Genomic DNA, 69,060 nt, shown 5'->3' on the forward strand with positions numbered 1-69,060 from the left:
CGGATACATATATGATTACAGCACATATATATATATATATATATATATATATATATATATATATATCCATTCGCCAGTTGTACAAGTATCCATGTTAACATAAAGTACATCACAATTAGTTTGCACAGAAATTTTTCAAAAACCCTACCGGTCACGGATCAACGGATACGTATGAACAGTATGGAACTTGTGAATAAATGAGCAGTCCAAATAAATGACGAGGTAAATGCAATAGTGTACTTTTGTTCTGAAGTTGTGTTTCAAAACTTTTCACCTAAATCCCCGTGACTCCTCAAAAAATCGAGTCACAAGGATTTCCTTTCTCGAAAAGCCTCTCGGTCACAACCAAACAGTTCCGGCAGAAATTCCTAAATGCGTATCTTTTTCTCATTTTTTTCATGTGGCCCGTATTTATGAATAGACAAAGGCACACCGCACCCGATTTTAGACATTGCTCCACCCCGGAACGAAGCGAACTGGACATACCCACCATCTTCGTATGACTATCAGCAAGATAGCTATATCATGGAGCTGTTTTCTTCATGATAGAAAAATCATCTCTCGTACCCAAATTCAAATTGTGTTCCAGAGTGCCTGCAGATAATCACCCACCCAATTAATTTTCTATCCCGCATGTCCAAAGCTAATGTGCTCGTCTCAGTTAAAATCTTGACAATGCAAGCACAGGAGTAGTGCTATTTCGGTTCCGGACACGTCGGTAGTTGCGGAACTCGCATTACCCAGAAGTAGTGTTACTTGCCTCATTGTGATTCAACTCAACGACTGCAACTTGTATCACATATTCGTAAAGGAATGCGAAGGATGACCGTCTAATGGTTATGTATCTGACCGACAGCTTAGAGGAAATAGTTCTAAACAGAACGTGGGACTACCGATAAGCAAGTCGCGTGCCACAGCTGTCAGAAAGTAGATGCACGATTCGGGCACACGGTAAAAAACGAATATAGACACAGTTCATCTCTGAAAGCCAAAGACGGACATATGCTATCATATTTTGAGCTTTGTTATGACAGCAAAAATGGTAAAGCACCGACTGCTGAGACTGCTCAAGTTTGTGTGTTCCCTCACCAGTTTGATCTATCCTCGTTTTCCCCCATTTTCATCCGGTTAGGACTTTTCGATAGTCAAGATTAATTCGCCCTGGTATGCTGTCTTTAACTCCGCGCGCAATTAGTTCTCCTGTATGACCACTGAATCTACCATCGGTGGATGTGGAAGGATACGCCAGAGAACATTAAAAAATGGAGGAAAAGTTCCATCTGGAGGCGTTGCAGTAGCGGTTTTCAGTTCGGGAAGAATAACCTCTAAGGTATGTAAAATCTTTGGAAGGCAAACACGTGTACGGACAACAAAAGGAACTGGAAAACAGTGCTCAATGCAATTCAAGGTGTGGTAAGCGTTAGTGAAGTCAAGACTTGCGCATCGGGCACAAGGTGTCCATCATACAGGATCAGATGCGAAAGTCACTTGCAAGAAAGAACACTTAGTACTATGTGACATGCATAAAAGTGTCGTAGGTACGCAAGTAGCCCAAAAGGACGAAAAACACAGGCGGCTTACTGTGAACTTAGGAGGGTCCAGTCCATTGAAGAAGGCATACAGTTAGATAGAAAATACGCATTGGTTGGTGAACTCGAAAATCAACATCGTAACGAATGGCGCGTAGGTACGAGGCGAAAGCGAGAGAAAAATCACCAACACTATGCTTCTGCTTTCTATTCCCTAAAATTATTCGTGTCTGCTACCGTCCCTTGGCGTTCCGAAAGAGCAATTAGGTAAGACTTGATGGAAGATCTCGAAGTAAACGCTTTCAAATCTTCGGAGGCGGTGTATCCCAAAAGACGCAGTTATTTTCCAAGTTCCAGTGCAGGTCGATGATGACGGGAAAACAGTCATAATGCGTCTTCCAAAAAGAGTGCAGAATATGCACCATACCCTACAGTTAGCCACCACAAAAGATCATGTGGTCACCATAACCACACCAGGCAGCAGTTTTCACCGGTGCTAACTTCTATGGATAAGTAACCCGGGAAGCACGGTTTCTGGAAAAACGCAACCCATCCATTTAAAAGAGGCAAATCAACGAACTCTTGCAGACCGCGACTATCAAAGATGTCATACAGAATATTACCCTTTGGAGTTCACGCACATAACGTGAAATCGAATCGGAATGATGAGGTACCTAACAATCTTGCGGCAGGATCCTTAACCACATTGCGTAGTTCTAGGAACAGCATAGACAGTGGCACTTTTATTCGCGCTTTCCGCTTAATCGGTACGGTTAAACTCGGGCTTAGGATGCCAGATCCCCGAGTTAATTAGCGGCGTGAATAAAGCTGATTACGGTGTCCGGTAGAAGCAGGCAGCCATGAATAGACTGCCGGATATTATTATCTAACCTTTGGATTCTGCTTCAACGTGTCATAAGTCATCTCGCCGAGTGGTTTCGGCAGCTAACTTAGGTGCGCGCAGAATCCTTTCTCCTTGGAACTGAAGGGGCCGTTTCATAGTGTCTGTTAGACCAAAATGATCAATGAGTTCCTCAGCAAAGCAAAGGTCTTCGGATTCCGTTTTTCGTTTTCAGGTACAGATGTCACAGTAACTCGACCTTAGCAGGTTACCCGTCTGTTTAGAACGAGTGTGATCTGCGCATACGAAGAAAAAACTAAGGTACCATGGAACTAGTGGCCTTGTAGTGGCATCGAAAATAAAAAAAAACGCACCTATTTGATATTTGGGGAACGATGTTGGCTCAACTAGGATAGATAGCTCTGTCTCACTCCTCTGCGGCAGTAAAACACTGAACCGTGTTAAACTGTTACAGCACTCTCGTAGGACTGAACCAGAGGTGACCGTGCTTCAAACACCCTAGCAGATCTGACTCAAAAACGAATCGAAGGCCTTCGAGACGGAAACAGAAACCAAACCGAAGTTAGACACAGTCGCTGAAGAGTAACGTAGAAGAGCATACATTAGCGAGATAGCTTCTAAAAAAATCGTCGAGATCTAGAAGTACGAAATGAAGTAAGGGCAGTTGCATTCTTTGGTCCTAGCGATCAGGAAGTATCAAACAACACTCGATGAAATGGATACCCGTCTCAGTTGGTCCAGTAAAGTCGGATGTTGTACCCTCGCACAAAGAGTTATATAAGAGCAAGATACAAATGCGGTAGGTAGCCCCAGATAAAAGTAACGAGTTGGAATACTCAACAATGGCTTTGGCACTGGACCGACGAAGTGTTCTGAGCATGACTTGTCCAAACACGAAAACCAAGCGCATCACGGGCCAGCTTCCTCACGTGTAACTGGCTCGACCAAACTCCAATCGGATGGCAGCACTGCGTGGGTTAGCCGGCTATAACGTGTTTTGGGGCAGAAAACACCTTTTTTCAATTCACTTTGGCGTCCAAACTTATGCCGTGATTTTCTTCGCATAATTCCTCCCACGATGCATCGAGCACAATACACGCTACATCCCTCCGCCTTTGGTGGCACAAAGTCTGGAAAGCGGCCTAGTTAGCTCGGTAACTAAGTTTTGGGTTGGCAAACTCACAATGAACCTTCTGGTAGCAGCTTCGAGGTGCAGATTTCCACGTTTAAGAAATGACTTGAACGCTTGGAGATCCAGAAGCGACAGAACTTTCTCAGGTGACATGATGCCAGACTGTAACTATGGGACAGAGGCCAGAAGGTCAACATTAGCGAGCTAATCGTTAGAACCTGATTCTAAGAATGACGAAGTGCAATCCACGGTTTTTTGGAACCAGGTGATATAGACTACAAATTCGTGCGAATATGGATCTGTTTGATCGATTACTTGGTCAGGTCAGGAGATGACAACTGGTTCAGGTGTGCATACTGGTTAAACACACGCAACCCGATTTGGATGCCGCTATCAGACAGACTAAGGAAATATTGTTCCAGTCTGACGGAGAGCGCGGTATGCGTATAATTTGTCAGCAAAGTTCGTCAGTCAGGCTCCAGTGTGACTATGATTCTTGTAGGGACCAGCGAGCAACGGAAGTCTTTACTCTACCAAGTTTATCTGACTTATGCTAGGTGGGGTGCCCGTGTCCACGGTGTTGCCTAGAGCTAATCATTGGAAAGAGCCAGGAACAGTCACAGTAAGTCTACCGGACGACCACGTTTGAATCAGCACTTTCAAGGGTGCGAATTGACACTAAATCAGCTTTCCCTTTGCACCACTTTCGATGGTCCTCATATGTAGGCCACAGGAGTCTCTCTCATGTGCCGATTGAAACTGGTGCACAGGTGTCAGCTAGATCATGTTACTCATTGCCGAAATAAAGCCGTAGGCGGAAACCAAGCGAGGGAATTGTTCACGTCTAGAGCTGCTGAACCGAATCGGCGTCTGGTCTAGCCAGTCGGCAACACGAGTTGGTGGCTCGGTGTGTTGATGGTCAGAGATTGCGATGTAAACCTGGCTGGGTGTGCCAAGTGGTTGAGTATCACTTAACTTACTCATTAGTTCAACATAAACTGCGGAAAACGATTTTTAGTTTTGCTTATCGTGATGCTTTGTTGAGTCTTTAACTGAACCGGGGTCATGGAAACTGAAGCCTTGTTGCAAGGTAATTATTACACAGCACTAAATTTGCTCGTTGTCCAATCATCGATCCCACACAACACTTTCTTGAAAGCGTAATACCGTTGACTTCGTCTGCGCTATCATATTTGTAGCGATGTCATTTCACATTTCGCGCACAGGGCTTCTGAGGCCAGCGTACGGAATCTGTGAGCCGCGAAGATGGATGCTTTAGCAAGCACAGTGTAAGAGGTATTCGATTACCCTCATAATACTGAGTGTGGGCACGCGAGCATCACCCATGGTCTTTGAGCCCGGTCAGTGAGAGGTGGTGGGTTCTAACGCTACTCATTTTAGCGCCTAAGCTGTAAAAGTACAGGTGTAACAATCGGGTGCTATACAACATATCGCTTTCCTAAGGTTCGTAACCAACGTCTCCTTTCCCATCAATTTCTATAGGAGTCAACAACCTGCCAAAAACGAAAAATTCGGAACTTCTCCGTATGTCAGATTAACCTTTAAGTTACATCAAACCACTGTAAACTCACTTTTAGTGAGCCCAAAAAATCTTTCATGCTGAATTTGCATTCGCTGTGCGTGGAATTTCACAAAACGAAGCGTCAATTATGAGTGGGAGTAGTGCTTATTAGGAGAGAAGTGAGTTTTGACTACGCTATATGGAATCACCACGGCTAATTACCATATCGATCTGCTTAACAATCATGTTCCATTTTTTTGCAAAAGATTGGTAAGATAGATGTGAAGTCAGCATAACGGGGAAGTGTTTATGCTGCACAAATAACAAGTGATTGAATATTAGACAGCGCAGTATCTGAGTAACAACGTACGTAGTGCTCATAGGACGTCGTAACTTGCGAAAACATGTTTCGACGGGTGGTGCGTTAGACAGTGGTTTCGTATAGATTGCGGGAATGGAATGCATAATCTTGAAGAATTCAACCAAGCCTTCACTAGAAAAGTTTCTTTAGTAATTAACTGTAAGGGTCCCTTTAGGCTTCTAAATGTATTTCTTTTTGCACCCAGGTTGGAGTACTCTTAACAGAGTTTCACACCATCTAGGTATGAAGAAAAATATTTTCAATGTGTGAATGAGGTTGAGAAATTCTCACAGGAGCAGTGAAAATAATGCAAGATTTTTCCGTGCGATGAAAGTGCACCTGCAAACTGCAAATCCACGTGGGATGAAGTTAAAACACGCGAAACTGTGTGCTAGTTTTCGTTGAAAAGATAAGGACAGGCCCAAATGTGGATAATGAAATAATCTCAAGTTCTCGTTTTTTTATATGCAGAGGTCTTTAGATATTCACCCCATGCTATAGTTTTAATTCTTCATAAGTACAGTTGTACTCTCACCTTTCGCCCCAGTTCATACCGACCATCCTTCATCCAAATCAATTTTTTCACACGGCTTGCTTGTTTCGCCGTGCCTCATAATCACTATTCATCTGTTGTTTAAATAATAATTAAATAATCACTCAGTTGTAACACCCTTCCGGTGCCTAGCTGCCATGCTACCCGAAGGAAGCACGAGGGCTGGGATACTGCCAGACTGGCCAAGCCTAGACAGGGGAGGTTGAGATATGGAGGTCGGGTTTGAACCACGGACCTTCCAGTCAGTAAATTCACCCTCTAACCACTTGAGCCATCTCTCCCCCTTCATTTATTGGTGTTGCTCAATGACTGTGCTATCGGTAGCAGTCTGTTTGTATTCCTCACCACCCAGGTTATGGTGGTTCCGTTAGGTGGTAGTGATCGCCTGTTGAAGATGAGGTTACAAAGATTGGTTAGATGATCGTTGAACTATGTTTCTTGGATCTGACAGACATAACAATACAAGCCAGCGGCAAAGATTGCTGAAGTGACTATCCACCATTCTTGATTAATTGTGACTGCTGAACTTCAACCATCCGACAATAATATTGGTACCTCCTTTACTTGCTGCCATTTAAGAATATCTTCTTTAAAATTCGATTAACGTGACAGACTCCCTGCAGCCTACTGTAAGACGTCTGCATGTATATCTGCGAAAGTGGATCGCATAAACTGTTAGCAAAATACACTGGTCAACTTAATCCACATCCAGGCTATATGAAAGGCAGGAGCCTTCATAGGATACTTCCCAGAAGACTAAGGGACTCCTTTATTTTGCTGCACAGCTCATGACCGAAACACGGACTATCCGAAGAAAACAAGAGCCGACTGAGAACACCAAACTACCAATTAACTAGTAAGCCGAAGATGAACACCAATGGATGTATGCTACGAAACGGTAATCTGTAAAACAATTTTTATTCACTGGAAGTACCTTTGTAGCGGACTAGGACCTTATCAGCGTGTTTGAACAAATTAACAAGCAAAGTAACCAATACAAAATCACAAAATCACAATAAGAGAAGAATGGGTAGTCAAATGAGGACTCACGAATGCGTAGATCCAGACGTCCACTACACCGATCCAAATGCAGTAACCGGCTAGGAAAGGAATATTCACTCGTAGAAACTTCCCACGTATGGTTGACATGTGAGTGATATATTCCGCGAGATAGGGAAGCTATTCAAGGCTGAACAAATGTCACGGCGATTTATTGTGACGCTCAACAGTTGACACAAACACAGAGAACTAGTCCCACTGGTTCAGCTGTCAGCAAACAGTCCAACGGAGCGTAAATACACTCGCTCAGGAAGAAGTCAGCAGGTCGCGCCGCAAAATTGTGTATTCGTAACATTAAAACAAACGTCATGATAAAATATGTACGACAGTTACAAAGTGTAGTTTATGTTCAGGAAAAATGGTAAATGTGCCAACGGATTACAGACACTACACCTTTTTATGGATCACTTTGACGGAAAATTTGGTTGTTTCGAAAGCGTGAAATTTGTTTGTAGGTTTGATTCGGAGGTTTGACCTGCTATAACGTCATACCTACCGTCAGTTGCACTGCAAGTTGACCACCGGCGTTGTAATTGGGAGTAAACGGGACGTGAACACAGTTACAGAAGAGGAAAGGGATCTTCTGTAACTTAGTACCCAAGGGTCAGCACAAAAAAGCAGCAAACAGAAAGGTCTGGAGCAGTCAGCTTATGATAAATGACCTATTTTGGTGGGTAAGTTTGATCGCTAGTTGCATTTCAGTGCCCATATGAAGTGTTTCTTTACACATACATCGGGTTTTCTCAATCAAACAGTCAATGGGGAACAGTAGACATTTGCGGCCTAGTACATTTCGAACAATTAGTGGAGAGTGACAAAGTCACCAGGAATGACAGTATGACTACAGTATATTATATTATTGGGGATAAAACCGCAAATTGCCATCGTGATTCCATGATTTATTGCTAACAAAACCTATTGGGCAATCATGTTGCTATGATATACCCTGAGGAATCTTTAGAAAATCACACTCATTGCTAGTCATGAATGACGGCAGAATCTTCTTGAGTCTCATACTCAAGATACGTCTCGATTGGAATTTACAACCGCACTGGTGGCTTCAGTGCCTGTGACAGCAGTGTCGCATTTTAAAGCCAGACAAAACTTTGATTAGTTTGGGATTGAGCGTTTTCCCTACCAGCGGACTGGCTATTCGTCCTGGTGAGCATAGATGTCAACGTTTGCAATGTGCCGTTCGAAAGAATTTCTCTTGACGTATCATTTAACTGTTATTCCTATTTGGTGTTTGAAACCAGATCTAAAAAAATGCACATAATATCGATTTTTGTCAGCTCCATCTAATCACTCACGATCACATCAAAATCCACTGAGCTTACTCAGTTCTGGCTTACATCGCTACATTTGAGGTAAGACTTGTCCCGGAGGGACATGCCTGATTACCGTGATGCTAAACTATTTTTCGTTTTCTTTTGTCGCCTTTTGTCGCTTTTTCTTTTTGTCGCTTTCTTCAAGTAACATAATCTTCTTACATCTGTATGTTCTTATCCATATAGAAGCCACTTTCTGACGTCTTTTGATGAATTGGCCCTACGTGGTGAATTCGACAATTTGGAAAAAAGTCGCTACCAATTTGTTGGGGAGCGGACTTTGTACGTATCAACCATCACAATAAAAAACGATCCATCAATTATCCATCAACCGAGAAATGTGAGAAAGATCAAGTTTCTGGCCAATTAATTCTCAATGCAAACGAAGCAAGCATATCTTCTGTAAAGTTGTTCCATTTTGACTACAGTGTTGATGGTGCCTTTGACGGATTTTCGGAATATCGAATCCATTGTTGTCCATTCTGTCGGGCATCGTAGAGAATATCAAGAGGAGAGACACGGGACTGATCTAAGAAGAATAGGCTAGATTTGAGTGAGACAGTGACTGAATACAGAGAGTGACGCCCATTTTCATAGTCTTCTAAATTAAAAAACAAAGCTGCGGGTATGGTCCAAATGACACTTTTGCATATGGCTGCTAAGTACAAACTCGTGACCTAGTATTCGTTAATGAGGATAAGGAAAAATTAGTAAGAACTTGGACTATTCACCGTCTATACTCCTACCAAGTTTCAGCGCTTATGTAAAACAAAGGTAAGAAACACGCACACTGCGATTTCGATATCGGAAACTTGCGGATGCCGAGCTTAACAGTGCCAAATTTGAACCGGTTCGGTTCAGTTTCATTCAACTAGTGGGTTCTAACTAGGTGGTTTGTTTTCCAGGACCTTGTTTCTAGCTAGTTTATTTGACGATTAGTTGCCAAGTGTTAGAAGTGTGGTTTACAAATTAAGAAGGTACTGGCGGCAATCAACACGATCTAGATTGAACTGTTGGTCACCCCATCTCAGCTGGAATGATAATTTGAAAATTAAAGTGACGTTGGACCTTTAAAGTGTTGTTTGTAACGTTGAATGAAAACTGAACACGATCGTCTGTTCAGACGTGAAAATTCAGATGCATCCAACCTGCGTTGGTGGAGTAGTGGTTACAAGCTCGCCTGGCATGTCAAATCTCGGGGTTCAAATCCCGGCACGGCCACTGGATATGCACTGCTGATGAGCTCTAGCAAGAACGAAACTCGAGTCCAGTGCGTCCCTTTGTAGTGGACTCACCGGAATAATTACGCCAGAACAGGAGGACAACCGTTCAGACGAGAGTGGTGTGACCATGAACGAAAGCAGAATTGTTCCTCGGTATCAAACTTATGAACGTTAATGTCTGAACCTAAGTACTGGGCATATCAAAGTTTTCCCCAACCTGCCGGATGACACCTTTCCTAGTGCACTTTCAAAGAATTAAATGTGTATTCATGTGATTTTTAAACAATTGCTACAGGTCAACCTGTCAAGAGTGTCAGATTACTCCCAAAATCCACGCTAGCTTCGCGAAGGGATAGGAATGAAGCGATTTATTTACGGCACACTAAATGGCTGTGACTGATCCTCAGATATCCCCACTTCAAGCGAATTTGGTGACAACAAGTCCGTGGCAAATTTTTTTACTTGGAAGATCGATGGGCTTAGGCTCATGACCTCCGTTGGATAAGTGGTCAGTAGCGGTTGAACTACGTATCTTAAGCTGATTCCGTTAATAAACAGCCAAAGGTCCATTCTAGTATATGACCTCTTCTCTGTAGGCACGTTACATCAATTATCAAGTAGTTCGGAAAAAAACGTCGCACGACGATCAATTTAGGTTATTAACATATTATTGACAGATGACTTTTGGGTAATGGTTTGCTTGGAGTCAGTTGACGCAGTAAGTCTGTTTCAGTTTATCTCTTTAGGGAAACAATTTAAAGATAGTGGCCGAATGCTACCCTTCGTGTGGGTTAATTTACAGTCGAAGGTAATTTCAATGCATCACTCAAAAGGGGATTTTCCTAGGTGGCTGTTTCTGCCAAAGACGGTCTATCAAACGTGCAACTCAAGTGCAGCTCGGAACAGAAGGAACTGCTCCCTAGGGATAGAGTAACTCATGATGTCTTTAGGAAGTTTCCTCATCTGTGGCCAGGGAATGGGAAATAATACTAGGGTGACAAATGCGTAGATTTAGCTGCACTACACGGACACGTGAGACCACATTTTACACAGGGAGATTGGATTAAATAAGTATGTGCAGTTATTATGCCTCTGATTCTACGTGTGCTAGGCATAGTGGGGAACACAGGCAGAACACGAAAACTAAATGTTTGGATAGAACCTCACGTGAACGGCAGATGTTGGAAGACTAGACGTGATTTGACCCAGAAAGCAGACCAGACAGACAGAAAACCGAGACCATACTGACTCTTCGTGGAAATACCCCGTGTCCTATGCGAAGACTCTTCCATCCCAGTCCGGAAACCGATCCACGGGCTGTCCAATAAGTGGTGAAGGTTGTCGCGACTTCGACCTACATTGTGGCTTTGCTGCGACAAAAACAAGAGATGGATAGTACACAACATCCATTAAGTCTGGCTTGTGCTCAGCTGGAAGCTGGATCAGTGCGAAACCTCCGGAAGTATTTTTCCTATCTGATCCAAGTGAATGTTTAAGCATGTAGGTGAATGTACAAATTGGTTTTTGTTACACGTAGCAGTATTGATCGGATGAAACAGGGCTAGCGCACATAATGTGACTGATGTCATTTCACATATATAGATTATTAGTAAGTATTTCATAGAAAATGTTGGCCAGATTGTTGACAGGATCAGGAAAGGCAGCTTACGAAATTGAGCAACTCTTTAGACAAAATACTGTCTACTCAAACTCGGTTGGCTTGCGAATGATTTGAAAAATCACCGTAGCCAGTATTTGGCTGTCATATTCAGTAAAAATACCCATTTTGCTGATTGGAACGAAGGTTAGTAAAAGTGATAGCATACTTGATGCGAATTTTGAAAATATACCATATTGAAATTTTACTATCTAGAATGATGTGGACGTCAACCCAGTACAAATCGAAAGGGCAACTCTTCAGGTACAGTCCGAGTACAGTACAGCCTTATTCGGCAGAGAATCAAGTTGTGAACAAGTTAGAGTCGATTTTGTTGCCAAATTCATATAAAGTCCCTGTTAGTAAAAGCGCACTAGCTAGTAGACAATTTGAATAGGTGTTCTGGACAATGCACATCATGAATTCACATCTTACTGCTAACTTTACGCGAATGAATGTTGTAACTTCCGTGAGATGTATAACGTCATTCCTATCTTATAATTTCAAAAAGGACCCTACTTTGCCCCCTTTCTTATAGTGTTAGTTGTCGCCTTCAATATTGTAGAATCGAAAGAAGATCTTAGACTGAAGGTTGGGCTCACCCAGTAGTTAGAAATACCACACAAAATGACTCGTGTGATTGCACTGTAGATATGAATCAGAGTGAAAACGACAGAAGTATCAATACCTGACCAGGGATTTAGATTTTCATTCATGGATTTGATTAGCACTGATAAGAGAGAATGAATAAAATCACTGAGTATGGACGTGCGGAACAGCGATAAAATGGTGTGTTTGGATAAATATTCGGATTGATGGAGGGTTTGAGTGAAAATATATCTCGTGAAACAGTACCTTACGAAGTCAATATGGTACATCTGTAAAGCGATCAAATTATGCAATTGTCGTTTACCAGTAAGTGAATCAATTCAACTGATGGTGTTCTGTTGTGTTTATCATCCTCAAGACGCTACCCGAATAGTACTGCCAAAAATTTTAAATTAATTGGACGCCTGAATTATAGTTCGGGCGATTAGTGAGTCTTCTAGGATGGCATTCTTAGATTTCCTGAATTTAGTAAGACTCACAAATGCGAGCATAAAGTTTACACTGATTATTTGCGTCAGATGTTTGGATTTGGTGTGAGCTCATGACACAATAAGGGGTGTAACACATATCCCTCACGAGATATCAGTTGAAAATTTATTTGACATTCTACGATGACACCTCAGAATTTCGTTTCAGTCATTTCCAAATTTAACAGGAAAATGTTTTGGAACCTCGGGATATTCTAACCCAAAAAAGACGTAGAGATCTATCCTCATAGATAACAAATGCCTGAAATTCGGCCTGAGATTGAAGGACCTCAAGGGAATGAGCCGTTAGACATTTTGGCAAGAGGCAAGGTAGCTTTATGAGAACCACTTGTTTTTGTTGGTGGGAGATATGGTCAAACCGAGTCTGTGACTGCAAAAACCGCTTGCCTTTTTGTATAGAATACAGTATTCTGATTTAGCCAAGAAAGTTTCGGTTTGATATTCATTCAGATGGATTCAGAACAAAATGGATTATCCGGATAGACCGGTAGACTTGATTTACGATCAAGTCATCGTCCAAGTTATCGGGACAGTTTATCCCATGTTTTACCCACTAGGCCATTCGAAAATCCCATGAACTCCACGCTGTGTATGAGAGATGAATCCTCCGTCACTGAGCAATTGGTGCTGAAAGCTGCACATAGCTGTTCAAGTCTCGGGACAGTAAATAGCAGTGAACCTGGTCATAGTTCAACCAGACGAGGGGTCTGGGGTGATCTTGCTTAGCGAAACCGTGAATGTTCAGATTATGATGTTGCCACTGAACATTGCAAATTTCCAGGATTTCAAGAAAATACGTTGTGAGATGCTAACGTTTCGCAAAGATAATGAGTGAACTGGTTGCCAGAAGGCTCAACTCAAGAGTTAATAAACATACACCCCCATGATCCGCGGGATTTCCACGGACTGGGTGTTCCCGGGTAGTCAAATTTATCCAATCCTAACAGACCATAACATGGCCTTTCAAAATAGCTATCTGGCCTATTGAACAGTAATTGTGACCTTGAGGACGGCGTCCTTGTGGTGTGTGGTGGATATCAGTCCACTGTCCACAATGTGATCATGTTAATCAGAGGTCTCTACACCTGGATATACCACTTGCGGCAAGCGAACGAGTAATTTTGTTATGCATGCAAAAGATTACCTTCCAATCTTGAGGCATGTGTTATATTCAGAATGGTGGGGTTGCAAAGGGGAGTACGCTGGGTAGAATAATAAATAACATTACCTTGGCAAGCCTCGAACAGAGATTATGAGTGGTGATTTACCTGTGACTCTGTATGAAGATCACCTGAAAATACTCTACTGGTAAAGTGGTCAAACGTTGAAGCACAAGCCATTCTCGAGCCACGGAACCCTGTACATGCTAACATCAAGATCGGTTCACAAAAAGAAACAAACCGAGGTCTTTCCGCTCCTTGGCATTCTGGTGCGACGTAGGACCGATGAAAACACCCAAAGGTCACTATTTCGCAAGCACACTTGGACGGGAAAATACCTGCACTTCACCAGCCTCGTACTCGTGGGATATAGGCGTGGCCACTAAACCTGGCAGATTGACACTAAAGATACTACTCAAGCCAAACTCAGTAACCCAAATTGTACTCTGGAGTCTAGCGGTTATCCCCAGGTGTTCACTAAGAAACAGTGTGCAGACACCCAAGCTGGAGGGCGTCAGCGTTTTTCAGAGAGTTGACGTTCTCATTAATCTACCATCCAAACGGGACGACTTCATACAGTGTCATCTGCGGGTAAGACGCAGATTACCTACCATGTGGCCAGGCCAGTGCTTGTTCACAAGTCTAATCGTGTTCCACCGCCTGGAGGCAGCTTCACGGCCACCCTCCACTAAGTCCAACAAGGTCTACTGAGTCACGTGTAGGTTTATGGCCACCTACCTGTATAGAAATGAGCAAAAAATGCGACTCAGAATGCGGGAGCTTGTACAACTGAAGGTATGAAAACAGTTAGACCAGTTGTATGCACCAACACAACATCAAAACCGAAAAAACCCACAGCCTGCAGTCCCGGCCTCGTCAGTCACCCGTCGGCCGATTGTGAGCAAGCAAGGCATCAATCCAGGGACTGCATTTGTTGTCCAACAATAGGGTACCAAAGTTTGCTGAGACCGTTAATATCCGCAATTCGAAAACGGATCTATGCAATGAGAAACAGCTTTTCGTTTTGTTGATACCATATGGGAAGAGTGTAAAGCATTTTTCCTTTTTTAAATATACTCTTTATTGTACTCTGTAGTAGACGTCCAATGTAACAGCGAAATAAATTCAGAATATCATGCAAAGCTGGGATAATGTGTTCAATCTTTAGACAGGTGGTTTGAAAGCACTACATAGTGTGAAATTCAATTTTCGCCAGGTTTCCAGTTGGTGTACAAGGAAGCATCATAATTAGGCTCGATTTAATTGCAAGTCAATACTTAAATCTCTCCTAGCTTCTATTCGGGACTGGTACAAGTGGATGCATCGTGATGATCATATTTGTTACTTTTATTTGCATTCACGGGATCCCGTCATTGAGGCTTTTGCTCGAGCCAGAATTACAGCTACAGCGAACTTACAAAGGTTAATGGAGGTGTACGTACATAGTTTTGGTGGATGATAAATACTTCGAAAAATGGCTCCAGTCGCGCTAACCGCAGGACTCAGGTGAGTTTGAAATAGGGTATGGTGGAAGTTGCTCCAGAGTCACTGTTCATAAAGCCAAGCAGAATTTTGGACAGCTGATTTTTACCGCCTTCGCACTTATTCAGTTAGACCTAGACTTTGTGCCTGCGCAAATATTGTCATGTAAGGAAATATCCACTGAACACTGTGCAGTGTCGGAAGCTTATTTGCGGGTTATCCTTGGCGGTCTTGAAAGTTAACGCGCGTCACTTTTTGTCGGTGAAGCAATCGAGTGAGCTTGTTTTGGACTGAAGTGCGTCAGGCTGAATGATCAATCTGGATTTCTTATTCAAAAGCAAATAAGTCAAATTAACCCACTGCTGTTTATTCACTGATGAGCACAGAAAACCCTGTCACGATGTTGGTTTGAGCGTGTTTTGAGTCAGAAATACCAGACTTTGCAACATTGGCATCATTGAAAAACGTCGGTGGATGAAACGACAAAAGCTCACGTCGTACCTTCCGGGAAAAGATGAGATGCCTGCAAGAATAGCGTGTGGGTAAACTACTCACCAGTACAGATGCAACCCTCCCTTGTGCAACGCAGACAAGAACTTGACAAGTGAGGATACCACAATATTGGCACGATTATCTGGCAAGATCAAAGTAATTCTTTATAGGGTTATATTTTGGGGCTATCGCTCTGATGGTCAAAACATAAGACCATGCGCTTGATGTTGAGTACCGAGCGACGTCATCATAAACTGATAAATGAGAGTTTCGTGATAAATGGTGGGTTTTCTTTGCAGTGAAGCCGCTATTTTCCGCAGCGTGAGCTTCAACCACAATGGGGTTTCTCTCAAGGAAGATACCGTGACTTGAATCCCAAAAATGACAACTACCCATAGTATGCACAAAGACGCGTTTACTCTTCTTGATCATTCGAATTCGAACGATGATAGGTGACACAAGCTACACCCAATGGCACATTGCATAAGCAGAAATTACTCCTAATACGGTCCAAGCCGCTGTTATGTGGATACCATTAATCAGGTTAGGAGTGGAAGATAAAATTCACTTCACATGTATGTATCGACTTTTTTTACTTGACATGGTGTAAGGGTACGTCGTAGGGCTTGAAATTTGATAGTAAAGTCGATATATACATTAGAACGCAATAATGTACCTATACTATGACTTTACATTGTCAGTTTCCTGTTTTAAAACAAAAGTTGTTTCTGGGTTTACCGCGCCTTTAATGTAACTTCGCTGGCAATCAATCGTGTGCCAGTTTTCGGTACGATTGATTGTGAGCAGTTCGCATAGTAAACTATTTATCAAACATGCTTCATGCCCAATGCTGCAATGAACAGACGAGTTAGAGCGTTGTTTGTGAAGACAAGTGACGATAATGCAGACTTCAGAGACTGGCCCAAAGTAAACCGAATCACAAGGCCACCGAATATTCCATTTAGCTGCTTCGGTCTTTACAGAATAATCATTAAATCTAAGTGAAAGCTTTAAAAACTAGTACTCTTGCTACTGCAGGCACGACATCGCACGCATATTTGACAGAGAGAAGCAGTGTGAAAGATTGTGAAACGATAGTCTCCGGTGTTAAGAAGTGGTCCAGGCTTGACAGACTGGGTCAACGCAGTACCATCTGTGGGCCTAAGAACAAATCCAGCGTTTTGCAGCTGCTGCTAGTTCGGATATGGCCTAGATTTGATCGGATTTTCAGTCACGTATGATGATGAGTGAAGGTAATACATTGAGTGAATTCGTATGATAACATCGTGGTTGTTTACAACACTTCATAGACCAGCATGGCGCATAAGCGAGGAAGACCTACAAGACGGTTGTTTACAATATGCGTCTAGTTTTCAGAAGCTTGCTTTACGCAGTGAAATAAGAACGTATGGATCGATCTAATAGACTTGTTGATTATATAGCGTCTCAACAGTTGACATTGGGCGATCGCCCTGGTGAAGCACAGTGTTTAGCAGTAAGCAAAACAACGGAAAACACATCATTATCGGCATCATCATTATCAGCTCTAAGAACCGCGTAATTGTCGTACAATGTGAAATTGTGAAATTTGTGACCTATATCAGCCCATGCACATGCAACAACCAAGCACTTTCAACCTCAGAAAACTTCCACTCACACTGTCTCTTCTAGTGGAGATGAAACGTCTCCACGCACATCCCTCAGCGTACGTAACTAACAAAAAGTATTAGTGACCCCGTGTCATTTTACTGGAGCTCACACCACGCATTCCTTCTCCTCATTCTTTTTGCCCAATTCCGCCGTTCAACTGACCATCCGCTTATATAATTACGCATTTTGGAAATTATTTGCTAACCTAACAGACTCTGCGATGACTCACTCGGATAAGCATTCGCTTAGTCGCTCATTCGCTCACTCGCCCACTTGTTTGGCCATTTGTCTATTAGTTGGACTACCAAAAAACGACTAAGTAACTTAGTCAGTTGCCTGCTTCCCTTCGTACCCAGTTGCTTATCTACGTACTTATTTATCACTCTCTTCATTTGTAGTGACAAGTTTGACTGATTTGTCACGTATGCACCATAATCAGCATGAACTTGCAAGCCCCGCAGTTCATGACGGAATATCCGATTCTTTTAATGTTTCCATCAATTCATACTGTATCAGAGCAATCGGCTAAAGTTCACGTGCCTCAAGAAGACGTAGAGCGTCACTGAGAATATTACTCATTCTGACAACTGGAGTTCTACCTGCAATATGACGTGAGTCATTCAGCTTTTTCCTACAGACCCCATAATCATAAATGGTCAATGTGGTCAGATTCTGACAGTGCACTGTGACTTATCGATGTAGTCAGTACAAACCTATTTTTTCCATGAGAACCAATCTTTCACTTGGGCTGTTAGGTCTTTCGACATTGGTCATCTTGTTAAAGCAGCTTTACAGTAAGTAGCCATCCTACACAAATGCTTATCAGAGTGAAGTTGGCTATTAAAGGGACTGCACATCACGAGTTACCTCTTTTCGTTTCATATGCCTCATGTTTGATGGGTAAATAATTCTATACTTATCAATAATTTGTTCTTAATTTTGAAGCTGAGCCTTGAAATATGTCTGAAATGTGTGAATCACTGCTGAGATTTTTATAAAAACACCATTTGAAAAGCAAGTGCCAAAAATAATTTGACTGTTTTACACTTCCTTTGGTAGTTGCATTGCGAGCGATTTCCACTGAACTGTCAAACAAAAAGCTCTAAAATATCTTCAGAAGTGAATGCACATACCATCCGGCGCGTCCCACTATTCACCCGAAGAGAAATTGGTTATGCTCAAATGCAAAGAACAGTGTAATCAGCATATTCATAAATCCATTTTCGATGTATATTTATTCGGTACTTATCGCAAACCTGTGACAGACCTTTAGATACTCAAGCTCATTTACAATCCTGATGGGTTGCTTGTGAATTTTCTACAGCAGTGACTAGTTATGGAATCTCGTGTTGTCGGAATACCTCTGATGGCGGCCCGAAACACATTGCGCTTACCCGGTGAAAATCAGCTGTCACGAATTCCAGCTTCACCTAGGCAGGTTAGCTGGTAGATGGCGATTTAAACACTGTACTATTACCAAACAGCACTCAAAAGTTGAAAACTTGATGGATTTTTACTGGCATATAGAAGTATAAAAACGAAGCCTCTGGTTGCTTTCGGTTCCAGAGCTAAACGCCCATTTGATTTAGCAAACTATATTATATGTATATGTATATGCAGGGGGGGGCGAGTTGATAAGAAACGCTGTATAGCGTGATCAGACTTAAGGCAGAAATCAACATTCCGAATAAATTGCGCGGGACTCACAGTGTCAAAGGTGACAGTGATATTGATGAAAAACAACCACACCACATATTCGAAGCAGTTTGCGTGCAAATATCATTACTGCTTGGAAACTTGCAACAAATTAATACCATGTATTAGGCTACTGGCGGTCCGGAGTCAAAAGTGCAGTCGTAAGAGTTCAATATTTTCCCTCCAACGCGAACAATATAAAATTAAACATTCCCAGGGGGTCTCACTCGGCAGAAAGCTGGGATTTCTCGGCTTCGTTGTTGTGCGTATTACACGATCAAGTGCGCTATTTGGGAACAATATCCTATGAATGCTTTCGTAGCCCATACTAATGTTCCGGTGTCGGGAGAAATGTGTCTGAGACGTCACGTTCTCAGGAATGTTATCCACAATTAATTTTAGATTTCCGGAAACTCTTTTAGGCCGTGTGCCTATTTACTGCTCCGGGGTACAGTGAAATGTCTCAAGGATCGATTTGGGGTTGGTTGACCAGGCTACATGGTGTTCGTTTTATCAATTTTTCGGCTTGAATTGGTTAATGTATTTGTAACTTTGACCGTCAGCCCGTTCAAGCTAATCAGACAAGCCCAAACTGTGCCATGCAACCAGCACGGTATAAGTGGTGAGCGTACCCGCACATACTTTCCGGTAACTGGACCAAGAGGTGTAAAAATATGCGCAGATCGATAATAGAGACAGAGAAACCAAAAAAGCAATTAGTTGACTGTCCTGCGAATAGTTGGACATGGATGTGTAACGATCGGGACTTAGTCTTGAGTCAACAAAAGCGACACGTGTGGGTGTTAAGTGAGTTTGTTCTCTACAACTATAAGCATATGGAGATTTTTTGTTTTAAATACGAAGTGAGCTTCATTTAGGTTGTAGCTTTGAACTCTGGCGATCTGGTGAGATTCAGTAAAACAGCTGTGGCCAACGTTGAAATGGAGCAAAGCTATTGATGATGATGGATCAGCAGGCTAATGCATAATCAACAAATAATGAAATGGAATTTTCTCCAAAGTTGACTGGTGTAAGTGTTCCCTGAAATCATGTTCTAGCAGTGTTTGTGTCATGGTCAGATCCAGACTGAAGGGAGTGGCCTTGAGGCCTGACTTCATCATCATCATCATTGTCAGCTGTAAGAACCGCGTACTCGTCGTACACTGGTTGTAGCTGCCACAGTTTCGTTCACCGATGATTGGGGTGGGGGGAGGTAGCTGCGCATTGCACGCGCGAGCTGGTCAAATGGTCCATAAATCCAGCACTGTCAGTGGGTTGTCAAGTTGGCGGAGGTTAAAAAACTTGAGGATCACTAACAGCTTACTGGTCAACTACGACAACCAGGTTAAAGTTGTTCCCGCTCTGCTTCTTAGCTGATGAAGTGAAGTTAATTCATCTGCTGACGATTGTTTACCAAGCTCTTTTGAAGTGAAGTTAATTCATTTTCAGTCAACGGCTGGAACTTTTTGAAATATTATTCGAGATGAAACTCACCTGCTAAATGCTTGTTCGACGCATAGATTTAGGGAATGTTGACTCTAAGGTGCATTGTGCGTGGCAGAAATATATGTTGAGAAGTTATTTGAAGACCTGGACAGGTGTTACAAGAAGTTTGGAAAACCGTAAGCCCCCAGTAATAAAACCGAAACGGCGATTACGTCGGGCAATAAGATCCGTTCCGATCCTTCGGTGGGGAAATGTACTCTCAAAAACGACGTGGAAATATTTTGAATTGGCTGGTTAACGCCTTAAACAGCGACAGCAAAATCAGAATGCTCCATCCCTTCCCCCAAGATCACAAGCTCAGACAGTTACCGCCGTAAAAGCAACTGATACAGTTGCTCGCCGAAGTAGTGAACTTCACTTGACTCCCCTGGAAATTTACCAATAGGTAGGATTATAACACCTTTCGTTGCGATACTTCACAGGTGCAAAATAGATTATGGACAATGTGGTTGGGATCAAAAAGCGAGTCTATCATCAAAAACCGACAGTTCGCTTGTACCTATATTTTTTATCAAAACGTGTCATGTTCAGTGAGTGCTATTCACCTTCATTCAAATCAAGAAGGCTATCAGTTCCAAATAGACTAGATTTTGTGCGATGAACACTGCGATACGCCTGTCTAAGTACACAACGCATCTCAAGAAAGCTGTTAATGTTGCCCGCATTCTACTCATTACCTAGTAGAAAATTTCACTAAATGAACTGTGGTCGCTTTTTTGCCGACCCTTTTAGTCGGAGGATATCTCAGCTGTTTTTCGCGCACTGCAACAGGACTTCAAGGTTACACACCAGCAGAGTTAGCTTAGGAATCCATATATACATATATATATCTTACGGTTGTGATCGCAGATCCTGAGACTGTTCATTCTTGATAAAACACATTGTCGGTTTAAATCCCGAACCGATGGCTAGTGGCTTGAAACTCAGACAGGTCCACAAGAACGATTTTAACTGTTGTGTTTTGCGATTCCACGGGTTTGCTTTCATCCAACTTAATAGGAGCTAAGGATTGATGAATACATTTACGTACATCATCGCAAACAGCTTTTTTTCTGTCTATTGACGTCAGGAAGCGGTAACAACGTTAACCAGTGAGTCCGTAAATCCGGATAGAATAAAAAGCATCTTTTTCCCAATCAAAAGCGTTTTTTAACAAACATCACCATAGCTGGATCACGTGCGGCTATGCGTCGCTCGAATTTCACGTGGTTACACCCACGTGACTACAAACTTGCTGAAAAATTCAGATAGACCGTTCATCATTGGCATGCACATGGAAGGGGGTAATGTCTCTACTGGGATTCGAATATATATCTCGTCATTTAACTTATCTTGTACATCACCAAAGATCTTTAATTACTTTTCCGCGTCCGGCAAATGGTACTTTTTAGTAACGGGACCGAAAGAGTAGTAAATTCACTTCTGGGCTTCGAAGCCGCTTTCCTGTTTTTGCCGGGTAAGTTATAAAAAAAGCTAAGATTGATAGATAATCTGCCACACTCCACTGTTGGACTGAGTTTACGAGGCTTGAATTTCCTAATAAAAATGGGCAAACCAAACAGTAGGTGAGCCGGAGTCACTTCTCTACAATTTCCAATTGATTTATCGATTAAGCATATCTCATACGAAGACCCATGTGGCCTACGTGTGCTTTCTGGACAGATCACTCATATTCATTGGTTGATCATGATTGCTTCATAACAACTGCTTTAGAAGTGGAAAGCCAGTAGATTTCAATGACAGAAATGGATACAAAATACTAAAAACAAAGAAAAGACGAGAAAAAAACGGAACAAAAACAAAAAGCACACAGTGTGTAGCAAAACCTGCATATTAAGAAAAGTAATAAAGACAATATTGAAAGCAAGAGCAACAGTATCAACTATGGCAACATCAGCAACTATCAGCAACATGGCACTAACTGTTGTAGTGAAAATAGCTGGTTTCGTACAGTTTGATAAGCTTCACATTGAGTCAGACTACTGCGAACAAAATAACTTGGACCGGGTCATTGGATTTGGTAGAGAGAAAATCCTTATAACTTTGCAAAAACAGACTGAAATCCAAAAGTGGCCAGGTAGACAAACTGCAAACAGAATTCCCCGACCAGCTTTGGCACCTATCCGAGGCAAGCATGACTGGCACCAGATGGCGCGACAATAACAAGGTGGCGAACACAGACGAGGCTGAGGAAATGAGACATGAGACAAACACCACAGATGGTGGTGACGTTGCAAAATGCATGGCGCGATAAACATAAGTTCCGTCTGTCTTTGGTAGAGGCAAAATAATAGGACTAAAACTCAGTTGTCGGCGATTTGTTGCGTGTTGATTTAAAGTTGAAATCACAGTTGTGGTCCTCCGGATGATGATGTTTGATGCAGAACCAACGGTCACACCTGCAAAAGGAGTGTACAGAAAGTTTCTTTGGGAAAATTTCAGAAAATTTACAATGGTGCGTACAACAGCAGAGAAATTCAGCCTGGTGTATTTCGCTCAATTGATGGGTGTCATTCAACCAGCTGAGTGTTGGTATTTTCCTTACAATCGTCAAGACAGTACAATGTGAACGAGTTTCCTATCTTCCTGAGGTTATTTAGCAGTGATTTCTATAGGACGTGGCGAACTTCCTATAGAAAATCTGACAGCAAATTTAATGAGCCACAAGTGTTTCCATTATTTAGTGAAATTGTTGGTGTCGAGGCACCTGATCGTTATTTAGACACACACACGTTAGCCACTTCGGACTGACCCACTTATTTTGTCCGTCAAAACAAAACTGGTCGGCAATCTGCGCAGATGTTGCCTGTGGAGTGTTATGTGGGCGGGTAAGCGTTGAATTCTACAAGTCTCGAAACAGTCAGGGGTTTACACGAAGAAAACGAGGAATTATTGAATAAGTCAGTATGATTTCATAGGTAGGATAGTGGTCCACGTACATATTACAAATAATGAGCTTCAATCTTATCCAGAAAAGGATTTGGTAAAACAGTGGATTTATGACTGACAGAGTTTCCCAGGTTGGGTACTGGAATATTTCCAGCGGTCTAGTCTTTTAAAATGTAGATATTTTTGTAGAGTAGCTATACACAAACCATCGCTACCTTCGGACTTTTGAGCTGAAGACCTAAACTGAGGACTCATAGCGTCTCCTACTCTGGGCGTGGAAGCCCTGTTAGTATTCCGGACGACATACAGCCAAGAACAGCGCATTTACAAATAACTCCATGCCACATAGAGCATGGCACGGTGTTATCACTTTTGGTCACTGCACATAATATGACAGCATGAGAATTTGAGCTACCGCGGACACCCTTCTCTTTTTTATTCCACATTTCCGTTCATTACCCACTCCATTCCTTCTTGCTAACATTCTATTCTTCTCCTAATTTTTAAAGGCCGATAAATCCGCTCATTATCCATTACCGTTGACTGTTATAGGTACGCTTTACTCAGCCAAGGCACCTTCAGGCACCGGGAAATTAGCATTTCAATTTTAACGTTCAGCTTCCTTGGCAGTCTGAAATAAACTGGCAGCAGTTTGGGGTTGCATGTGCACTGGCCTCGCCTCCCACTAACGTGTACTACCTGAAATAAGGATTCAAGATTTAAGTTCGGTTTTTGGAATGGCTTACTCATCCGCCTCACCTTATGTTCTCTTACTATACTGAAGCTGACTGGTTCTACCAAGATCGGTGTTGTTTCAAGCCATCGAGCTGAATGCGTGAATGGCTGCTAGTCAACAGTTGGCATTGTGCGGTTGGTGTGACGGAGTCTAGAGAAGTAGCCCGTAAACACTAATAATAGCTGCTTGTTTATTTAATCTACGTACCTCTCAAGTGACTGCGGTCTTGATACTTTCCAGGACAGTTTTCTCAAGGCCGATTATGAGCTCAGTTATTGTTATGGTCAGGCTTATGAATGTCCAGGGATACATGGTGCTGCTGAGACGCAATCACGTGATCCTCTCGGACCGGACTCAAGACACTTGAATAACGGAAACTACCTGTTGCAGTTAAATGATAACCACAGACGGTTTCTGTATCGCACTAACTTTTGAAACAACCAAAACCGCTTGACTGCATGGTTGCCTCTACATTCAAACTGATCTCCAAAGAAAATAAATCACATATGAAGCACATGGGATTCATCAATGACTATCGCTCATTCTAGAACGTCTACGCATATTCTGAGTACACACTTGTTCGTTGCTACTTCCATCTGCTTACTTCGGGGTGCACAGAATATGCACACCTCGCCTAGCTATTGTGGAAACCTCTAACTTCACTGTGAAGCGAACTTCCAGAAACCACGCACTCTGTTCAGGAATGTGGATGATCTCCCCAGTGAGTGCTTGTCTGATATGTTACCCTTTGTCTGAGAGATACGTAGGTCCGTCCAACCGAGCTTGAGTGAGTTGACAGTGGCATCCAATCACAAGAAAGTTGCTCTCAATGAGTGTAGAAATGACAGCGGTATTAGCTTGAACTTCGTTGTAACTAAGCTCTTTGCTTTGTTCATTTTACGTCATATTATGATAGCCCGTGGAGACATATCTCGAGAACAACAGGCTGGATTTAGCTTGAGATGAGGTAATGTGAATTCTATCTTCACGCTCCGTCAAGTGCATGGGCATAGACGCCCTACAGTCTTGAGCTTGTTGAAATCATGTTTGCATTTGGCTCTGTGGACCGCTTCTTTATTCTTCATGCACTTGCGCAACCGGGTATGCCTACGAATCTCATCATTACCATATGCTCTATGTATTCGCGTAATTGTGGGTACATGAGTGTGTACGCAGAGCTTATCGAAACTCTTCCTACAACTAGTAGCATACAACAATGGTATTCACTCCCTCCACTCCTGTTTACTTTCCTAATTAATGATGTTGTGAGGCGAACTCTGGAAGGTCTTCAAAACTCCAGCATTCAGATTCCTCTGATCTGGAGCCTTGTGCATCTGCAGTGTAAAGACCATAATTTTCTCATTCCTGGAGAGTGCAGAAAATCTAGAAAAGCTGACAAATGCCGTCCACCGCTTCGGTGTCTCGCACCCACAAGGCGCAAAGTCAAACTGGGGAACGTATAGACTTTGAACGTGCTGTTGGTACTGTTCGCCTTCCACCTGACCCTTCCTGTACTTGCGTTGGCCTACCAGTGTTAATGGAACTCGTGCAATCAGTTTCCCGCCAGATTGTCTGACGGTGCTGGCAGTATAGACATCTCGGATGTTTGCACTAGGCTAATGCTAGGTCGATCTATCTAAATTTTTCTTTACCTCATACGTCACTATTCAAACAAACGGGTATGTTTGCATCGCTAGGGGGCCTTACTGCACCGCTCATTTACACACGTGATTTATTTTCACCTTCTCAGTTGCCTTACGTGCAATCGTAACCCCTATTTAGGAGAAAGATGTAGCCTGAATCCGCCATCTGGACACGAACGTGAGTGACTGTAAGGCAGTTCGCGCCGAACCATCTTGTAACTGCGGTTCTTGTGAGGAGTAGGTCTGATGCACGACAGGGCTACAATTACGGCTATGGGTAGGCAGATAATAAAGTAGAACTAAGATGGGATATTCATGGACACGAATTTCCGGTCAGATTACGAGTTCATATGAAGATAGTAGTCAATACTTCGAAGCGCGTGAGCGGGAGAGAGTGTGCATATTTCTGGAGTTGATGGCCGTTCCCTGTGGCCCAAATTTTAAACACTAGAAAAACACACTTACCAGCAGCTGAAGCCTGTGGTGAGGCTGGTCCTTTTGTGACATGCCGAGCAGCGTTTTCCAGATGACGACGATGACGATGGGAGGTTATCCACTCGGTCGTTATTCAGCGTTTTTTGGCTGTAATTTGGTAATGTTTTTGGCCCGACAAGTGAAGCCTGTGCTGAAGTGGAGTTCGCATTTTCATGAATTGTTCGTGTAGGTGAATTCTGACTGGCTGTAGTAACTAAGGGATCGTTCTGGCCACTAGGGATGAAAACAGTCAGTACAAACTTGTCAACTGTCAACGCTTGACCAGCGTTTCATCAGTTGTTTAAGGACATCGCAACGGAAGATTTCAAAATAAATGAAGTCACAGAGGTTATTTAGTGCGTAATTCAGATTGGTAACACAGATTTGTGACAGAACCCTTAGTTCTGACAATGGTAGTCTGCTTCGCTGTGCATTAAAAATTAACAGTAGTCCCAAGGGTTCAGAAGACCGAACTTCACTATGGAAAACTGAGGAAGCGACAAAACGAGCGAATGGGTTGATTGGAGTATTCTGGAGGCAGATTCACCAACCAAAGCTTATTTTGATGTGTTTGCATGGCTACCCATAAAAAATAAAAAAATTGCGTACCCGATAAACTAGCAGAATACGTTATGGTGTAGTCTAAGGATTAACAGACTTTCCTGCAGTGGTCACCGAAAAAGTGAAAACCTTCCGGCAAGAGCTTGGAGAAGGGATGTATTATGTATTGAGCAACTATCAATAACTACCAATAGGAGTATTTTTAATGCACGAATCGAGGTCATTGACGTCAAACCGATGGAGGGACTTATCTACACAATGTAGAGTGTAGCGTGTTTGAGAAGTGTCCTAGAGTGCTTGTGCAACCAATCACCCACCGCCAACAACTAAAGAAATGACCAGTATGCCTTCTAACATAAGGATCCAGCGTAATCTAGATGCGATTATGCCTTATTCAGGTAAATCCGAGTTAGACCTGATAACCTGCATTCCCCCTGGTTAATTGTCGTTTCACCAGCGAAGACCAAGTTGTTTCTGTGAACTACGACTCATCCTTCAGTCAGGGAGGACTTTTATGTGTTCAGTGACTCAAGACACTGCATGATGTGGCTGGGAAGAAGGGCGCCCCAAGTTACTCAGTCAAATTTGTGTGTTATTATTATCCCTATAGAACACTACATAACACTATACACCACGCACGACACTACTATGCAGCAAAATCTGTTTTGATTATTGGGCTTGCGTAAATTGGATGAGACTAAGCGAGGAGGATTTCAACACCTCCGAAGAAAACTGGATTTACTTTACTTTACCTTACATTTCTCGACAGCCGACTTTGTTCGACTGGGTGCAACATGCATTTGAACCAGGTTACAATTACAGGACAGTTCCAGATCGTCCTAGTTCTAGGTTTGTCTTTTTTTCACCTCAGACCTAAGCATACTTTCTATCGAAAATACCTGTCAGGCATGTCTTCAGCCACGACTTTACACAAGCCCTCCGAAACATTCGGAGGACCAATCATGATAACTAGCCTCAAATACTGATTAGACTGTAACGCGTCATCTGTCAGTAAAACCTGTATCTCCTTCGATCGAAAGCCTACTGGCATTCTGTCCAATTTGCCTTCTGTTCACAGCACTTGGGTCGCTTTGGCGTCTCGATTACCAATTAAAAAGCGTAGAGAAAAGTGTGACTCATTCCAAAGAGGTCTTTTATGAAAGCTTGCGGCAGCTTCAAGCTTTGCGGCAATAAATAAAAAAATTGAGATAGTATTAGCAAAAAGCTTACAAAAGTTGCCTGGCAGAAGAGCATAAGACCATCCCCCTTCAACCCTAATTAACAACACTCAAATAGTTGGAGACGATTGGTCAAAGTCTAAGACATTCGCGGCCCAATGTGTAAAAACCCCTTGGGAGCTTGACTCCGACCTTCCTTTACTACCGGCTGCTGCGCTTTTAGTCGTCTCGCGTCCTTACCGCAACAGGGTAATTCAAATCCTCGTCTTGTGCCGAGACCAAAATCCTATCCACATGATCGCCCGTCTAAGTTACCAGATTGTCTTTGCTAGGTTTGACGAACTAAAGTCGATAAACATGATTGGAGACCGATATTTTGGCGAATTATTGTCCTTTTAGTTTGATTTCTGTGTTACGCATAATAGTTGACGAAAGTTTTGAACGTGGACTAATTGGGCCAATTTAACTAAATGGTTCTTTTATCCCAGGCACGAAATAGCTATTTCAGATATTGATCGTGAGTCACAATCACATCTGCAACTCGAAAGTAATGGTCAGGAGCTACTATTTATGGGCATAGAATGAACGTGCGGAAAATCCATTTATCAACGTTTTCTTCATAAGCTCCACCGTCATGCAAAGCGTGAGAAACCACCGATTGTTTTGTCAACCTCAGAGTAGCAGACTCTCCTGAGAGTCAGCAACATTTTGTAGCGAATATCCCACGCTGTTAGTGACATTAAACAAGGTTTTGTGCTGTGAATGGCCTGTCAAACTCCACTCAACGAGAGTAATTAGTATGGGCCTTCGTAGCCTTAACTGAAAGTCTGGGACTTTCTATACCCTATACTTTATTGGCTGTGGGCATCGTTAGCTAGCTCTTCCGGATTTAGGATCATCATCGTTGGAACGCCATCTCCCACCCAGCAGTTCCTATAAACATAAATCAGTGAATGCTGATAAAGTGGGGAATCAATCTCGGAATCACGACTCTCATAGAACACAAATCCGCCCTGGATAACTTGCCTCTGGATTGCGATGTCATGGAGGCGCTGTACTGTCCTCCAGAATGGCACCCTAGCTATTCGAGACGATTTCAGTTTCCCATATGCTTCTGGTCATGGATTGTTGAACTGAAAACTTATGTTTGATGTAAGGGGAACATGGTCCAGTGGAGAAGATTCAAAGATGTTGATCCTACCCAGTATTGGGTTTAAATCCGGCTTAAGATTCTTGATGTGTTTCCCGCTGCCTGCTGTTGGCTACGAGATGTACTGTACACATGTCAGATTTGGAATGATACCTTTTAGGGTCAAACTTCGTATTCATCTTGAACTGAAGTTGGCTGAGTCGCGGGCACCAGCCACAATTCTTGAAAACCCGGGGATGTCGTGAAAGTCCGCACATCAGTGTAATTCCTGACTGGGACAAGGGAACCTCACCTGTAGTTCCAGCTCCAAAAGGCAGGATTAGGATGACTTCCGGACGAAATACTGTACAGTACAACTTGGACACGAGGTTTTTAATAGCCAGATTCAATTCGAACATTGTGCAGTGTTGATTACAGCTATCGTCGAGTTGTAGTTACTGTTGGGAGAGTTGATAGAGCTGGCAATGGACTCCCACTCTGTGTTTTACACTTGCCTGTCTGCAAGCCAAATATGAGTGATAAGTTGCTAGATTTCGGTTTATCCTGGTGTTATTCCACTTCAGCGGTTTCAATCTAGAAGCCATTCAATTTACGCCAGTATGCAGCTAATTTGATACAAGGCATAGGCAGACAGCGAGGCACTTATGTATTTGCGTGAAACCAATTATAATCTCCCATCATGGAATGTGAATGTTAGGGCAAGTTAAAACCGACTATCAAAAATAATCCGCCACCGCTACCCCTCCTAGTGTTATAACACTAACTAGACATCCAACGAAACCGAAGAACATTATCTCTTGCTACGCTAGGGATAAATACCAGGTACGAAGCCTACAAGGTGCCCGACATGGATGCATCACAATCAAGCTGCACTGGAAATGGTGCTAGACACTGAGTGATCCAAAGTTACACCGAAAACTACGAGAATCCTTCGTGTAAGTTAAATAGTGTGGACAAAAGCCATTGGGATAAAATGAGCCACATCATTCAAAGTAAGTCAACAACATTAATGCAGACAGCCCAACTATTCCTTGGTAAACTCGGAAATGTGATTCCTTGCGTTAGCTGATCCGCAAGTATACTGTCAACTTAGGGGCTGCTGAAACCCGATGTAACATGATTCCCAAGGAAAGTAAGGCTGACTTGAACTTCTGCCGCTAGCACTGCTTCGGCACAATAGTTTCTTGAGGAGAAATTGTCGGTTTCAATGACCACCCAGCACTCTTGTGTTTGGCAAAAGAAATGGATCTTTGAGGACTATCGAGGACTATCGACCGTGCTATCAGTCATAGCACGCTTTCTTATCGCAGCAGCATGCGATTTAGTTGCATTGCGTGTGGAGTTTTTCAACTGTTCGACCAACCTGATAATAGGACAAACCCATGACAGCAAGCAAAATTGATGAATTTTATCCAGGTTCCGTGCTTCAGTTTGTCGGTAAAAAGTAGATTTAGACATGTAGATTACCCCGTTAATCAATGCTGCATCAAACATTTCGCAGGTGAAGGCCTCTTTGCTTGACAGATACAAGACCAAATCACCGTTTTATGGAGATTACAACTGCCTTTTCTCATTGGTCAACGGAGGAGCAAATCAAATCGAACTGAAGAAGGCAGCAATTCCAAAGACAGTCTTGAGTGAAGTTTCGGATTCATTAAGCTTCCAAGAACTTCACCTTTTTCAGAAACTCCCATTTTATGTGGAAATCACAAAATTCGAAAAGCCCGGAAGTTTGAGCATTGACAAATAACGGTAGAGAAACCTGCCGCGTTCGATTGCCCAGGCTCCTTATTTGGATTAACTTAAATTCCTGCGCAACAAAGCCTCGATAGCACACGACAGAATGTGTTTGCTTCACCGGATATTTAACGGACCATCGAACAAAGGATAATAAAAAGGTAGAGGATAGATGGTTTAGTTTAGTTTATGGATGTCAGTTCCATAGACCAGTAGTTGCCACTATTTGGAACACGAGTATTGCGAACTCACTTTGGTAGGAGGTAAGGGTGGACTTGAACTCGAGAAGGAGCTGGTACTACCACTTGGGCAGTTGGTATTTCTATGGAAGAAAGATCAGTTTGATCGTATTGGGAATATTGGGTCAGGTGTTTGGCCAGAAATTTCACTAATGGAAATGGTCTGATCAGTGTTGTTGAGGAAGATTCACTCTGAAAATTTCCAATTCCTGCACACCATGGATCGACCTGTGCCCCACTGAAGTTACTTTCATTCCACTCAAAATAATCATGTAGGGAAGATTCGTCTGGCATCGCGTCCACCTGTGTTGGGCTCATGTCACCAATAAACCTAACTGTGCCGTCATTGTCTCCTTCTGCGGACGTATGGCGGGGATCCTTGTCTGCGTTTGGAATTGGGACAATGTGAAAGAAGTTCTGAAAGTCAAAGAGGAATGTAGAGCAAATGAAAAAGGTGCCATTTGCATGAGAATATTTCATCCTATCTAGAAACAGATGAGCACTGTGACGGTGCATCAGTCTTTTACTACAAAAGTGAACAAGTTTATAAAAGAAACTACTCACAAATTTGCTGTAAACTCTTCGAGTGCCTATGACCGGTTTAGCCCTTCTTGGGACTCATCAGGTAGGCGCGGTCCCCTAGTTTCCGTCAACCCTCTGTTCTACTTGAACCCAAATTGGACAGTTTTCGAGAAATACACTCGTTTTCAAATCAATTTGGTTTTCACGAAAAACTCAGCTGAATTGCTCGTTTATGATATTCTACAACTGAAGGTGCTGCTGAACAGATTAAGGTTCTGATTATCTCATACCCTGATAAAAACCTTAAATATTCTCACCAAGGTTCTTGATTTATATGACGGAAATGACTTTGCTTTAATGTTTATGCAGTCCAAGAGTGCCTAACTCTAAATACACTGTGGACGAAATAACCGATAAAAACGGAGCTGTTTAAAATAGTTGAAACTATTTCCAGTAACGTTTTAACAACTTATAGACTTTTTGACCGTTTGTTTTATTGAAACTTGAGATGTAGCTCTGGCAAGACAGTAGGCATTCCAATGGAACAGCAGTGGAGTGCCGAACTTTTGCCATCCTTTGATTGTGTATGAAACAGATTACAATAGTAACATTTACTGGCCGGAATTCCGTAGAAAAGAACCTAAGATCAGTCTTTTCACCGTAATCTGTTAATTATCAAAAATCCTTACGAGTGTAGACATGGCTCGGGGCGTAGTATTGCAGTGTGGCAATTTCATATTTTCATCGATTGGAAAAGGTATCAGATGTTAACTTACGTTTCTATAGTGCGTTGGTGATTGGATGTAAGTTACTGCTGGAATCAGGGATCCATTCAAAGGTACCAAGTGGTAAACAGGGTGAGCAGAAATGCTGATCGGTTCAGTTGGCACTGCGTTGCATTCCCTGGAGAGTAAGCTGCTTTGTTGTTCTCCCGGGTTGAAATTAATCGCATCTTCTGAAGCAGATTTCACATCCCCTCCGTCGATAGCGTATCCAAGATACTCGGCTAGCTGACTAACTTCTTCCTCCGATGTATCGAGTTCAGCACCAGAAGGACCAGAAAACGCACACGGATTGGGATTCAGGGAGAAAAATCCACGCTTTCGTTGTGAGTATTGTTCTTTCGCAAGATGAGGTATTGTTACCACCGAATTCCAGTGACATGCCGGATGTCCTGCTGGTATGGGTACGGGACAGAGACTCGGCTGTTGGTGGCCTAAATTTACCTGATGGATAGTACTCGTGGTTGGAATGTTGGCTGTGATATTATTTAGTGGAGCAGCATGCATTTTCAGCACTAAACGGAGGAGCGAACCATGGCCTATGTTTGCCAAGGCTAGTACTGTTGCATCCGGCAATTCATTTCCATCATAAAGTAGATGTTGCTGAGCAACAGGAATTCCTGAAGGGGATAAACAATGATTTTGTATAATGCTGCAAAGTATAGGTGTAGTATATGTATTCAAAGCAAAAGAAAAATCAAAAGACAGTGGAATTGCTTGCATAAAACTCTAAAGGAAAAGTGCACAAGACATTTTTAAATCCATGACTCAGGCGTCTCATGAGAAAAAAGTGCTGATCAACTAGGATGAAGTAAGACCTTCGCACTGCATGGTAGGTACATATAGGGTTTTCTAAAATGTTGGACAGACCGTTTCTGTTCTGAATTACAGTGGTCATTTTGGCAGTGCAACACTCCACAATATCTGTTCCACGTTGGTCAAACTTGCAGTATTATTTACACTTTTGTCGGCTATGAGAGCACGTAAAGATGGTTGAAGGCCCAATAAGGTAAATATTGTGGGAGTCTGGCACTTTTTACAATTGTGCCAAGTGCATTATACAGAAACAACTCAAAATAGTTCTAAAAGTAACATCTTACGCGCTCAGAACAAACTCCGAATTAAAAGCGGTGAATGAGCAATTACTGGGATGAAGTGACCCTGTTATGTGAGATCTTCTGAACCCATAAGATAAGCTGCAATCCCCTTATCTGCAATGCATTCCCAAGCACTGGACAAACTGAGTTCATGCCATAGAGTAGAATGATCCTTGTGACACGCCTCGTGTACTGCATGAAATGCTGAAAACTCTGGGAGCACGATACTGTGTTCCTTGAATTTCAAACAAACGTGCTTGTGGGTATTCCACATGGGTCCTCGATTTGTTTTAATGAAGGACTCCTACTTCGACAATCCCAACGCCCAACAAACCAGCTGAAGAGGCACCATGCATCCGTGCTTGTCACAAGTCGGCGCGTTTTATTATTTTTACCCGTATTTACTTGCAACACCATCACAAAACTGGATTCATATGAGAATACTGCTTACATGAAGTGCCCCCAACGTCTTCGAAGTCTAGTGGTTTCCTAACGCCAAGATATAATTTCCTCCACATCAAGCATAACCGCTAAATGTGTCTGATTTTGTTGTGTTCACCTGAAGCGATCAGCCAAAAGTCCCCTACTTTGGAAGATACTTTTTCTGAAGGGATCTATGACCGTTTAAAGAAAATTTGCAGGACTAAACAATGGATTGTAGGTAAAGAGAAATTTGTGATAGACATCGTCATGGTATTGTTTTATTTTCTTCTAGGGCATCGACAGAATTGGCAATAAAGTCCTTTCAAACGCTTGTTGTCAGACACTCGATTAATGACAGAATACAATTAAAAATGGGGGGTGTTTCTTGCTGAGAAACAAATTTACACATAAAGTGACATTTAATGTCTTTGTGTTTGAGTTTCGATTGCGATTGAAATCCTTCAGAACCGCGTGGTAGTGGTTTTAGTTAAGGTGTGGACACCCTCTCGCGGGATGCTTATTTAAGGGACTATTTTGTTCACCTTCACTAAACTGAAATATTGTTACAACTTTAACGCAGTGCCAAAATAATATACTTTGTCTGTGATCATAGAAGTAGAGTTAGTAAGCTGATTGGCTCTGCCATGGTCCGATTTGCTTTGTAATAGTTCGCACAGATGAGGTGTGTAAAATAGGGGTTTGTTAAGAGATGGAGTTTCAAAAACTACTTTATTATGGACAGCACGAAATAAACTGTGCTTTCCTGTGAAGCACGAAAGCAAAGTGCTTACAAAGTCGGGCTAAGACGAGATGAAAAGTCTTCGGAAGCTTGTTGCAAGTTTTGCCAATCGTTGGGATCATCAGCTAGGTGCAGTCCCGGAGTTCCGGTCGGTCACATTTAATAACTGAAAACCAGTATTTTACTAAATGACGTCTGCAAACCGGGTTAGTGCCAAAGGGCATTTGAATGAAACTGCACTGAAGTCCTAGTTTTTAGTGACCTCAGAATGAATATATCGCATGAAAACCGCTTACGATTTTAGTCGAAGTACTATTTAAGAGACGCATGTGGCACTATTCATTGCAAACAAGGTTAGAGGTAGTGTAAGTAGGTCGAAAAAATGAGCTTCCAGCATGGAGCAACAACTTTGGGCGCGGAAAACTAAATATCTGCCTGAACAACTGGTGTTCATTGATCACTGTTAAATGTAAGACAGAAATATTTGATCAGTCTGCAATGCTGTCACCTCTCAGATAAACTACTGTCGTATTGTTCGGTAAGTTGAGTAAGCGTTCACGCTGATTATTCAAAAGCTGGCGCAACCAGAGAATCAGGCAGTAGCGAAATATGAACTCACTTCACTCATAGCTAAGCACTACGGCAGTTTTTAAAGTTTATCGATCTGGTAGCTGACACATTTCCAAAAACTGTGGCAAGGTCCATTGAAGTCTCAAAAACATAATTTCCACAGACATGGTCACCTAACAACAGAAGAGATGATTGGTAATTGGATTACGAGTTATTGGAAACTATCTATGTTAGTGCATGTATTTTAAGGACAGGAAGGAGTTCACATAAATTTCATGGATACAAAGAGCTTCGTTTGAGTCCTGTCTAGGTTATATTAGTTGAATCGCGAGTTTGTGTATTTCGTTTAACATCGATAGAAATCAAGACGAGCACTTACTCACCTTGGACCTAGCTACCCGCGAAATAATGAGCTCACGACAAGTCCGTGTGATTTTATGTAGCTTATTAGGTCTTGGAATAATGGTGATGAAAAACAAGCGGACGGTTTTGAAGTCTGTTACGGCCCAGGATATGCACTGCGGATGACCATAACACATTCGCAAGTTGGGGCCGGTACTAGTACTTTGTTTGTGGACAAGCCAGAATGAAGCTTTAGGATTGGAGGAAGACTGTTTCGGAGAAATTAAATGACCTCATACGGACCGTATATATCCTGGATGCCCTAGAAATCGTTCCCATATTTATGGTCAAATAACAAGTTGCGACTGGTAATTAGATTGCAAACAATTGTTATTAGCGCTAGACGTTGAGCTAGCTTATTATTTTTAAATTTTTTTTTTACTTTTCAATTTCTTGGCAGTAGATTTACTGTTTGGGAAGCAGGGCGATAAAGTAACCGGAAAATGTTAACTTTTATTCGTTTTCAGTATACATTATTTCCCATACAATTCATGAATCCAACGTATTTGACATAATTAAACTATTTGATCACAAATATCCGCTAGTCCGGTCACCCTTTGTGACTCATAACTTGGTAAGTTATTAAAAAGCCGGTTTGCATACTACCTTCTAAGGCGGTATCAATGTAGACGGTGATTCCATTCTTATTAATTAGCACCTTGAACTTTCCCGAATAAAAAGGCCATCAAAGTGAAAAAAGTGATTCCTGGTGCAGTCAAATTTTGACTGACTGACAAGCAAGTGGGTGTGTTTCTTTAACAAACCGCTGATTTTCATGGCATGGCTGATATTACGGGGTCCCGGGTTTGATGCTTGACCGAAAGCTGTGGAGATGTATAATTCGGAAGGCTCTCCACAGAAAGCATTTTGTTTTACTTGTCACTCATCAAGTGGGAAAAGATTGCGGATTACTAATTGTAAAGCTGTTTGCTAGGATAAGTCAAATAATTTATTTGCCATGCAGGCATGTCGGCGGATAAGTTTCGATGACGTAGAAAGCTGAATTCGCCAATCGGGAAGCGTCGTAGGTGATCCGTTCCACCCACTTGACGATTCGTTATAAGAAAGAACGACCTAGTGTGTAGTGTGTAGTGCCCTTCTGGAACCCACAACGTCATCACTTCATTAAGGTGAAGAATTCTCCACTTCACTTGAAAATCAACACAAGTGCTGTTTCCCATCAGAAATGGAAACTTTATTTCCGAGGTAAAACCAAAGACAAAGCCATCCTAATCTCGACCTGAAGGGTAATCAGTATCTGTATAAACTACGCTGAATCACCTCAGAAGGGTGAGCATGCGTGATAGATTGTGGACCTGTCCACGATCCTGGGACCAATGGATTCAAACTAACTGCTACAAGCTCGAACACAGTCAGGATTAATAAAGTGCACATCACCGTCCTAATACCTTTGAAACATTTGCACAAAAACAGCTTTTCAGAGCATGTTGACTGAGATTTACTAATCAAAATTCGAACTCTTTACTTCAAAATTCAACACTTTCGAGAGTTTTACTTTTAACTGAAGCAATCTGAGGGACTTTCTCCTATTTTACGACATAAGCAGTGAAGCAGTGGAAGCATATAAGTAAACTTGAAGGAACCAGAATATATCACCAGCAGAGTAATGGGGGAAATTTGGACGGATATACTCCAGGCGTTTTCATTCAATTAGATATAGGTCAGAAATATATAAGCCACCCGAAAATGTACAGCGAAACCGAGTAAAAGTTAACTGAATACTACAAGAGACGAAGGCAAGTGACGCAGTGCTGATAATGACCACAGGTCTCCGCCCACGATCCGAAATCAATGGTATTGCGACTGCAAATGCGAATGAAGTGTGAACATGCAAATTGTGGGTGACAATGCAAACGGTAACAAACCAAAAGTACGTACAAAAACACATCACGTTGGAGACGAATGGAAGTTTGAGTGATAGGGTTACAGAGAAGAGGAAGTTTGAAGGCGATAGTGTGATAATTTATGGTTCTGTGCCTCTTTACAACATAGTCTAATATGATGAATGATGCCTACTTTGAGCACAGTTACTGTTCATCGGCAGTGATCGAGTTAAATGTGCTTACTTGGACGTATTCATTATGGGGCAACAATAAGCCTTTTTGAAAAAGGTTTATTTCATCCAAAGACTCAACATAGGCGTTACAACCACACAGTTTTAAGCTCAAGGACAAAATACATAATGTGAAAAAATATCCCAACCACCAATCTTTTTTACTTTTCTCAGCCTTAACGTGATCTAAAACAGCCAGGATTCGTATATTTGCGACAAAGCTTTCCTTGGAGCACTCATGACCAATTTTGTAGGATGTGTACATGAAAGAGGGGAAAGTTCGGATTGATCACCGCACTAATTGGCCCAATTGTTTGAATTGTTTTGTACTCGACAGATGCAGTAAGAAGGGACTCCAGGTCATGAGTGATGTGTTCCCACCCATGATCGTCACCTCTGGCCACACGCTGGCGCGAGAACAACCGTTGTCATAGGTGGAAGGAAACTTACTTTGCACACAAAAGCACCACAACATGAAACAAGTACCTTCAAGCAATAACTGAGTGTGCTTGAGGTTGGGTATGTCGAATGTGAGCACCTGATAAGTAGACCGGGTTTTTTACGAGAGCGAAAATTGTTCCTTATTTGTCCACGCAACCTATCCTGCATTAACAGGAGAACACATCACGATGAATTAGAAGATACAATCCTTCCTATGCGACTTAGATTACGTGTCTTACTATCGACAATTCACTAGAGGAACAACCGGAGATCGCGCTAGCCAGAGTAGAAGCACAGTAGGTTTCAGAGCTAGGAATTTTGGAGATACGGCCTTCGATAGGCCACATAGTCCAAAGATCAGGGCAACAAGCGCTTTTTGCCGAACGAGGCATCAGAAATGAGAGGTCAAATACCATCAGTATTAGGATAAATCAATCCATATGGTTGATCTTCTACAGTATCCAGCAAAGGGTGTGATAACGTACATAGCCAACAGTAGTTGGATCGAGGTGATGAGGTATCTGTACAGCAATTGCAAGTTCATTATTATTGTGAACGAATTAAAGAACGTAATCAGGAGTTTATATAGAATCTGGAAATGTGGACTTCCTAGCGCTAAAACCACAAATGTGTTCGAGCGGATTCAACATAGACATTTCAAAATATCTTTTACTAAACTAGCACTCATCCGAATTTAGACGCACCGGAAAACTTAAGACAAAAATCACACAAACTATGTAAGCAGAAAGTTAACTGAATCGTAAATGCGGCTAACCCATGTAATACTACAAAGTGTTTGAGCTTACTAGAAGCGGAGAAAAAAGGACAGATTCATTTCACCTTCGCACATCATAAATGACTTGTGGAACAGGAATTACATCTGAGTTACAGGCTTCAGCCACCAATGCACACTCAACACCTAGCCTAACGTATGATCATTCTAATTCTAGATTAACCTAATAACTGAAGCAGTCTGGAGTTTGGATTAGCCTGTACACATTTCAAAAAAGTCGATGGGTAAAGACATTAATTATTATTCAAGATGTGTGTTGCATTGTTGAGCAAAGCAGGTAACGTTATTTCTTTCGAAGTGTATACATGTCTAAGTTCAACTATATGTACGTATACTGTAAATCTTATATAAGGAGACAACTCAAAAATTTTCTATCAAGCAAAATTAGGCCTAAAACTGAAGAAAAAGTGGCTTTAGCTCGTTGTAAGTATTATTCAAATGCGGGCTACATTTCCCAGTAAACTAGTAACTATAAATGGCAGAGAACTATTGTTAGATAGAACGGGGCGATGTTGTCTTGTGTCGTGCATGGAACACAGTTTCATTGGATAAGTTCAGATAAGGTATGCTTACGCATAAAACCATTGTGAGCTTTTTTTACGTTTTATAAGTGACACTCCGGCAAAGGTGACGGATATACGTATGTTCTTTGCTTCCATTTACGTCAAACAACTATTTTGGATTGTCATCTCGTCTATCTACGTCACCGGTTTGATTCGTTAAATCAGCCTGCATCAACACAGGTGCCGCGAAAGATACGAACAGACATGTGTGTGGATTGGTCGGCTGACTACAAGTGAATCGACCAATCCGACTAACTGCTGAATTGAGGGAATCGGTGGACACACCAACCGATCTTCAACCGGTGGGCTGTTGAAATATAATGAGGCGCGACACACTAGCAACGAGAATAGCTTACGTTTCGTTCCATGTGTGAGCTTGCCACACCTACGTAACAGACCGTAGTGTTGGTCGTTATTCTAGTTATCATGCATGACATCTGTCACTCTGTGAGAAACGTTACAGTTACGGTCATTCGTTGCCGGGGTAGACTATGCCCATACGGTTGTAGTCATGGCATCTTGAAATATGTGGGTGTTCAAGTCACTCGTGAACAATTCTGCAATGAGCTCATGTTACACCGGCTGTTGCTACACTCGCTGCACTTGCGCTTTGCATTTCAAGACCAGACAAATCCTCGTCTGTTCTCCAAAACTACCGAAACCCAGACAGTATCATGATCTTCGTCATCGTGACAGTCACATGATGAGTTTACTACAGACGTCAACAGCTGTCAACTCTGAATCCTCTGAAATAGTCTGCATCGTCATTCTTTTCTATTTCCATGCTATCCGACTATTTGTAGCACACAACGGCATCGTACTAATAAACTATCGAAATGCATAAAAATCAGCTCAAAATCAACAATAATTCGAGGCGATATACAAACGGCTTATGGATTTTTATCCACTTCTAGCGCCATTCAGCTCCACCCTGAATTTAAGTGCTTGGTTTGTATTCGGTGACCATTACCATCGCTCACCTCAATTGAGTCGGCCTGGCAACACATTAAGGCAGACACCCAAGTATCGCCTTAAGTGTTTCTATGCTTTGGCTTCAGTGCCTGCAGCAGACCGATAAAATAGCCAGGTCTCTGCCGCTTCTCAAGAAAGCCCGCATGTATAGAGGATATTACTGCTAGGGAAACATAGAGTGAAATGCAGATAGTTACGTTTCATACAGAAGATCATTTTCATAATCATCAGACTCAGAAACCGTGCAGTACAGTGTTGTACAATGGTTATGGCTGCCACATTCTCGTTCGCCGATGAACTGGGCAGGGGCAGTTATCTACGCGTTGGAGGTGGCAGCAGCTATTAATGGATGCGTCGGTACAGGGGCGTCAGTAGACTTTGCTTTGGGAGAACTGGGTGGAGTGACTATGCATCAAAGGCCACAAGTTGAACGCCAGAGCACCACTGAACAATGCCTGACGAAGTCTCTAATCATTAATTTTTTACGTCTTGGGGTCCCATCCAGGAAAACGGCAATGACCAGCGCAGCCGAGATTGCTGTCCATGGTTTTCTTACTCTATTGCCAAGATATTGTTTTTCTTCTCCTGGCACGTTTCCACTCTTCGCAAGTTTGTGCAAAATGGTCTTTTCTAGGAATTTGGTTGGCTAACATACGGAACACGTGACCAGTCTGGGAAGTGTGATCAGTTCCCCTATTTCTTCCGAAAACCATTTGACGTATTTCAACATTACTTACCCGACCTACCCACCGAACGTGGAAAATGCAAACTAGCATGTCTCCTTAGTGAAAAATTGCCATCAGAACCCACTGTTGACTATTCTGATAGTTAATGATTACTTAAATGTCTGTTAAACTAAGAGAGTTCTTCTACTCCATGTAACGAAATAACGACATAGGTCTCATTCGTCTTCAATTACTAGACCTTAATCACGTTATCCCATGTTTTGATTTACTTGCCAAACGAAGGAACTTGTCCTTTGTCTGAGATACATTACCAGATGCATGGAATAAAAAATTATCTAAAATCTTGTACTACATGAGGTTTATGTCACCATGAGGAACAACTACTACGTTACCTTTGATCTGAAATATCCTTGACTTGACCGAAAGCACGTCTTCATAAGGATGGACCGTTACTGGTGTTACCCCGCCTGACAGTGCGCGTATGAAAATCAACATCCTGGAACTTTGTTGTCGATGATGTTCTTCGAAAGCCTTCCGCCCTCCGTTTCCTTGGATGAAACTGTTGAGTCGGAAATTACGCCGTTTTTGTATTCCGCTGTCCGGTACTATGGCCTGGCAAGTGGATGCTGCTACCTCTGTTGCGCTCATTAGCCATCGTCCAATCAAATCAAATGTTTATGTAATGTGATGCTTAACCAGCCAATTGGATTATTCAGAAAGCCAATCGGAGGCTGTCTGGTGAATCACCTGTCTAACCCTCGTTTGTCGAAGCGTCGCGATGGCTAGTGAATCCATTGGGTAGGCGGACGATGAATGACGTCTATTGGGGCTAGCTAGCAAACGATCGGCTACATATCGACCACGTAGCTGCTAAATGAGGTAATGCATGTTTCGGTGGAGCGATGCAGTTATCCACAAACGGACTTGAGTTCAGTTAATTCATTATTTCCTCATGATGATATCGAGCATTGGAACCACAGAACAATCATATGATTAGTCCGCTTTTCTGTAATTAAAAAACTACACTGAGTTTTTGAAACAATCTGCAGAGCCAGAAACCGCAAAAATATCTTGACTGCCGAAAGTTTCGGCAGAGATAACGTCAACCATCAGACCGAAAGTAACCACCATACCAAACGGTTAACCAGGTTATTATCATTATTCCAATGTGAGGTCTCTAGACTTCAGGACTAGACAAAAATTTCTTGCTCCCACTGGATGACGAGTAAAATGTTAAAATGCACCGTAGAATGGTAATTAAAATTGACCTTACTTTTACTTACTTACTTAGTTAAGACTGCCAATTAAATGAACCAATATCTCATTTAAAGAACTTGGTTATCAGTGATAGCTTATCTCAACAATTAACTAGGTTATTTGTAATCTTAGTGCGAAGCAAAAGGGATTTCTCTAGTTGATGGTGTTATGTAGTCAACTTAAGTGAAAATGGATGACTTATCGTACTAGAAGACGTGGATTCTTGATGGCTCGTGATTTATCCTTGAACGTTGTACATCTGTACAGACCACAGATATGTCCCTACAATGCTAACTCCCGAAACAACCGAAGTCACTTGGCCATATGGTGCCCTCCTATTGGAGCAAAACTCCAACATGATCGGACGAACTTGTCATTAGCTACAAATAGCGTGGTCAATTACTGGTTGTCGCTCTTTCTGTAACAATTGTGTTTGTTCATTTGCGTTTCTCATTACGACCTTCAGGGATGTTCCAGGTGCACACACATTGCTTAGTCAATTAGGAGATATCGGACTCTAATGTGAGTGAAACACCAACATTGTCATACTGGTGTTGATGTCAGTGCTACCACTGGCGACGATGATGTGACACCTGCAGCAAAATAAAGTTCTCAACGTATCTATTCCTTCTAAATAGAAAGTCTCCTGTTTACCACACCTGTCACCCCAGCTTGGCTATTCAAAGCTGGCCAAAGGCCGAAGCTATCCTCGGGGGAGCGACAGTATACGAAATTCTAAGTGCTTCATATTCTGGTTCCTGAAAGAACCAGCCCCTGGAAATAATTCAAGAGAATCTGGTGTGTATTGCAGTGTTTGTTCATTGTGTCGTTGACCGAACAACCAAGACTAGTTCAATAATCAGCTGAATTTCAACAGCCTCTCCCTGTGTGGAGATGGAGCTACGCGAGCGAAAGTGAACGTTAAAATAATTGCCTCCTGTTTTTGAATTTGAACTGAAGATGCATAGGGCGGTAGTTCTTGGTTGAAATGATCCTATCGTGGTTTTAGGATTGATAACAAACTTTTCAGGTAATTTCTCATTGCAGCCGTCGAATATTCTTTGTGCTCATTAGTTTTCTTGTCAATGAATTGAAGGTCAGAATACAACAGGTCCACGATCGAAGGCTGTGGTGCAGCTACGCATCACCTGAAAAGTACAGGTAGGTTTATCATGATGACGAAGAAAACACGGTAATAAAAGAAATAAAATAGGACCTTTTTCCGGAAAAACCTGTTTCCAATACGGCAAAGATAAAAAGATGCTCCCATTTGCCTGCCGATTTAGGTTTCAAGGGAAACCGAACTGAATCCCAGCTGGGTCTCTCTTTTATGGCGTCCTTCTTCCACTGAATGTGCCGGCTCACTCACGCTTTAGTTGGCACAATATTCAAGAAATCGCAATGCATTGTGTAGACGTAATACATTACTCATACCTTGGACCGTCCAACAATTTCCAGCAGCCTTATGAGTTGTGTGTTATGCCAAAGGTCGCTTCCTAGGAGTAATTTTTTTAACGGAATCACACTGTGAAAATGTATTTGACAACTCTTTAAATTCCTCAGAAGTTGAGGGTTTTATTAATACCAATATAGTTTACCTGCAAGGGTTGACTGATCACAGTAGTAATTACGACTGATCACAAATTAGTTCGTAAATATTTTATCCCATGATGGATTTACACTTTTAAAGAGAGTTCAAATGTAGCGGTGTTCTTATTGCATCTGGACGAATTGAATGTTTTTTTATATAGAATTGCGAAAGCCTGATGGGCCACATGGCCATCGTCCTTCAGTCGTTCCCAGTGAAAGCAAACTGAGTGACCGATCGTACTATGGTTTCAAGGAGAAAATAACATGCCCGTGACAAACGTTTCAGTTTTAATCCATAGTAAAACAGAATGAAACATCAGAGGACTCAAATTTAGCTATCTATGTTGTATTGTTGAGTGCAGCAGTGAAGCCTACCAGGAATTGCTAGCTTGCCAGATGCTTCGGGTAAATTTCAACCGTGCATGAAACAATTACGGTTGTAACACAGGTCATCTGTTTTCAGGTTGGTTTCCTCCAAAAGCGTTCGCAGAAATCTTACAGCTTGGAATACCGTTGGGTCGTGTATAAATGCAGCATGCAATCGGTCTGGAATAAGGAATCAACTGCAACTATTTTGGATTAAAGTGCTGGTTTATTGTGGATGACCTCGAGAAGTAGCCGTCCGACATTTTTGGTCATAGATGTTCAGTGGTTTTTCCTCGTTAAAATCATTATATACATTGTCTGATGAGTCCAAACAAGCGAGCTGCTTCTTATGTCTGACACAAGTCTGATACACATAACTACTGGGAGTTTTGGCTAACAAGTCATTCGGAAGTATTTCATCAGTGCCGCTATAGTTCGCCAACAGAAGAAATAAGCAAAGTATATGATCACAGAGGTGCAAGTAAATACACGGAGCAGTTGATAAAACCGGAGGCATAATCAGACGGCCTGGCACTTGAGGGTACTAATTATATTGGTAAGAAGTGAGATGCGACGAGTAATAATGCGACACGGAAAATGGGAAGCAGCTCGTCACGGATTATTCCTAACTTCAAGTGATATTATAGATTAGCATTAAGTTAACCGTTAGATAATCAATTCTAATTTCCAGAGTCCTGAAACTTCAACTAGAAATGGGTGCTTTCTTAACAGCACAGTCTGGTTGTTCCAGGGACATCCAACCCACATTCATTGTGTAAAACCGAGTGCCCTACTTCACTCCTCACAAAGGATAAACTCGCTCAATAACTTGGTGTGCGCACAATAAAGGAGGACTATTGCAACATAAGCGTCGCACATTGAAGATATAGAGTCCAATGAACACCTGCCGAAAGATGCTCGAAGGACTTTCAGCATAGGTTTTGTCAAACACACTACGATGGCTACAAGTTTTCAAAGCATCCCAACTGTTGACCAAGGTTCATGTCGCACAACTCAAATGTGAATCAGATAAATATGAGAGTCATCTGTGAAGAATATGTCCTGTTCGTTCACAATATGCGGGTCGTCAGACTTGTTAAGTATAAACGAGGCTTAGTATGAATCAGAGCAGAAGTTTGAACTCAGGCTGACAGTCACCCGAGGTGACACCATGCTATCCTCAAAAGTATGTATCTACCTTTCGGATAAACAGATCTGAGCTGTCAGTAGATTGCTTCATCTACTTATCAAATGTCCCACTGAGTTTTCAAATTTAGTCCAGTATATTCGCAAAAAATATAGATGTAAAATTCTAGCTTCGTGGTGGGTAAGTTAATGAAACACGTTTGAAGTCGGTATTAATTCTTTGTTCACTACCACGAGGATTACGCCGTACACTCTTTTGCCTCCTTTGAATTTTTGGAGTTAGTAACTCCTCTTTGGGGAAGGACATCTTCGTATTTAATAAGGACCTTTGTCTTTGTGATGTTAAGTCCTCGGTTCTCATTCTTCATTCATTCAGCGCAACAGCTTGATTGCTGTATTCTATATTATGCTATACTATACTACACTATACTATACTATGCTACACTATACTACGCTATACATTACACTCATAAGTAGCATTACGTGAACAAATGATTCTGGCAAGAAGCAGTAAGAAAGCTGATGCAGCATGACGTACTGCCCCATCACATGAACGGTAATTCGCAAGGCTGTCATTTCAGACTAACGGATTCCGTGTTCAAAATTGGAAGGATTGCGTCATTCTAACAAGCCTACATTATGAGATACTTTTAGAACTCACTCTGGAGTAAAAACCATGTACACCTGCACCTGATATTGTAATTATTCAACCTGCCACGTGTGTTGCTTAGCACGGTGGTCTTTTCGTAGATCTGACGCAATTTTAAGGTGGAATAAAGGTAGTCCTTGCTTCGTGTGGTGATAAATCTTTACGTGAGGGCGGGGAAGACGCGCACGTTCGCCCGCGATTTGAACTACTGACAAGTCGGCTATAGTTAAACTGTTTTTTAAACGCAGTGTCCAATAAGTTTGGTCCAAAAAATCAGGAAATTCACAATTTTTAAAAACAATGGGCATGCGTTTCGCTGTTTCTTTTAGTTTCTGTCATATTTAGGACAACAGGATGCACAAAGAGATAAAAAAAATATTTTCGCCCTAAGAATGTGCAACACGGAACCCATAGGACCTGGGATATGACGACGGCTAATTACTAACACTGTGTACGATAAAAGTGTTTCAGACTGGTTCGACATTTACCCACTTGGGCATGGCATTTGATCTAGCACCCGTTTTGTACACATTGTAAACCGATTTAGATCGACCTAATGACAGCCAGTTACCGATGAACAGGTCCTCTTTAGAGTTATCACTTTCATTTGGTTACCTTTTCTGGAGCTGGTAACTCTTATGGTGTGTGAGCATCTGTGGAATGAATACTGGTAAACTGATGGAGACTTGAGAAACTAGCTGACTGCGACAGCTTCTTTGTGAATTGAACTGACGGCTGACCTGGCAGTCTGCATTTACTCTGTCAAATATCACTAGTTGTCAGATGGACGCTTTGTCAATGAATCTGAATCCAGCATGTGCGGTCTCCTACCTATAAGGGGACTGAGTGGTTTCGTTCAACATATGCACTTTATGAGAGCGACTTTGCTCAGTCCAACCCAAAATACCACTTAGTGAAGGATAGTCTACCGCCTCCAGGAGGAATCGCGAAGTTTTTTGTAGCAAGATGTGCAGAAAATAAGAGTAGCCTGGGGTGGTTCTTGCCGTCTCTTCAGCCTGATTGCGTTCATCACCTAGCAAATAAACGGCCTAAACAAAACCGTGGATTCGGCGACCATGTAGTCTACTTGGTGTATGGAGTTGCACTTCGGTTCGCTAGCTATTTGCAGACAGAAAACCGGTTATGACTGGATCGGCCATTTACACAACGCAAAATTCGGATCACGTACACTTCAAGCCTTCAGTACTGTTTCTCCCTATTATTTGTTCTGCTTTTGCTGCATTTCATGAGACAGTGTCTTGTGATTGCTTCGGTAAGGATGGCGTATAAGGTAAACTTTTAATAATATTCAAGTGACTTGTTGCCAGAAACAGCCGAATGTATTTAATTATACAGCAGACTACCGAGTAGCCTCCACCTCACTGGCGAATTCGATCAAGTTATTTTCAGTATCATCACCATTTCGGAACTTCCTAATCGAAGACATTCTATGAACTGCACTTTTTGGGTCGAAGATATTTACGTTGATTCTGTTTCGGTTTGCTCTAGTGACTGGATTATACGGATGAAGTCCCAGTCCATGGGCGGGTTCTGAACGTCGTCTACGTCACCCTCAATAAAGTTGCTTTGTGCAGTCAAAGTGTATGGCACGTATGGCAAATTGTACATCTTTATTACAGGATTGGTCTGTACTCACACGTTTTGTTAATTTTGATTATTTGGGGTAACCTCAGTGCTGGCGATGATTCGACCTCGTAAAACACTACCTTGTGTGGGAAAATAAGGATAGCAATTTGCTAATCTCAGAAAATTATAAGAGAGGCTGTACATCAGCCGAAGCCGGACTGTGTGTACAACAAAGGCTTGAACGTTACACTTCTATGAACCTGAAATTCGATCCGTATGTTGGTGTGAAACCCAACAGCTACCTGCCTCCGACTATTGTTACGTAAGAAGCATCTCACGGTTGTGCATGCAACAACGATAGGAAAGTTTCGGTATACGGTATTCTGATGGTGTGCAGCAAGCTTAATACCGTGGTGCAAGCACAGACCGAATGTGAATCAGGTAGAGATGTGCCATGTATGTCTGTGGGAATATTAGAGGAAATTTTTTTGTAAGGACTTCAGAATCACATGTTTCAGATGCAGCTGGGTGGAACTGCATTCAAATAAACATTAAATTTCTGGTGAATGCTATGGCTATCAGCGCATAGGTAATTGTGAAGTAAACAGCTGTAGATGAGCAAAAATTACATTCAAGTCACCAACACGTTTGCCTTAATTCATTTCCGTTCTCCAAACCATTATAACCCATTTGAAATGCTAGAGGAAAAGTTCAGTGTTGGTTCTATGAATAGCCTTTCAGTTTGGGCTTGCTTGGAGGAGAAACTATCTTATTTAATACCTGTTTTGAGCACTGTTGCCTCTTGAAAGAGTGCCTTAAGCCTAAAAACAAAGCAGACTATATGATAAAGCCTGGAATATTCCACTTAAAGGCAGCATTTCTTTGAGGACGCATTGTAAACCGGGGCTGGTCCGTTGGAGTCCTCCCGTTGTGTGCAAATGCACCCGATATACAAAATAATCTGGCGGTCGAGACTGTTTGTCTTAGCTTGTAATGGTCTCCTTATCGTTTTTCTCGTGATTTCACGAGGCTGAAGGTGAATCAAAGACTGAAGTGTACATCCGCTAGGCAGTATCACTTCTTATGCCAATTAATTGTTGGATCTCGACTACATACTTTATATCTGGCAGTGTGTTGATGCCGAAAAGCATAGAATAAAGCTATCATAATTGTAGCAGCACGAATTTCCTACAGGTATCCCGTTCCCGACCAGGGCGAATCAGAGAAGCTAATTAATTTACTTACAGAGACATCACAAATGAGAGATTCAGTTGAGTTCCAGGTGACTCTCGTAAAACCAAATTAGTTTGCAAATGAGTGTGTTTCGCTAATTAAAGAAACACTTCTTTCATGATTTCACTGAAAAAGTTTTCAACAGCCCACGACCGACCTAGCTTTTTTAAAAGGCATCAGTGCGTGCAGTTTTTATGTTCTACCAGAATCCCGATTTTTAACACTTCGTGAAATACACCCGTTTGAAAACTAATTAAGTTCCAGTGGGAGAATAAACTGAATCCTTTTCCATTCTCCAAAAGACTGTGTACATGAGAAAATGCCGAATTTAGCAAGGCCAGTTTTCGAAGAGAAAATCGATACTCGATGCTGACCAACTGATATTCACTGACCAGGAACACGTTCTTGATGAGTCACTTATATAATGACAGTTTGAGCGAATTAAATAAGTGAATCCCGCAGTGTGAATATAAGCGGAGTTTTACAATGGATGGCATGAGTAAACTTTGAATCGGGGACAACTGCTCCAACAAGCCATACCTGGCGAGAAACTTATTGTTCGCTGACCACTTTGGGTTGGATTGTCTGTTTGGTTACTTTGAGGATCTGCGCACCACCATTCCTAATCCTTTTTCCAGCCAGAATGCAGCGGACTAACACGCTACCACCAATGAAATTAGGTCTCAGCGAATTACTGACTTACCGGATAATCCTATCACACAACGGGTGATTATCCGCAGGGGGTGGGAGCTATTCTGGTTCGATCTGAACGCTGCAGTTAGGTATTTCCTAATCCACTATGCTCAGTCTCTTCCAAGTGCACTGCAGCAGCGTTCCAGCTAAAATCATTTCTTTCACTATTCAGTGTACCCAGCAAATCCGTAACAGAGTTATCTTCTGCAAAGAAAAAATACCAAATAATCGGCCCTGATACCATGCTGCTCTGCTGATAGTGTCGGGACCCAATTGCGCAACTTGAAGCTCTATGAATAAGGGACCTGGCACATGTACTATAAGCTGCTCAGACATTACTCAGCTGACAGTGACAGTGCTCTGTGAAGCGTTGCATGCAATAGATATTAGGTATTTTATCCCTAAATTTACTTTCACCGGTCCCTAAAAAGAGCACATTGTCCTTGCTATCCGACTTCATGTTGGTTCTCTTTGGAACAAAGATTAATAAGGATTGCCGGCATATTACTCATATCATGAAACAAGTCACCATTACTAGAATGTGGATTCTCTATCTAGAAAAGCTGATAAAATCAATTTCAATAAGACGTTTTCAAGTGGGCAAACAGGTATTCACCTATTACAAGCCAGAAACTCGTGTAAGCTTGGTGAAAAAAGGCTTGAGCTTCAACATCAATGACTTTGTTTTTGTTGGGCCGCTGGCTGCATTTATTTATTTACTGCTTCAGACTTACATTATGCTTCTCTAGCTACACATCAATACTGACGTTCCAGCGGTTCTTCCATTGATACAGTGGTGTATAAGGGCACAGAATTCCATTCAACAAAATGTTTTCAATGGTTTCGTTGTTTGAATAACCATATATCCGGCAACTTTTAATTAGTGAAACCACTAAGCCCTCTATAGAAGAAAATGTTGGTAGCTCAGGTAGCGTAGATGGTCGCTGGCTCAGCAAAAAAGCCAACGACCAGTAAGCCCTCATTTTCTCAGGATTATATCGGCCGAGCAACCGATGAGTTATCAGAATGATCCCACGAAACCAGTTTAGTCAACTCTTCACGACTGACCACTTATCCGTAGCTGCACTTTTCAAATGTCCTGCAGGTCTTGAGGCGTTAGACCTTGAGGTTTCTCACAGCTCCTGAGTCGCGTGTAGATATCCATTCTCCTGGTCTCTGTGTTAAATATTAGATTCCCAATTGAGGGAGATTTTTGTAATCTTACTGAGATTTCTGACATCATTGTGTTCTTACTTCATTGCCCAACTAATTTCAGGTAAGTTGTTTCTAGAAAACACACTCATTATTTTGTAAGGGCTAAAACCTAAACCATTCGTTCTCAGGCCAAGTCTCCTTTTATTGGCTTTTTTTCTTCTTAGAACGTCAATTTTCGGAACTCAGTTGCCCCATTTGACTCTTCGAAGTTGAGTAAAATTTGCATGTTGGAAGCGTCAATCATCCGGTCCTTTTCTGTCAAGGCTCAGCTGCAGTAGACGTGGCAAAACAGTCAATTATTCAGAAAGCTGATATCAGTGCGCAAGTAAAGAGTTCTTCGGGCCGGTTCTTTAGGTCGGCCAAATGTTGATCCGGTCCCATAACTTTCAGACGTTTAGCCCACTAATAAGTTATGTTTAAGATGCGCTTTTCGGATAGCACTCAAGCACTATACCACCCCAAATTTAATCACCAGGATATACGGGGTTACATGTTGAACTCCCACCGATAGAATGTTTACTGAAATATTTATATTTAAGCCAGGCGGGAGTAATTTTAGGCCGTATTTAACCCCAACAATTTTGCTGCACAATAGTAAAGCAGGAGGCTTTGCGGATGTCTGCATGTGAAAAGTGGTCTCACGCTACAACCTGACCGATTGATTCTACAGGCGGTATTAGGCTAACTTACTACCTTTGTTAAACGCGTCCACGTCTATGGTTATAAAACACAGGCTGAACATAAATAGTGAAGAGACACAGCAACGCTGGATTCTCCTATTGATTTTGAACCAAGGTGATGTGGTAGCGAATGCCGGCTTTCATCCTGGAGCGAATGATTTTGAAGATATTAATTCCACTTACAACAGCTTTCGCATTTGCTTTGTGACGACAAACAAGTCAACTGATTGTCTTCAGCTCAGAACTCCATGCTAAGCTTCATCAGCGTCATCCACCATAGTGCCAGCGATAAGTTGGTTAAAAATGATAAGGATTCGAATTCCATCTCCTATGTGCAGGAGCCCAATTTATTGTTGGATGTTCACATTTTATGTGTTTTCTACCATTTCACACAAAAGAGCCCCGTGAAAAGCTTTCTTTCACTTGTCCATAGTAGACATTATGTTTGGCTTGGAAAGCTTTGTGAGCAAGTCGACTTGCCGTTAGCTCGCAAACTGTAACCGGTTTCCGGGCTTCTACAATTCCGTTGCCCTCGGTAGATGGGTTATTTAAGCCACTGATTTTTTTGGAATAGGTGGGATTTGTAGCTCATATCCAAGTCTGATGCCTGACTAGGTTTTGTTGGAAGGTAATTTTCTCAAGTAGACGGGATTTGGTCAGGCTCTTAAGTATTCTTCCAGCAAATTAGAGCAGTATGGAACCCAAATATTTCGTTTTATGAATTTCTCCTTTTATAGAAAAACATTCACCATGACAAAAGTGTCCGGTTTTTGTGTAAGATCGTTTACATGAGCGCTTGAATGATCATCACAAATGCTTCAAAACCGTGGGCCTAGGGCTTCTGCGTTACTTTCGGGCAGTTGTATCCATCACATCTTAAGCTCTCATGGATACTGTTAGTTTAATCTGAACAATTAATCTCGCCTCCATTCTGCCTTGGTTTGTGCTTACTCAGATACTATTTTGTATTCATTGCGTTTGGAACTAGGCTACTCTATGGAACCTGAGTGAGCACTTTGCAGAGTTTTGATAGTTTTCAGTGTTTCCACGTCCGTTTTGACTGTTTTTATAACTAACGAGAAAGCCGTTTTTCGGGTATGACACGTAGTGTGGTACGTGCTAGGGCGTAACAATTTTTACAGCAGCCTCCATTCGTCACGTTTATGAGTAGTACGTTTTCTTTCAGTCTCTAAGCTGCAGTCGGTAAATCACTAGAGTTTTTGACGATTCAGGCAGCACCAGCAATCTTCTTCCGTTTTATTTTACTAATTCCAGTGGGTCTTGTGAGTCGCCCCATCGTCAGTGACCCGAAAGGTTAGTTACCCTAACACGCACATTTGATCAGATCCGATATTTGATGGAAAACTCGTTCTATTCGCTGTCCAAGTGGGATATTATGGGGATATTTTTGATAAGTAAGCGAGAGTCGGCAATAGTCCGGCTGTAGTCGAAATCAGATGGATACCAACCCCTCGCACACACATTTCGATTAATTTGAACTGCTTAGACGGATCACAATAACAGGCTGCGCAGAAATCCCGTTGGTGCGGGGAAGTGAAAACTAACCACAAATTTAGAACAAGGAATGTCATGACAACAAAAATTGTTTTAGAAATTTTGTCAAAAGTTGTGGTGTTGTTTCACATAAACTAAAGATTTAATCAGATTCTGACCCCTGTCGGGGATTTCGGTAAATTCATTTGTGAACAAATTGTCTCAGTTTTTCCCGTTACTCACTCCGCGTTGTTGAGGGATCAGCACGGCACTTCTACCAGTGGTCAATGCAAGAGATCCTCGTAATTAATGCGGTTTTCTTCTTGAAACTGCCGCTTATCACGCGACACCAATCTCATTACCTGTTGAGTCATAGAACCTCTTTAGTGCCACCGTCTGTTTCAAAAAACTGATGTCATATAGCCGAAGGTTCCACAATTCGGGTTAGTATTTAGGACCGGATTAACTCTTCGGCTGACACCTGGTTTCATTAGTACGTGAGGCAATTAGCAAATGCTACCTGCTGGTTCACGGCAGCCAGTAGAGATGATAGGCTGAGGACCAAGCCTGCAAGAAATCGGCACGTGTATGGTGGAAAACTCGTCAAGGATACCTGCCTCCACTGACAGTGTATCCAAGGCAAATGGAAGTTCCTCAGAATCCCGGATGGAATAGATTCTCCTGCGCGAACCTCCACGTTACTAGTGGTGATGACAGCCGATGTTAGTTCCGATGTTACTAAGGATACAGTGTTGAACAAGGTAAAATCATTCACCATCAACATACTTCAGTGATGATTGAAAAGTGCGACGAAATCTGACTGTACACTCGAATGAGTTCCAGACTATTTCAAGACATAGCTCTAAGTTTGCGTGTTATATGGCTTTCCAGAATACAATTTCACAGGTACTACTAATCCGCTGAATCTTAGATGATTTACGCAACCAGAAGAAATATGGCTGCTGATCGCTTGCACAGATTTCCACAATTTGTCAGTGTCAAGACGTGATGAGCGCGGACATAATCATTCTGCATGCTGGTTTACCGGCAGTTTAATTCCACAATGGGGATTGATAAGTGAAGTACGCTTTTAGACAGGAACTTCGCACGATCAACACAAGACTGATCACCAGCCAGTAGGGACTGTGTCCTTTTTGAATACAGATAGTATGGCTGGCTTTAGTCGGAAAGAAATGACGGGTGCCCTTATCCAAAATAAGCCGACCACTCGGGCTTCTGAAGCACCACAGCCATACCAACTTTCCCTATTTTGTAAACAGAGTAAAGCTGTTATATCTGCTGATTCGCCGGCCTGTGGTATCTGCTGCTGACCTGCTCCAGTGCCTAGTGTCGGAGAGAAAAAGGCTCACGGAAGGGAACACAATGCTATATTCCAAAAAAGTGGCTGCGAGGGCGCGAGTGCGTGCGAGTGCGAAAAGTACAACGGTCTCAAGCTATTTATTGGAAGGACACTGTCTGAACTTAGTCTAATGCTAACGCACGCGGTCTGGCTTTGGTACGAGGCAGCGACGTGCTGCATATTGCGGAGGCGTTGTCTGTCCTTGATCAACGCTGACTCGCGCTGTCTGGGTTTGATGGAAGGCTATGACGCGCTGCATATTGAGGGAGCGTTGTCTGTCTGGTCAACACCTAGCGGAGCTGAGAGTCCCCGTATATTTCTGGCATTCAGGAAGCTGACCTTCCTGATAAAAGCAAGTTGGGGTTGCCCATACTAGTTGCTAGAAATTACCCTGTTTGATTTATGCTAATTAAACTGATTAATTGCTCTGCTTAGTAGTCTATTTGTCAATGACGGTTTCTGACCGTGATTCGGGAAAGCTCAAACGAACCAGTTGTACCTCCAATGTTAGCTTGATTTCCCATTGTCGAAACTCTGTTCACCATCGAACAGACGTCTTTACCGTTTTAGGGATCCAATCAATGCAAATGGAACCCCCCGAGATTCAGCAGATGGTATCTGTCGGGACTTATCCACAGACTCAGTACAATGACTGGTCCATGCGCTTTGCAGAGCATGTTAGCTGAAATCTGGCAAATATCACGGTTATTGAAGACCGCTCCCATGCAGCCACTTCGGCTTGTTAGCAGTTCCTCATAAAAGCATTTTCCAAGCTTTGTTTCAACCAAAGCAGAAACAACGATGTTGACCTGAACATGTGGACAAATGTTTAGTCCGTTTGATTTCATCGTTCAGGAGCTGCTGGTGGATGTTAGGCACAATGATGGCGTTTACGACGTCTGATGCTGGTCAGTGGTCTGCGTATACATCTCGATGCCAGTTGCCATAGTCGTTTCTAGTTTCAGACGAACCATGGGAAACACCGAGATGGCTTTCTACGCTGTCGAATGACCTACTCATGTACCTAGATACCTAAACAGTATAACATGAGCGTGTTTTGCTCATCGAAGGATGCTAAATAGATAATTATGCCATTCAAACTATAATGGATGAATGAGCAGGCTAATACCATTTATAAACAACGTTTTCTTTCCTTATAACGGTTCTTCTTGCAGGATCCTGCCAGACCTACCGCGTACAGCTTGATATTGAACGTTACTTTTTCGAGAGAAGGTTGATGCAGAGCTAATGCAGTGCCAGTTGACGAACTGTTCAAACAGCTGAGACAGAGGAGCATGGTAGCTGATACACAGTCTGGCCAGTTTGTGGCAGGGACTAGATGTGCGTGTGAATCACACTCACTGGATTCTGACAGATGGATTTCCGTAGACCCATGTTCAACCCGTCCAGCAAAGTATTGTGGAAATTTACTGTAAAGGCATAGCAATGTGGCCGATGTATTCAGGTGAACTTGCGGAACTGCTTTACAGTGTTCATTTGCGCTTGTGTAATAGTCAATGAATATCCATGCAAGTTCAAGAAGACGCGTGATAATGTTCAGTGCTTAAAAAATGTGCATATGAGACATTAACTTTCCTGTTTAATAGCTTGTTACTGTCTAATTGATGTTTGTTAATGAACGCCAGTAGCGCAACATGAGTGTGGTTTGTTTGGCTTGCTTGAAACTTGTTTACTATTGAATACGCATCTACTGTCAGTCTTTTCATCAACCACTTTATCGAGAACCTGCATATGAATTGAAATTATGGTTAGTCACAACTTAGGTTTTCTTCCTACTGTGGCTTGATGAATTATTTTAAGGTCCACAAAAAGCTTACTCCACCTAAATGAAACGAGACAGCATATGCCAACAGCACCCCTAGCCTGGGTTGGATTAAATAACGTTGATGGTGCAAGTCATGGGAACTACGCTGCGTGTTCGGATTAAGTAGCTGGAGTCTGGAGATAGGGTGGACAGAGTGAGGAAGGCAGACGCCAAATGACCGCTACGTAAGTGCGATGTTGGAGTGATCCTAGAAATGTGTCCATGCTCTCAACATGGATAAGAGTTGTGAATCCTCAGGGTTGCCAATGTCTGAATGGTTGCTTGATAACATTAAAGAAGAACCACACAACCGTCGAGACGGTACACTCAGAAGGTGAAAGAAAAAGTAAGAAATCTGTCGTAATGCTCGTGTGGGTGAAGTCAGAAAATAATAGTTTAAGAAAGTCAGAGTTAAGTCTATCTTACTGTCGGTCCAATGACATTTGCTAAGAACGGCAGCTGAATATTCGGGACTAAAGAGACACAGGGATAAGAATTGTTATATGCAGCTGGCGATAATGGTTCATGTAGCTTTTCCTTGGTAATATCACCTTCTAAGTGATCGTTTTTACGGTAAACTTTTGAAGTTCAGAGATTCCACTAACTACCAATGAAAAGGTAAACAGGAGGACTGACAGTAGACAATTTCGATCTCCTCTTTCGACCGAAACTCTCATGCAGGGCAGCAGCATGTCAATGAAACATTCGAAAATTAGGTCCTAAATTCGATGGTCGGATAAAAAATATTAGTCTCCGAGGTTTTAGCATGGATGTCAATATCCAAACGGAATTAATGTGTTCAAATCGAACTGGGGTACTACCCTCCGAGAACACTGCACAGATTTGGATGAGATTTTTTACTCCAAAAATTCCATCCGACCACTTCCAGCACACGGCCTTCAGCTAGCATGGTTGTATTTTTCTGGTGTTTTATTCTTTCTGCTCAAGACAATAAGCATTTGAGCTCTTTCAGCGTAGCTGCCTTTTACTCCTATGACTTCAGTGAGCTTCCAACAACATAGTCTCACCCCACCGAGGTAGGTAACGGCATATTTTGAGAGTAGCGTTTTGTTTCCTAGACTTCACGTTGCTGGCACAACGCAGTTTGCGTAATTCATTTGAAAATGATGACAAAGAATACTGATTTACTCTTATAGGCAATAATTTATTGTTCAAACCCTTTTAGCAAAGAAGTCTCCATGAAAGTAAATAATGTTATGTGGTGTTGCTGGAAGCAAGTTTCACAGAGATAAGATAAATAATTACGGCATGGTCGGGCAACTGAAGAAAAGACAAATATTTCTGAGAGGTCATGGACGTTCCATGGAATAAATATGCGCAGCATAATTGTCTCTGTCTGTTCACATAAATTTGGTATTTCTTTTCTTGGAATCTTGAAGCTGAATTTCGGAATTTGAACATTCAATGAAGGACACTAGTTTTGAGGATCTCTGTGAGAGATATAACCGAGAAAAAAACGTGGAACACGTACGCGCACAAGTCAACATACACCAAAGTAACTTGCTAATGAGCGCTCATCGCCAGCAACCAGGTTGCTGGTTGCCCATGAGGCAACAGATTTCTGCTCAAAATGCAGAGGCATGAGATATCGTGCATCCGTGTTTTTCGAATTGATTGTGTGATCCCCTGGCCAGGTTGTGCTCTCCATTTCATCAGCTTCAACCTCGGACTTCAATTGGCAACTAAGCGCCCAGTGTGAAATCAAATAACTTAGTTGCGGTGTCATGGACGTATTGTTTGGTCATGATAACCTAATGTACAGAAGCAAGAACGTCTGAAACATAAGGCAGGTTTCACTGGATTTTCTCCCACATATTTTACTTTATCAATGGATCATCAAAACGAAGATCAAAGATCCGAATTAGTCAAATACTGAAAGATGGTGGGATCGTAAACGAATTTGCAAATTGAATTTTCTGATTGTTCAGTTGGCGAAATATTGTAATCATATGCAACGTTTGCTAGGGACGATGAGTATGGGCTGTGCTTTGATTGGTCGCTCAGGTCTGTCTTTCACGGTCGCTGGATTAGCTCTTCCTCAGTTGTCAGAGTATTTAAAAAGTTGGCGAAAATTTTACCGACCGGGAAACCACGCGGCATCTACACCGGAAATTAGTCCTCTTCTGTGGAGGAAAAGTAATTGTATTGGCTCCTCTCTCTGCAACCACTTAGCATAGTTCGATCAGTAAGGGTGCACACACAATGTTTGAACCGTTTCGTTTACGTTACTATCATTTGCATGACGTGCCATGCCTACAACCTTGACACACATCTGCTCATCGTATTTGTCTGTGCAATTGTCGGGCTGGAATGACTGCGTGGCGTAACGAAGCCAGTAGTGGCTCTTGCAGTTAGTTGTTTCTGACTACGTTGGTAGACAAAAGGCCAGCTAATAAGCCAGAGGGCTGCGGTGATTCACATGCCTTAGCTACATAAAAGATCATTAAAAACATCATAAACGAGAGATTCAGCTGGGTCTCAGATCAGTTTCCCTCAAAATGAGTGTATTCCGCTATCATTAAAGAAATCTGAAGCCAATAGAAACCAGTAAAAAAAGAGGTTGACACATGTAGTTTGTTGACAGTTTAGTTGACATAAGTCGGCTCTGGTTGTTTACGTATTCGCGACGGTCAACTAGAAACTGGCTCCCTGGTTTATGTCCAAAACTCCGCTGTTCTGGAATGTCTTCTTGCAATACAAAAGCAGTTCCAAGTTGTATTAGAAGTAGCTGGATTCATAATACAGTCATTATCCAGAATTATTCCTAGAAAATTTGGGATTATTTTTTCTTAACCTTGACAGATAGTGGAACGCAAGTCGCAACAACCACCCCAAACATAGAAATCATCCCCCTGAAAAAAGCACGAAAGGGCGTATTCAAATGTTTACCAAATTTGCTTGGTATGAGCTACAAAGACCAATTTGCAATGCTTCACTTGCTTTTCCGGTATTCCGTATTGGCGTGGATGTCACGCTTATGTCCGATATGCTTTTATGCTGAAAGTCGCAAACATTTGCTTATAATAAACAAGTGACAGAAAGTCGTCCAACTCTCAGGAAATCTAGCGAAGTGTTCCACCTACGGCATCAATTACTTGGACGCTTGAATGTCACCGGCCATTTCTTCACCCAAGTTGACTGTCTACAATAACTATTAGTTAAGTACCACTGGTGGGAGATAATGAAAAAAGATGCCATACAAAAACTCCAAGAATTTTAGGGTATTGCCCAAGTGTTTGCAATTGAAGATGCGGTCCAAGAAGTGCCTTCCCGGAATGCTTCTGGTCGACCAAATATGGTTAGGTGCGAAATATATGTGATACGTTTTACCCCATACAATGGCCAGCAAATTAGATCTTCGTAGAATGTGTCCTTACATTTTGATCTGCTGACCAATATCAAGTATACGGACCTGACGGCCAGTTGGGCGCGCACGAATTTCGGGGCACATGACCAAATATCGACTGACCCGTGATTCAACCTTGGCGATAAAAAATTCAATTTATTTCCTTAGCTTCATCATTTATTCCGGTGCTGCCATTTCAAGGTTAGTTTTTTGGTGGTTTTGAATGAGATTCCGGAACGATCCTTTTGGTTTTGCATCTCGTCTCCGGTCTTCAACCAAAAAGCATGAAAATAACTTAAATTGGGGAGAGGTATTCTTTGCAATGACTCCGGGCTTATATCCTATCACGTGGCACTACTAACGGCGGTGGCTTAGCTGTATGTTCTCTGCACCACAGTAAGACAAATTGCGAACTGAAAAGTGGGTGACCTGAAGAAAGGAGGTGTTTTTGGTGCCGTCTTCCTTCCAGAATGATATCCCTTTGATCTTTCCTGTTCTTCCTTGAAGGCGCCGCAAGGAATGGCTTCCAACCGTAGTGTTTGCATTGCCAGATTATTTCCAAACCGACTGAATGTTGTGATGTACTAATACTACAGAATATTTGCGGTATCTTAGCACTTGTTTCACTCCCTAGCTTTTCCTATTTTTCTCCCTAATATAATTACCCTAAGCAAAATTCCTGGTTGTGTGAACCCGTTGATACAAGAATACGCTGTTTACGAGAATAGATACCGAGTAAGACAGCTTGCCGGACGAAGGCACAGAGCCGACTGTAAAAACCCGACTACACCTATTTTGGATAGTATTATTACTTGAAGCTGTTGTCCCCGCAAATCATTCGAGTTTACTCTGAGTCCACTAATCCTTGTGGAATGGCAGATACTGATGGAACGTGCACGGATTTAGCCTCTAATTGGCACTGTTAGCCTAGTGAAAAGTGAGGTGAAAGACAGACAATGATTTATACGCAAAAGTTCGTTTTTTGGTAGCTTTCAATTTTAACCGTTTTTGCTCCGTTTGAGCATGCCTGATGCCTTATGTGATGTCATTTTCTCCACAATCACGCAGCAACTTGCAGAATTCCTTATTTAGTCAGATTGAAGCCTTTTTGATGGCCACTGGTACATAAAGCTTTGCCCGAATCTTGCTCGGAAAATTTGTCACCTTGATACGTATGGTATAGACAATTTTTTGGTGCTGAGAGCTCAAGAGTTAAATGTTCACAAGGGTTCCTCAGCGGCACGCCCACGCACTCAGCAGCCAGAATCCAACTCTGTCACATGCCGTTATGTTCTTCGTCTATTACGTGTCCTTATCACGCGACTCTGTGAACATTAGATCACGTGAGTACATTTGATGGCTAGGTACAGCTTTCTTATTCTCTTGGCAAAGCTAACTCCAGTCACCAGTGATGATGAAACTGCTTTTGTTCCACTGATGTGCCTGAAGCTTGGGGCTGAAAAAGCAGGCCGTTGGTTACCACAGTCTTATCGTAATACCAATACGCATGTGTGATATAAGATGCGACAGCCACGCTTCTAATCTAACCAAGCTGGAGTTGGCAATACTGAAGAAAGTCAAATTGGATGGTATGGCCAGGCCCGTGTATTTAGAACTTTTGGGCATTTCTGAAGGGCTTGGGCGCATGAAATGAACACATTCAGAAAGAAGTAATCTGTATTCAGGTGCAAAAGAACCACACATCCACTATCCTTGCTGACAAGACGTTGTAACCAAATTACTGAATTTGAAAAATAGCACTGGGAAATTTTTCCCGAAAGGGGCGGTAAGGATCCTTCCAAACACTGACAAAATGATGAATTTACTGTAGACTTTACCAAAACTGAATGCACATCAATGCGATAATTATCTATTGTTGGGTGTTTGTGGACGGATTTCGGCCAATGTTAACCTCATTCATTCAGTCAGTGTTGAATCAATCCTGTGATTTCACCTCAATGTTTACTAACCACAAGTAATTGGATGCAAATTTGGGTGAAAGCAACTGAACATCAGATGTGGAGCAACGGATTTTAATTGGCCAAACCACTTGTTCATCGGCTGAACCGATTATCATCATTCGAGAGAACTGCTGTGAATCGTTGCACTGTAGTCATGAATACTGTGACAGTTTCACAGTTCCCAATTTCTTTCAGAGACCGTACACCAAAGTCAGTCGTGTACGAGTGCATAGATGATTTAGTCACCATTAGGAAATTGTCTATAATGCCGGGTGTTTTATTGGGTTGAACGGTTGCATCTCAGTGTCACCGTGAGAGCTGATCGTGACATGCTAGTTCGTGTGTTTGAAATCTACAGGTTTGTACTACCAAATGTTCAGACAGAATCCGCCATAGACGCCACACTGCAAGTCTTTTCCGAAGTATGGACAGATTTAGTAAGCTTTACCGGTTGCAGTTGCTAAGCTCTTCAGCTGTCGAACCTCGACAAGCTAACGCAATCACATGGGTCTGACTTACACAAATGAAGATACGCCCGCGCTGCATTGGCTACCTGACAATAGTATACAACAGCCTACATAGAGTGGAATGAATAGATGTGAGATATCACTGACGTATGGACTTGTTCTTCAGTGCACATTTTCAACAGCCTACATAGAGTGGAATGAATAGATGTGAGATATCACTGACGTATGGACTTGTTCTTCAGTGACACATTTTCATTTCTATACTTGATTACCCTACCAAATTCCTCTCCCTTACGAGGACAACTTTTGCGAAGTCCTGTGGGCGCGTACGACTATGTGGGAAGCTTTCACCTGAGTTCACAACGTCCAGTGGTGTAGCTTTTTATTGATATACTGCTTGAAATTTCTCTGCCTGCTTCTGAAAACTCGGGAGTTGAAATGCCCCCCGGGACGTTCCTTCGTAGACACTGAGTATGCAGACGATATTACTCTCCTTGGTTTAGATCCTTCCCAGATGCTAACCATTTCAAATAACCTAAATAACTATGCCGCACGGTTTGGCATGAGCTTAACACCTGAAAAATGTAAAGTGTTGCTACCAGGCTGGGTTGGATCAAACCCACACCTCATGCTCTCAGATGAGTCAGTCGATGTGGCAGATAAATTTGTTTACCTGTTTACCTGTGTCCGTTCAGGTGGACTCCCCGGAGATAATCAGAATACTTCTTGAACCTGAAAGACCAGAGCAGCTTTTTCCGACGGGAAGTGAACATGTCAGTCAAGGGAACAGTTCAAACTGCGGTGGTGCGATCCATAATTCTTTGCGGATCAGAGACGTGTCCCCTATCTGCAGGGGACATACGGAAAACGTCAGTGATTGCTCATCGGTGTCTCCGCAGCATTGGTCAGGTCTGATGGGAACATTGGATTAATAACGCTGAGGTACGCCAGAAGGTCTTAGGAAGAAGGAAATCTCCCGTGATAGATGAATTACTCACGCTTCATATGTTGCACTGGTTAGTGCCTGTGGTCTGTATGCCAGAATAACGTCTGCCTCATAGAGCTCTTTTCGCCCAGCCCTGTGCTGTGTGGAAACGACTGAGAGGTGAACAGTGTATGACCTGGCAAAGAAGTACAAAAACGCTTACCAGTGAACTTATTAGGGTAGGCAACTGCCGCCTCCGTGGATGGGGACCCCGGGACTCAAATCACCAGTGGTTAATGACATTGGTGGAAATGGCCCAGCCGTTCAGTCAGTGGCAATCGTGCATCAAAGTTATTGTCTTCAATGCGTAGCTACCCATTTTCTGAACAAACTGAACATGCCATCGCCTCCAAGGCTTGACTGTATATCTCACACTCTCCCACCTTCCGGTGATCGAAACTGTAGCAGCTGGAACCAACGTGCCTAAGGCAGGCGGTTTATAGCTGATAAATTGATTACGTTTGTATGTTGCAGTTTAGCAGTACTGGTTGTGGTCAATCTACTCCTGTCCAAAACAATGTTTCTTGGTGTGGCGACATTGTTTATATCAATATAAATATTATTTTATCAGTGGAAGCATTCTCCGAGATATTCGAGGATTTTCAGTTAACTGTACATACAAATCCTTTATTTATCAAGTTTAGAGCCGTATGAAAGGTTTTTTACTACAGTTGTAGAAGTTCTCGTCGCACCAACGCCTACTAGTGATCTCCATCAAAATCAATTTATCAGCTTTAAAGCGTATATCATAAACACGTTGGTTCCAGCTGCTACAGTTTCGATCAGTGGGAGAGTGCATGGTGTACAACACACATCCGGCTAATGATCTACGTCAAGTCACGTACAAAGAGTACGACACACCAATAAGTAGGGGTACACTGGCAATTTCTATCAAGTACTGATGCCGCTGCATGCCGCCAAACGACCAGGACCCTTGTACTAGGACAGAACTTCTAGGACTTTTGAACACGGTGTGGTGACCAAACCGCTATTCTTACACGTCCACGCACAAATATTCTCACGGTTCAACGTATCCTGTATCATTGAATACCTGGAGCATACAACGATTTCTAAGTGAAAAACTTTAGCACGCTACCCTAGTCCTCATAATCATGATCATCATAGGAAGTAGCAGTCCAGTAGCATACGGTGCTAGCACACTCCACCTAAATCAGTTAATTCCTTTCAAGTTATATCAACAGGAATCAAAGCCATTCAGAGTCAGTACTTTGATAGACTTTTGTGTACACAGAGAACATTTCCTAGTGGGCCCTGTAACAGCTGCCAGGTTTCCCAATACTTGGTTCTCGTCAATAAAACATATTCGTATGTTGGGTAGCCTAGGTTCAAAACCATTCTCCACTCTCGGGAAACAATTATCCGAAATAGGACATGAACGTTGTTCGTATTGTACCGGACGACTCACAATCACGGGTGACCAACCACTTTAACAGGATAACGAGTAAAAAATTAATAGATGTATATGACTCATTGTGTGGCAACTACACTCGTCCTCTTGCGCGCATGACTATGGTCACATTGCTGGTTTTAAGGGCGTCTTCTTAACTAGTTTCACCTCTTTTATCGTTAATATAAATCGAGGATTTTGGACTCTGTATCACGATACCAAAGTATTGAACTTAAATGCAAAAGCGCAATCTCGCCTAGCCTATTTTCGCGGTCGATGCCTTGCAATTTTGATGCGTTACTTATGGTTGAAAAAATGATCGACTGACTAATCGACTGATTGATGGACCGATTGATTAGTTGAATACTACGGTTGCACCGAGTGGAAACAAACAAACAAATTTGAGTGTCCCTTTTAACTTGAAATGAAGGGGGTTTTATTTGTGATCAGAAAAATACAGAACAAGTGGTGACGGTTATTAGAGGTACTGAACAGATTCAATGATACATTAGAATACAAATTATTGTTTTTCTATAGTTTCTGTTTCCAACACTCAAGCCATCAGGTTTTGTCCGTTTGCAATACCTATTCTTCACCATAATTAACTAGAAGCGGTAGTTTGTCTTGTCATTGGTGTTACCATTCATTCTAGTGTACTACATATGAAGAGAGTGGATTATAGCAGAAAAAAGTGCACTTCCACCTTCCCTCCAAAAATTTTCTCACGGGAGTGTTTTTGCTTAAAAAGCCCACGGAAACTTTTCAGTTGAAAACTCCGATGCTATCCTCACCATCGGCTAGGGTGGGTAATTTTGTTTTGCATCGATTCTCTGCTGTCTGGATTTGTTCGTCTACCTCCAATGACATTCTCCTCTGATGAAACATTTTAGATTGCCAGTTGAGCTTACTTGTGTATCAGGTTTGAGGGTCCACTAGGTGCCGGTTCTCTATTATTTCTTTAGATTTTGGGGGACTGTAGTGGCTAAACTGACAAAATACATAATGCTTATGCTATCGTAACTCTGATAACAAAAGAAAGTTAGTTTTAGCAGGAAAACCAATAAGAACTTTTGAACTCTCTCACATTCTGAGAAATCTTTATCACTACCTACCTTATGTCTATCGAATTCGAAATAATTAGAGTCAAGATTCATAAGTGTAGAATGGCTGATTAGGGTTGAGATCCACTTTTTTGTCTGCAGATTACATGCAGCTGATCGTTTGAAAAAAAAACACACCTGTGCTTCTAGGTAACTTCATTTAGCAGACGAACCATTGATTAAAAAATTCAAAATCGCCCTTTCCACCAGAAACCAGATGCCGACTATCCAGTATTATTTTCCTAGATGTTTGTGGAAAACCCATCACTGTCCGAATCGTGTTTTTTTGGTCTCTGGCTAGGTCGGACAGGTATGGTGTCTGTAGTGAACTGAGTGATATACGTCAGTGGCTATTTCAGAGTTCTAAAAAATTTCGTTGGTTTTTCTCAATCGCATGTATGTCTGGTGCGTCTGCTCAACATAAAGTGAAATATTCTAATACACACGCACAAAAGTTGCTTAGTATCCCCAACCATGAGTAAATTTTGTTCATTTGTTTCTCAAAGCCCTTGGTGCTACTTTAGATAACCCTTCATCCAGGAAAGACTTCATTGACCCTTTCTACTGCAGCGATTTAAGGGTGCCACCTAAGTGATCAATGATGCTTACCTCAATGTCCTTCGTTGTCGCCTTTTGGTGTTGCTCTTGCAGTGTCGGCTGTTTATTCACAGGATGATATTCTAAAGAAATGTTGAAACTTTATACTAGTAAGTGTCTGTGTCACTGCAACGGACACGTTTATGATTGTAGGTTTCGCTGTTCAAACGAACGTGCCAGGTTTTCGACCTCCGTCTGATTTTTCACACAAACGGGTACGTGCTTATTCGCCGGAGCACTTGGACGTTCATGAGTGTTGCCGGTGAAACTTGCTCGGGAGTTACATATGAAGTTGCGTACACAAAGGGACTGGCCATAGGTTGAATATACCTATAACCCTCGAGTGTGACTGAGAATCTCAGCCCCTACAACCCTCCATGTCCTTTTCAATGATGTGACCAAACTTTTGAAATTTCTACACTAACCCCTTATAAGAGGAGTTCTACAGGGACGGTTCTTGTGGATACATGTCCGCCGCTGGGATGTAATGTGTTCTGTTTGATATCTTGTCAAATAAATTGTAGATGGGATGCGTTGCTGATAAGCTCCAGCTTATGCTAGCTACAGTCCGGTGTGCAAGTGAAGCGCACAGGTGAAATAACATTTGAGAACAATTTGCGTCTCACAGGAGTGGTTCTCGACATATGCATCTACCGACCCGAAAAAGTAGTTTTTGGGCATTCCGCTTGCTAGATCCGTGGTGCCTTAGTGTAATGTGTTTGTACAGCACGAAAGTCTTTGTCAGTTTTCACTTCATATGTTTAGGTAAGATTTGAATGAATAATACTGAGCTGCCGAAGAAAATCTATCACTAATGCCTTGTCCATGGCGTCAAAATGACTCTTAGTGTAGGTTAGCTTTGAGCTAATCGGTCAACTGTTTTTCGATCATGATAATGAAAACAGTTGCTACAATGCAACCTGATGAAGTGATCATAGTCGGTTGTCTATAAAAGAGATTTTGAAATTCAAAACTGATACTCAGGTACATATGAAAATTAGGCTTTCAAGAATTTCCGTTGAGTTTACAATGCTCACTTTACCAAACTAATTGATTCGCACAGAAAGCAAGTCGTTCTATGCAGAGCAATTGCGGTGATCAAGGACCGAAAGATTCACAGACTCACACTTCTCAAATATTCAACTAATTCAACGGGGTTTTGATGCTGTTTTCACCTTTCTGAGTGACTGGCTTCAAGCTGGACAAACATGTGGAGAGGAATGATATATATTCCCTCTGTGTGTTTCTAGGGGCCTCGAGCATACTGGTATCAGTAAGCCCATTGGATATAAAACCCTCCTTTGATATTTAACTTTGAAAGCGTCATGGAAATACTGGCTTGTATACTCTTTAGCACAGCAGCATAATAGCCCTAGATTTCAAAGTGAGAGCATTGTTTGATTTGATCCCTCACATTTATAAAGCATGCCTTCTGGTTACAGCACATTTATTGATCAATGGAGTGAAAATAAACTGGTGGATAGTATCAGTTATCTGTCCTGAATCAGATCTATTTGGATGCAATTCAAAAACCGGTCCAAATCTCCAGACTGCGCCTTGATAAGGGTGCGATTCGATTTTAAATTTTCGACCTAACAAACAGAGTGCCTATTATAAGCCACCGATGGAAGATTATTGATGCAGCTATAGGATGTCATTTTCTGAGTCCTCAAAGGGACACAAGATCACTGGTTTGGCAGTTCACAGATTTACAGAAACAGATTTACAGGAGTTGTTTAAAATAATCTTGGAGCTTATGGCACGTATCTTGTCACGAAAATTAAACAAGATGCTTTCCGAGAAACAGTCTCAAACAGCTCTCTCTATTCAAAACCAAAATCAGACGGAGTTCAACGAAACTTTGTCTCAGGCTTCTGCCTGGCACCTAATTAGCAGGTTCAATCTCTTCGCAACTAAGTTATGCCCAACAAACCTACACCAACGAAAATAAACTAAGTTTTCAGCAACCTTGTGAGTAGTCTTCTTTGTGAAAAGTAAGTTAATTCTTCTCGAGAAATACACTCATCTGCAAATCAATTTGGTTTTCACGGGAGACTCAATTGAATCTCCCGTTTATGATGTTCTCCATCATAAACGATAGATTCAATTGAGTCTCCCGTGAAAACCAAATTGGTTTGCAGATGAGTGTATTTCTCGAAAACAGTGCGATTTGGGTTCAAGTAGATCATAAGGTTGACGGAAACTCGGGGACTGCGCCTACCTGATGAACCATAAGAAGGGCGAAACCGGTCGTGGGCTGTCAAAGAGTTTTCAGCAACCTTGTGAGTAGTTTCCTTTATAAGTTAATTCTTCTACCATTTTAGGGCTTCCAGATGTGTCAGAACTCATCCTGTTAAGTTATAACAGGAAAGCTGCATCAAAGTGTCCCAAATGGCTATTAACTCAGTTCTTGAAATATAACTCAGAGCTCTAGAGCACCGAGCAATAGAATCACAGTGAGTAGGTTGTTAAGTACCAGATCACTTGATCTTACAGACCTGGCTTATTTCCCCCGGACAAGTGAGTGGTTACTAGACTAGCAGTTGACCAGCTGATTGGGTGATCTGGCTGGTAATTTGTTCTACAGTCTTCTACAGCTACAGAACGTATTAGAAACGAGAGACTTTCTTCGGCGGATAGCGTATCACGAAAGCAGCCATAAAGCCTCATTCAAATAATTCTATGAAGTCGTGACATCATAATCTCATTGTTTTACTTTTTCGCAAGACACCACATTCAAAACAAAGAACATGGATTCAAGGTTTTGGGTTCTACTGCGTTCACTTCTGTTGACGTTGCTTATATTGGCCTTGACCGGACTTCATGTAACCTCGGCAATCTACACCTTCCCATACTATGCCTCAAGTAAGTAACTTACTTTTACTTGCCATAAATACACTCACCTGTCATAAACCGTATGTATTGCATCCTCATCCTTGATTCAGTTGGCAATGATGTCTTCAGACAAATAACTAAAGAGTTGCCCATACTGGGACGAGATTGCCACCTCTTTGCTTAGGGCTGGGAATTTTGCCTGTGGCACGACCCATCCAGGCGCACTGAAGCACTGGATATCAGACCGAACGGTGGCACTACTTAAA

General features: G+C 42.1%; 2 protein-coding genes across 2 annotated transcripts in view; one reads left to right on the forward strand and one right to left on the reverse strand.

Annotated features, from left to right (window-relative positions):
• Nucleotides 1-22,604: 22,604 nt before the first annotated feature.
• Nucleotides 22,605-41,619, reverse strand: T265_14949 (hypothetical protein; the record flags this gene model as incomplete). The annotated part of the gene is made up of 5 exons (XM_009175921.1): nt 22,605-22,707; nt 26,042-26,284; nt 30,929-31,332; nt 32,214-32,839; nt 41,372-41,619. Coding segments are annotated over 5 exons (1,623 nt in total), but the record flags the coding sequence as incomplete, so codon positions are not given.
• Nucleotides 41,620-59,544: 17,925 nt separating this feature from the next.
• T265_09751 (hypothetical protein) overlaps nt 59,545-69,060 on the forward strand; it is a gene marked incomplete at both ends in the record, with an annotated part of 17,346 nt that continues 7,830 nt past the window's right edge. Inside the window, 2 exons of the mRNA XM_009175922.1 lie at nt 59,545-59,642; nt 68,687-68,824. Of these exons, the coding sequence (XP_009174186.1) occupies nt 59,545-59,642; nt 68,687-68,824 (236 nt within the window). The remainder of the gene's footprint in view (nt 59,643-68,686; nt 68,825-69,060) is intronic.

This window comes from Opisthorchis viverrini (assembly GCF_000715545.1).
Source record: "Opisthorchis viverrini unplaced genomic scaffold opera_v5_299, whole genome shotgun sequence".
Lineage (NCBI taxonomy): Eukaryota > Metazoa > Platyhelminthes > Trematoda > Opisthorchiida > Opisthorchiidae > Opisthorchis > Opisthorchis viverrini.